Source organism: Mustelus asterias, chromosome 31, assembly GCF_964213995.1.
Source record: "Mustelus asterias chromosome 31, sMusAst1.hap1.1, whole genome shotgun sequence".
NCBI lineage: Eukaryota > Metazoa > Chordata > Chondrichthyes > Carcharhiniformes > Triakidae > Mustelus > Mustelus asterias.
In genome coordinates this window covers 7,913,977-7,985,453 of record NC_135831.1, presented here as the reverse complement: position 1 = coordinate 7,985,453, position 71,477 = coordinate 7,913,977, and the positions used below count along the sequence as shown (strand labels likewise).

Here is a 71,477-nt window from a genome sequence, read left to right as displayed (position 1 = left end):
TACAGAGATAGGGCGGGGGTGTGGGGGCTGGAGGAGGTTACAGAGATAGGGAGGGGTGTAGGGGTTGGAGGAGGATACAGAGATAGGGAGGGGTGTAGGGGCTGAAGGAGGTTACAGAGATAGGGAGGGGTGTGGGGGCTGGAGGAGGTTACAGAGATAGGGCGGGGGTGTGGGGGCTGGAGGAGGTTACAGAGATAGGGAGGGTTGTAGGGATTGGCCATGCTGAATTGCCCCTGAGTGTCCAAAGATGTACAGGTTAGGTGGATTGGCCATGCTAAATTGCCATTATTGCCTTAGTATCAGGGGGCCTAAGTAGAGTAAATACACGTGGTTATGGGGATAGAGCCTGGCCGGATTGTGGTCGGTGCAGACCTGGTGGACCGAATGGCTTCTTCCTGCACTGTAGGATTCTATGAGAATCATATCAGCCATGATTGAATGGCAGAGCAGACTCGATGGGCCGAGTGGCCTCATTCTGCTCCTATGTCTTATGGTCTTATGGCAGGCTGATACAGAAGGGGGTTTTCACAGTAACTTCATTGCCGTGTCAATGTTAGCCTATTTGTGACACTAATAAGTAAACTTTAAAACTTTCATCCATTCCCATTTTCCAGCACTTTTCCCATCGCCATTAATCTTTGGAATTCTCCCCCTCGCGAGCGGTGAATTCTGGGTCATCGTATATATTCAAGGCGGAGCTGGACAGATTTGTGGGCGACGGGGAAGGGGTGAAAGGTTATCGGCGGGGGGGCGGCGGTGGAGGTCAGGGGGGTGGGGTTGCGGGGGGGGTGGGGGGGTTGGGGGGTATGGTCAGCAACGTGCTCCCGAATTCTCCCGTCCCGCCCGCCACGGGATCGGAATGGACGAGTGTGGTCAATGGAAAGGTCCGCTGTCCTTGGGCAGGATTTTCCAGTCCCGCTCGAGCAAGGCCGTAAAATCCCACCCATGGTGTTCAGGCCACAATGAGAGCATCCAATGGGGGAGCAGAGCCGAGGGACTGAATGGCCTCCGCCTGTTTACTTTTCAAAGTTTTAAAAAAGTTTTTATTTATTAGTGTCACAAGTAAGGCTTACATTAACACTGCAGTGAAGTTACTGTGAAAATCCCCCTAGTCGCCCACACTCCGGCTCCTGTTCGGGTAACACTGAGGGAGAATTTAGCACGGCCGATGCACCCCTAACCAGCACGTCTTTCCTGTGGGAGGAAACCGGAGCACCCGGAGGAAACCCACGCAGACACGGGGAGAATGTGCAAACTCCACACAGACAGTGACCCCGAGCCGGGAATCGAACCCGGGTCCCTGGCACCGTGAGGCAGCAGCACTAACCCGCTGTGCCACCGTGCCACACATTCTTGTCCAGGTAGCATCATCGAGGACGGTGATGGGCGGCACGGTGGCACAGTGGGTTAGCGCTGCTGCCTCACAGCTCCAGGGACCCGGGTTCGATTCCCGGCCTCGGGTCACTGTCTGTGTGGAGTCAGCACGTTCTCCCCCCCGTGTCTGCGTGGGTTTCCTCCGGGTGCTCCGGTTTCCTCCCACAGTCCGAAAGACGTGCGGGTTAGGTTGATTGGACATGCTAAATTAATTATCCCGGGGTGTGATAGGTTAGAGGGATTAGCAGGGTAACTAAGCGGGGATCGGGCCTGGGTGGGATTGTGGTCGGTGCAGGTTCGAAGGGCGGAATGGCCTCCTTCTGCACTGTAGGGATTCTATGATTTCTAAGATTTCTTTGACCCTAAGCCCCTTCCCACACGCATCCCTCACCCACAGAATCGGCCCAGTGAACTTTCTCTGAAGTGCCGCTCACTCCAGTGCGTACCTTCTCAATTTAGGAGGTTAGGCCCCTAGAACAAAGCCTGCCTTAACTTTAGCCCGGCCGGGGATTGGCACGTTGCAAAGACCAATAAATAGTTTCCCGCTCGCATCGGAACAAGTGGCCACATGTTCCCCAGTGCTTACCTTCCGCAGCTGGGAGCAGGGCGAGGGTTTTGGGAGTGCCGGGACAAGCGTAACCCGCTGACGGAACGGTTGGGGCCCTCGTTCAGTGACCGGGCCCCCCAAGGCTGGGTGGCGAGGGGCTGAATGTCCGAGCCCGTCTCTCAGAGTCGACCGTTGGCAATCTGGATCGCAGCAGAGACTGCTGAGTCCTTGTGTCTCTGACGATGATGCCAGTTGTCACCCGAGGGACCTGCCCAGTAGAAGCCTGTGATTTTCCACATCTCTTAATCCCCGGGGCCCCCTTGTTTTACACATCAGCAGAAACAGGGCAAACAGGTCCTGTTTGCAGCTCCCAGTCTTCTTGAGCTCCTCTGCAATATTAACTGGAGTGTTACCAAAGGTAGAAGCATGGAAACTAGAAGCAGAAGTAGGGCCATTCTCCCCGTGTCTGCGTGGGTTTCCTCCGGGTGCTCCGGTTTCCTCCCGAAACCAAGGACAGCTCCGCCATTCATCTTGATCATGGTTGATAATCGAATTCAATATCCTGATCCCCCCCCCCCTTCCCCCCCTTTCCCCCATATCCTTTGATCCCTTTACTAATTATTGCTCTTTGCAAAGTGCCAATCCCCAGCCGGGCTAAAGTTAAGGCAGTCTTTGTTCGTAGAAATCATCATAGATCATCAAGGGGCAATTTTTTTAACCTGGCCAATCAACCTAACCCGCACATCTTTGGACTGTGGGAGGAAACCGGAGCACCCGGAGGAAACCCACGCAGACACGGGGAGAGTGTGCAAACTCCACACAGACAGTGACCCGAGCCGGGAATCGAACCCGGGACCCTGGAGCTGTGGAGCAGCAGTGCTAACCCACTGTGCCACCGTGCCGCCCCACTTTGTTCTAGGGGCCTAACCTCCTAAATTGAGAAGGTACACACTGGAGTGAGCAGCAGTTCAGAGAAAGTTCACTGGGCCGATTCTGTGGACGAGGGATGCGGGGGAAGGGGCTTAGGGTCAAAGAAATCTTAGAAATCATAGAATCCCGACAGTGCAGAGGGAGGTCATTCCACCCTTCGAGTCTGCACCGACCACAATCCCACCCAGGCCCGATCCCCGCTTAGTTACCCTGCTAATCCCTCTAACCTATCACACCTCAGGACACGAAGGGGCAATTTAGCATGCCCCAAGAGCGATATCTAATTTCTTCTTGAAATCACACAACGTTTTGGCCTCAACTACTTTCTGTGGAAGTGAATTCCACACATTCACCACCCTCTGGGTGAAGAAATTTCTCCTCACCTCAGTTCTAAAAGGTTTACCCCCTTATCCTCAAACTATGACCCCCCCAGTTCTGGACTCCCCCCACCATCAGGAACATTCTTTCTGAATCTACCCTGTCTAACGCCGTTAGAATTTTATAAGTTTCTATGGGATTCCCCCTCTCACTCTTCCAAACTCCAAACTCCAGTGAATATAATCCTAACCGATTTATCATAGAATCCCTACAGCGCAGAAGGAGGCCATTCAGCCCATCGAGCCTGCAGCATCAACAATCCCACCCTATCCCCGTAACCCCACATATCCACCCTGCTAATCTCCCCGAAACCAAGGCCAGTTGAGGAAAATCCCACTCCTGGTCTCCGTTTGTGGAGAGCAGGAATGGTCTGCGCCGGATTCCCGCTGTGCCCGAGGGTTAGGGAATCCCGGGAGCAGGGAGAATCCGGTTTGAAATTGACATTGCATATTTAAATGAATATGTCAGTCAGGTAACCTTATTCCTGCCCTAGCTGGGCATGGAATTTAACGCAGACAAGTGTGAGATAATGCACTTTGGAAGGACAAACCAAAGAAGAACGTACAGAGTAAATGGTAGGACTCTGAAGAGTGCAGTTGAACAGAGGGATCTGGGAATACAGGTACAGAATTCCCTAAAAGTGACGTCACAGGTGGATAGGGTCGTAAAGAGTGCCTTTGGTACATTGGCCTTTATAAATCGGAGTATCGAGTATAAAAGTTGGAGTGTTATGGTAAGGTTATATAAGGCATTGGTGAGGCCGAATTTAGAGTATTGTGTACAGTTTTGGTCACCTAGTTACAGGAAGGATGTAAATAAGGTTGAAAGAGTGCAGAGAAGGTTCACAAGGATGTTGCCGGGACTTGAGAAGCTGAGTTACAGAGAGAGATTGAATAGGTTGGGACTTTATTCCCTGGAGCGTAGAAGATTGAGGGGAGATTTGACAGAGGTGTATAAGATTTTGATGGGTATAGATAGAGTGAATGCAAGCAGGCTTTTTCCACTGAGGCTAAGGGAGAAAAAACCCAGAGGGCATGGGTTAAGGGTGAAAGGAGAAAAGTTTAAAGGGAATATTAGGGGGGGGGGCTTCTTCACGCAGAGAGTGGTGGGAGTGTGGAATGAGCTGCCGGATAAAGTGGTAAATGCACTTTTGACATTTAAGAAAAACTTGGACGGGTTCATGGATGAGAGGGGTGTGGAGGGATATGGTCCAAGTGCAGGTCATTGGGACTAGGCATAAAATGGTTCGGCCGCAGACAAGAAGGGCCAAAAGGCCTGTTTCTGAGCTGTAATTTTCTATGGTTCTATGGGTCGTGGTGTGGGGGTGCTGTACCCCAAAGGGGGTTCTAGCTGGCGCTAAACACGCTAGGCCCCTTCCTCTACAATTCTCCAGCTACCCCCCCCCAACCCCACTCCCCCCGCTCTGCATTTGAGTGTGCGGGACTGGAAAATCACCCCCTAGTCTTTCACATTACGAATAGTTTGTTTCTGAGTTCGGTTGGGAATTCCCTCGGGTCAGTCAGGAACTGAAAGACCTCAATTAAAATCCACACCAATTTTTCCAATTCTTTCGTGGGACATGCTAGACCCCGCGCATCCCTAATTGCCCCTTGAGAAGGTGGCGGGTGAGCCGCCATCTTGAACCCGCCGCAGTCCCCGTGAGGTGTAGGTACACCCACAGTGCTGTTAGGGAGGGAGTTCCGGGATTTTGACCTCAGCCACAGTGAAGGACGACCGATATCTTTCCAAGTCGGGATGGCGAGTGACTCGGAGGGGAACCTATCAGGGTGGTGGCGTTCCCAGGTATCTGCTGCCCTCGTCCTCCTAGAGGGTAGAGGTTGCGGGTTTGGAAGGTGCTGTCAAAGGATATGGGTGGCAGGGGTGGCGCAGCGGGTTGGCACTGCTGCCCCACAGCGCCGGGGACCAGGGTTCGATTCCCGGCCTTGGGTCACTGTCTGTGTGGAGTCTGCACGTTCTCCCCGTGTCTGAGTGGGTTTCCTCCGGGTGCTCCGGTTTCCTCCCACAGTCCGAAAGATGTGCGGGTTAGGGTGCATTGGCCGTGCTAAATTCTCCCTCAGTGTTACCCCAACAGGCGCCGGAGTGTGGCGACTGGGGGATTTTCACAGTAACTTCACTGCAGTGTTCCAAACCATAGAACCCTACAGTGCAGAAGGAGGCCATTCGGCCCATCAAGTCTGCACCGACCACAATCCCACCCAGGCCCTACCCCCACATATTTACCCGCTAATCCCTCTAACCTATGCCTCTCAGGGGCAATTTTAGCATGGCCAATCAACCTAACCCGCACATCTTTGGACTGTGGGAGGAAACCGGAGCACCCGGAGGAAACCCACGCAAACACGAGGAGAATGTGCAAACTCCACACAGACAGTGACCCAAGCCGGGAATCGAACTCGGGACCCTGGAGCTGTGAAGGAGCAGTGCTAACCACTGTGCTACCGCGCCCCCCTTCGTGTTAATGTAAGCCTACTTGTGACACTAATAAATAAACTTAAAACTCAAACTTAATACATATTGAAAGATTAGGAGCTTGTTTGAAAGTCATGCAACAGTGATTGATATAGACCACCTGAAGAAGGGGCTCAGAGCCTCGAAAGCTTGTGTGGCTTTTGCTACCAAATAAACCTGTTGGACTTTAACCTGGTGTTGTTAAACTTCTTACTATAGAATGCTAAACAGTGATCAAAGGGAAATTGTAGAAAATGAGAGATGGAGCAGGAATTTGAGCCTGAGTAGACAGCACTTAGTGAGAACTAGCATAGGGGCAATGGGCTCCTTCTATATGATCAAACTTTATACATTGTCTGACATTTTTATACATCCATGGGACACGGGCGTCGCTGGCTGGGCCAGCATTTATTGCCCATCCCTAGTTGCCCTTGGGAGGGCAGTTGAGAGTCAACCACATTGGCTGTGGCTCTGGAGTCACATGTAGGCCAGACCGGGTAAGGACGGCAGATTTCCTTCCCTAAAGGGAACCAGATGGGTTTTTCCGACAATGGGTCATCAGCAGGTTCTCAATTCCAGATTTTTTAAAATTGAATTCAAATTCCACCATCTGCCGTGGTGGGGATTCGAACCCCGGGTCCCCCAGAACATGAGCTGGGTTCCTGGGTTAATAGTCGGGCGATAATACCACTAGGCCATCACCTCTCCTGCCTCCTTCCTTGGCCCAAAGACTGTCAACGCTCGACTTGACATTCTTATCAATCCCCTTCAAACTATGGGCGGCGCAGTGGGTTAGCACTGCTGCCTCACAGTGGCCGGGGACCTGGGTTCGATTCCCGGCCTTGGGTCACTGTCTGTGCGGAGTCTGCACATTCTCCCCATGTCTGCGTGGGTTTCCTCCCACAGTCCGAAAGACTGGGAGGTTAGGGTGGATTGGGCCGTGCTAAATTCTCCCTCGGTGTTACCCGAACAGGCGCCAGAGTGTGGCAACCGGGGGATTTTCACAGTAACTTCATTGCGGTGTTAATGTAAGCCGACTTGTGACACCAATAAATAAACTTTCAAAAAAAACCTTTGCCTTGAACCGAGAGACTCAACAGTTAATCATCAACTTGAAACTTGCTTTCCTGTTAAGCCGTTGCTATGGATACGAGGCCTTTTCTGAATGCCTGCCTGGAAGTAGTCTTGAACCTTTGCGAAATGCCACACTCAGCACTCACTCTCAGGGTGAGTCACACTGCCAGCCCCGAGTGGGCAGATACGTGTCTATAAGCAACATTTCTCTGTGTGAGAAAGCGTGTGCTGGCTGTCTAACTGTCTACATAGGCCCCAGAACCTGTGCCAAGTGGGTGATTTTGTTTCTTGTGCAATAGGTTCACGAACCCGAGACTCTGCATGTAGCCATTCTGAGTCAGTAGGCTTTACAATCTGGTGGAGTTATCTTCCTTCATGGGATCACAGAATCGTTACGGGGCAGGAGGAGGCCATTCGGCCCATCGGTGTCTGTACCAGCTCTCCAAAGGGGCATCCCCTGCCTTTTCCCCCGTCACCCCTGCTCGCTGTTTCTATTCAAACAATCGTAAGAACATAAGAACTAGGAGCGGGAGTAGGCCATCTGGCCCCTCGAGCCTGCCCCGCCATTCAATAAGATCATGGCTGATCTTTTCGTGGACTCAGCTCCACTTACCCACCCGCTCACCATAACCCTTAATTCCTTTACTGTTCAAAAATCTATCTATCCTTGCCTTAAAAACATTCAACGAGGTAGCCTCACTGGGCAGGGAATTCCACAGATTCACAACCCTTTGGGTGAAGAAGTTCCTTCTCAACTCAGTCCTAAATCTGCTCACCCTTATTTTGAGGCCATGCCCCCTAGTTCTAGTTTCACCCGCCAGTGGGAACAACTTCCCTGCTTCTATCTTGTCTATTCCCTTCATAATCTTATATGTTTCGATCAGATCTCCCCTCATTCTTCTGAATTCCAATGAGTATAGCCCCAGTCTACTCAGTCTCTCCTCATAAGCCAACCCTCTCAACTCCGGAATCAACCGAGTGAATCTCCTCTGCACCCCCTCCAGTGCTAGTATATCCTTTCTCAAGTAAGGAGACCAAAACTGTACACAGTACTCCAGGTGTGGCCTCACCCAGCACCTTATACAGCTGCAACATAACCTCGCTGTTTTTAAACTCCATCCCTCTAGCAATGAAGGGCAAAATTGCATTTGCCTTCTTAATTACCTGCTGCACCTGCAAACCAACTCCTTGAGATTCCTGCACAAGGACACCCAGGTCCCTCTGCACAGCAGCATGCTGCAATTTTTTACCATTTAAGTAATAGTCCATTTTGCTGTTATTCCGACCAAAATGGATGACCTCACATTTACCAACATTGTACTCCATCTGCCAGACCCTCGCCCACTCACTTAGACTATCGATATCCCTTTGCAGCGTCCTCTGCACACTTTGCTCTGCCACTCATCTTAGTGTCATCTGTGAATTTTGACACACTGCACTTGGTCCCCAACTCCAAATCATCGAAGTAAATCGTAAACAGCTAACACCCTCTCGAACGCCTCGATTGAACCTACCTCCACCGCACTTCCAGGCAGTGGGTTCCAGACCCCCAACTCACTCGCTGGGCGCAAAACTTTTATCTCGCAAAGCATTCGCTTCTTTTGCAAATCGCTTTAAATCCCTGCCCGCCTGTTCTCGGTCCTTTTACGAGCGGGAACAGTTTCTACTCTGTCCAGCCCCCCCGCGCGACTTTGAACATCTCCATCAAATCTCCTCTTAGCCTTCTCTTCTCCCAGGAGAACAGTCCCAACCTCTCCAGTCTCCCACTGAGCCCCACCCACAGTTCTGTCCCCCGCCATGCCACGTCTCAAATGGCGATTCTCCCTGAGCTACTTACATAGGATCCCTACAGTGCAGGAGGAGGCCATTCAGCCCATCGAGATTGAACCAACCCACCTTTTTATTTTACCCAAGCCGTATCCCCATAACACCACGTATTTACCCCAGTAATCCCCCTAACCTACACCTCTTTGGACACTAAGGGACAATTTAGCATGGCCAATCCACCTAACCTACACCCCTTTGGACACTAAGGGGCAATTTAGCATGGCCAATCCCCCTAACCTACACATCTTTGGACATTAAGGGGCAATTTAGCATGGCCAATCCACCTAACCTACACCCCTTTGGACACTAAGGGGCAATTTAGCATAGCCAATCCCCCTAATCTACACCCCTTTGGACACTAAGGGGCAATTTAGCATGGCAAATCCCCCTAACCTACACCTCTTTGGACACTAAGGGGCAATTTAGCATGGCCAATCCACCTAACCTGCATATCTTTGGACACTAAGGGACAATTTAGCATGGCCAATCCCCCTAACCTGCACATCCTTGGACACTAAGGGGCAATTTAGCATGGCCAATCCACCTAACCTGCACATCTTTGGACACTAAGGGGCAATTTAGCATGGCCAATCCACCTAACCCGCACATCTTTGGACACGAAAGGGCAATTTAGCATAGCCAATCCACCTAACCTACACATCTTTGAACACTAAGGGGCAATTTAGCATGACCAATCCACCTGACCTGCACATCTTTGGACACAAGGGGCAATTTAGCATGGCCAATCCACCTGACCTGCACATCTTTGGACTGTGGGAGGAAACAGGAGCACCCAGAGGAAACCCACGCAGACACGGGGAGAATGTGCAGACGATGGTCCCCGGAAGGGTAGGGGTTTTAGTTAAGTCAGGCAGCATGGTCGGTGCGGGCTTGGAGGGCCGAAAGGCCTGTTCCTGTGCTGTAATTTTCTTTGTTCCTTGTTCTTTGTCCACAGAGAGAGTCACCCAAGGCCAGAATTGAACCCATGTCCCTGGCACTGTGAGGCAGCAGGGCTAACCACTGTGCCACCGTGCCCGCCCCAAGGTTCTTAATTCCAGATATTTTTTATTGAATTCAAATTCCACCATCTGCCGTGGCGGGATTCGAACCCGGGTTCCCCGGAACATTAGCTGAGTTTTTGGATTAATAGTCTAGCGATAATACCACCAGGCCACCGCCTCCTCTGCCTCCTTCCTCGGGCCAAAGACCGTTTGGAACAACCCTAGGCTTGACATTCTTATCAGTCCCCTTCAAACTATGGGCGGCACAGTGGTTAGCACTGCTGCCTCACAGCGCCCGGGTTCGATTCCCGGCTCAGGTCACTGTCTGTGTGGAGTCTGCACGTCCTCCCCGTGTCTGCGTGGGTTTTCTCCGGGTGCTCCGGTTTCCTCCCACAGTCTGAAAGACGTGCTGGTTAGGGTGCGTTGGCCGTGCTAAATTCTCCCTCAGTGTTCCCCGAACCGGCGCCGGAGTGTGGCGACTACGGGGATTCTCACAGTAACTTCATTGCAGTGTTAATGTAAGCTGACTTGTGACACTAATAAATAAATAAAAATAAGGGGAAAGAGGGCAAGGTTACCTTTGTCACAGTCACTGGGAATGTCCTTGGTGGATTCAGATGAGGGATTGTGGCAGCTCGGTACGAAGGTGGGTAGATGGAGTTAAGATAGATATCAACCATGATCTAATTGAGGTAGGCCAGAGGGGCTGAATGGTCTCCCCAACATTCCAATGCGCCCTTTGACCCCATGAACTTTGACTGGTTCAGTGTCAAATTCGGGCCTCAGAAGGTGATGGCAGAGGACAGGGTCATTTGAATATTTTTGAGTTGGAGGTGGATAGATTCTTGCTAGGTCAGAGAATCAAAGGTTATTGGGGCTCGGTGGGAATGTGGAACTTACTGAGTGATTCTTTTGAATGGCAGAGCACGCTTGAGGGGCCGAATGGCCTCCTATTCCTGTTCCTGTTTTGTATGTTTGTATCTCCTCCCCCAGAGGAGGCGATGGCCTGGTGGTATTATCGCTAAACTATTAATCCAGAAACTCAGCTCATGTTCTGGGGACCCGGGTTCGATTCCCGCCACGGCAGATGGTGGAATTTGAATTCAATAAAAAATATCTGGAGTTAAGAATCTACTGATGACCATGAAACCGTTGTCGAATGTCTGAAAAACCCATCTGGTTCACTAATGTCCTTTAGGGAAGGAAATCTGTGTCTTTACCCGGTCTGGTCTACATGTGATGAGACAGAGTACAGGAATGAGATAGAGAATCTGGTGAACTGGTGCGGTGACAATAATCTCTCCCTCACTGTCAACAAAACGAAGGAGATTGTCATCGACTTCAGGAAGCATAGCGGAGGGTATGTCCCAATCTACATCAATGGGGACGAACTGGAAATGGTCGAGAGCTTCAAGTTTTTAGGCGTCCAGATCACCAACAACCTGTCCTGTTCCCCCCATGCCAACACTATAGTTAAGAAAGCCCCACCAACGCCCCAACTTTCTCAGAAGACTAAGGAAATTTGGCATGTCAGCTACGGCTCTCACCAACTTTTACAGATGCACCATAGAAAGCATTCTTTCTGGTTGTATCACAGCTTGGTATGGCTCCTGCTCTGCCCAAGACCGCAAGGAACTACAAAAGGTCGTGAATGTAGCCCAATCCATCACGCAAACCAGCCTCCCATCCATTGACTCTGTCTACACTTCCCGCTGCCTCGGGAAAAGCAGCCAGCATAATCAAGGACCCTGCGCACCCCGGACATTCTCTCTTCCACCTTCGGGAAAAAGATACAAAAGTCTGAGGTCACGTACCAACCGACTCAAGAACAGCTTCTTCCCTGCTGCCGTCAGACTTTTGAATGAACCTGTTAAGTTGATCTTTCTCTACACCCTAGCTATGAGTGTAACACTACATTCTGCACTCTCTCGTTTCCTTCTCTATGAACGGTATGCTTTGTCTATATAGCGCGCAAGAAACAATACTTTTCACTGTATCCCAATACATGTGACAATAATAAATCAAATCCTTCTCCCCTATGTACTCTATGAACGGTATGCTTTGTCTGTATAGCGCGCAAGAAACAATACTTTTCACTGTATCCCAATACATGTGACAATAATAAATCAAATCAAACCAAATCAAAAAAAACCCACGGCAATGTGGTTGACTCTCGACTGACCTCTGAAATGGCCGGGTGAGACACTCAGTTCAGGGGCAACTAGGGATGGGCAATAAAGACTGGCCAAGCCAACGATGCCCATGAACCACGAATTAATAGTTAAAAAGTCACAGATATCTCAGGCCTCCCAAACCGAGAGCATCGCCAGAGGTGAACGAATGTAAATAAAAAACTGGTTTCATTTTGTTTTAAGTGGGTCTGGGAGGGTAGATTTCCCGACCCTCAGAATAGGCAGCATTGCGGTTCATCGGGCCAGGAGTAGGCCATTCTGCCCATCAAGCCTGCTCTGTCATATAATTGCAACATTTTAAAAGATATTTTTGGGGTGGCACGGTGGTTAGCACTGCTGCCCCAGGGACCCGGGTTCGATTCCCGGCTCGGGTCACTGTCTGCGTGGAGTCTGTAAGAAAACAGAGGGTGGTGGTTGATGGGAAATGTTCATCCTGGAGTTCAGTTACTAGTGGTGTACCGCAAGGATCTGTTTTGGGCCCACTGCCGTTTGCCATTTTTATAAATGACCTGGATGAGGGCGTGGAAGGATGGGTTAGTAAATTTGCGGATGACACTAAAGTCGGTGGAGTTGTAGACAGTGCGGAGGGAAGTGGCAGGTTACAGAGGGACACAGATAAGCTGCAGAGCTGGGCTGAGAGGTGGCAAATGGAGTTTAATGCGGAAAAGTGTGAGGTGATCCACTTTGGAAGGAGTAACAGGATTACAGAGTACTGGGCTAATGGTAAGATACTTGGTAGTGTGGATGAACAGAGGGATCTTGGTGTCCATGTGCAGAGATCCCTGAAAGTTGGCACCCAGGTTGATAGGGTTGTTAAGAAGGCGTACGGAGTGTTAGCTTTTATTGGTAGAGGGATTGAGTTTCGGAGCCAGGAGGTCATGCTGCAACTGTACAAAACTCTGGTGCGGCCGCATTTGGAGTATTGCGTACAGTTCTGGTCGCCGTATTATAGGAAAGATGTGGAAGCATTGGAAAGGGTGCAGAGGAGATTTACCAGGATGGTGGGAAGGTCTTATGAGGAAAGGCTGAGTGACTTGAGGCTGTTTTCGTTAGAAGAAGGTTAAGAGGTGACTTAATAGAGGCACACAAGATGATCAGAGGATTAGATAGGGTGGATAGTGAGAGCCTTTTTCCTCGGATGGTGATGGCTAGCACGAGGGGACATAGCTTTAAATTGAGGGGTGATAGATATAGGACAGATGTCAGAGGTAGGTTCTTTACTCAGAGAGTAGTAAGGGCGTGGAATGCCCTGCCTGCAGCAGTAGTGGACTCGCCAACATTAAGGGCTTTTAAATGGTTATTGGATAAACATATGGATGATATTGGAATCGTGTAGGTTAGAGGGGCTTTAGATTGGTTTCACTGGTCGGCGCAACATCGAGGGCCGAAGGGCCTGTACTGCGCTGTAATGTTCTATGTTCTGTGTTCTATGCAGGTTCTCCCCGTGTCTGCGTGGGTTTCCTCCGGGTGCTCTGGTTTCCACCCACACTCCAAAGATGTACAGGTTAGGTGGATTGGCCATGCTAAATTGCCCCTTACTGTCCAAAGATGTGCAGGTTAGGTGGATTGGCCATGCTAAATTGCCCCTTAGTGTCCAAAGATGTACAGGTTAGGTGGATTGGCCATGCTAAATTGCCCCTTAGTGTCCAAAGATGTGCAGGTTAGGTGGATTGGCCATGCTAAATTGTCCCCTTACTGTCCAAAGATGTGCAGGTTAGGTGGATTGGCCATGCTAAATTGCCCCTTAGTGTCCAAAGATGTGCAGGTTAGGTGGATTGGCCATGCTAAATTGCCCCTTAGTGTCCAAAGATGTACAGGTTAGGTGGATTGGCCATGCTAAATTGCCCCTTAATGTCCAAAGATGTGCTGGTTAGGTGGATTGGCCGTGCTAAATTGCCCCTTAATGTCCAAAGACGTGCAGGTTAGGTGGATTGGCCATGCTAAATTGCCTCTTAATGTCCAAAGACGTGCAGGTTAGGTGGATTGGCCATGCTAAATTGCCTCTTAATGTCCAAAGACGTGCAGGTTAGGTGGATTGGCCATGCCAAATTGTGCCTTCGTGTCCAAAGACGTGCAAGCTCGGGGAAATTAGCAGGGTAAATAATGGGGTTACGGGGATAGGGCCTGAGTGGGATGCTCTGTCAGAGAGCCGGTGCAGACTTGATGGGTTGAATGGCCTCCTTCTGTACTGTAAGGATTCTATGATTCTCGGGACATGGATGGGAAAGGTTTAGAGGGATATGGGCCAAACACGGACAAATGGAACTAGTTCAGTTTCGGAAACCTGGTCGCCATGGTGGGCCAAAGAGCCTGTTTCCGTGCTGTGTACCTCTAATACTATCACGGCTGATTGGACAGTTCAATTCCTTTTAGCCCCATCATCCCCATAACCCTTTACCTTCTAAAAGCAACGAAAGAACTGCAAAGATGCTTCACAATTTTCTTTTCTATATATTTTTTTAAATAACAATTAAATACACAATAATTAGCTCTTCCAGTTTCATACAGATTGGACACATTTACAGTAAAATTGCATTCACAGTGCTGGCTAATTCCACAAAAGCAATTTATTACCAAACGTAAGATAATACTGAAGAGGCTGTAAAACTGCTGCTGTATTTTCCCTCTTCACTTTGCTCAGCAGAAGCTGAGGGGAGACACAATCGGGCAGGTAGGGGTTGCGTGAGGGTGGAGGGGTGGGGAGGGTGATGGTGGTGCGGGGGGGGGGGAGGGGGGTTGGTGGAGGGTGGGGGGGGTGGTGACCCAGGTAGCAGCACATATCAAATCGCTCAATTTGACCATTCTTTTAACCAGTGGACTCTGCAATAGTACCACATTCAATTCTGGTCTCCACCTAACAGGAAGGATGTGGAGGCTTTGGAGAGGGTGTGGAAGAGGTTTACCAGGATGCTGCCTGGATTAGAGGGGGATGAGCTACAAGGAGAGGCTGGACAAACTAGGGTTGTTTTCTCTGGAGCGGCGGAGGCTGAGGGGAGACCCGATAGAAGTCTATAAAATGATGAGAGGCACAGATAGGGTTGACAGTCAGAATCTTTCTTCCCCCGGAGTTGAAATGTCTAATACTAGGGGGACACGGACTGAAGGTGAGGGGGGGGAAAGTTCAAAGGAGATGTGAGGGGCAAGTTTTTTGACACAGAGAGTGGTTGGTGTCTGGAACGCACTGCCGGGGTTGGTGGTGGAGGGGGATACGATAGGGGCGTTTAAGGGTCTTTTAGATAAGCACAGGAATATGCGAGGAATAGAGGGATACGGACCAAGGGCAGGCAGAAGGGGCTAGTTTAATTTGGCGTCATGTTGGGCACAACATGGTGGGCCGAAGGGCCTGTTCCTGTGCTGCACTGATCTATGTTCTAGGTATTTAATGGCTGGTGGTGGGAAAAGGGGCTATTTAGCGTTTATTAACAGGGGGTTTGAGTTTAAGAGCCGTGGGATTATGCTGCAACTGTACAGGACCTTGGTGAGACCACATTTGGAATATTGTGTGCAGTTCTGGTCACCTCACTATAAGAAGGATGTGGAAGCATTGGAGAGAGCGCAGAGGAGATTTACCGGGATGCTGCCTGGTTTGGAGGGTAGGTCTTATGAGGAAAGGTTGAGGGAGCTGGGGCTGTTCTCTCTGGAGTGGAGGAGGCTGAGGGGAGACTTAATAGAGGTTTATAAAATGATGAGGGGGATAGATAGAGTGGACGTTCAGAGACTATTTCCTCGGGTGGATGTAGCTGTTACTGGGGGGCATAACTATAAGGTTCGTGGTGGGAGATATAGGAGGGATGTCCGAGGTAGGTTCTTTACCCAGAGAGTGGTTGGGGTGTGGAATGGAGTCAGACACTTTAGGAACTTTCAAGCGGTTATTGGATAGGCACATGGAGCACACCAGGATGATAGGGAGTGGGATAGCTTGATCTTGGTTTCGGACAAAGCTCAGCACAACATCAAGGGCCAAAGGGCCTGTTCTGTGCTGGACTGTTCTATGTTCCATGTTCTATTTGACTGGTTGAGGTGGTTGTTGGAGCCAAAAAAAAAGTCATGTGATAAAAATCTCCAGGTGCATGGACAATAAAATGTTGGCAACTACCCCAATTACATCATGAATCAATTTTAGATTGAGCTATTTTTATCCCTTGGCCCTGTCCGACAGGACGCTTCAGAATAGATCCCCGTGGGCCCAGTCTGTGGCTCAGGCCCCAGGTTGAGGCCTACTGCAGGGTCTTGAGGCCTGGAGAGAGACGGTGTCTGTGTTTTGGAGCATTTGGTAACCTGGTTGGCTAAACCGCTGACTAAACATTAACAGGATTTGTCCCGGGCGTGGGAAGTTCTTGAGTCACGTTGATGACTAACAGATTTTGGAAATGCTCCCACAGCTTGGGAAGCAAGCCGCTGCCATGGCAACGCGAAGGCACCACTCACATAAACAAGCCCGTCCACGTTGGCAGGGCCGTGCCGTCAGGTAATAGCCTGTTTTGGCTTGTGTTCCAATCACGGCAATGGTGGGTAGAGGGGGTGCGGCGTGCGATAGGGAGCAGAGGTGGCGTGCCAATGGGTGAGACTTGCTGCGAAATCCGGCACAAACATTGCACACCACACCCCCACCCCCGACCCCCATCCCTGACCCCTGACCCCGACCCCTGACCCCCGACCCCCGACCCCACTCCCCACTCCTCACTCCACCCACCTCCAACCTCAGAAAAACGAAAGCAACTTTTCAATGCCAACTACAAACACGCATAAAAGGTTAACACCAGTCTCCATTTAGTAGAAGTGAAGTGGGCCTTGGAGGGCAGTTGAGAGTCAACCACATTGGCTCTGGAGTCACATGTAGGCCAGACCCAGGTAAGGACGGCAGATTTCTTTCCCGAAAGGAACCAGATGGGTTTTTCCCGACAATCGATCATCAGTAGATTCTTAATTCCAGATATTTTTCCATTGAATTCAAATTCCACTGTCTGCCGTGGCGGGGATTCAAACCCAGGTCCCCCAGAACATGAGCTGAGTTGCTGAATTAATAGTCCAGCGATAAAACCACTAGGCCATTGCCTCCCCTAGGCCCGAAGACTCTTTGGAACAACCCTAGACTTGACATTCTTATCAGTTCCCTTCAAGCTATGGGTGACACAGTGGTTTGCACTGCTGCCTCACAGCGCCAAGGACCCAGGTTCGATTCCCGGCTTGGGTCACTGTCTGTGAGGGGTTTGACCATTCTCCCCGTGTCTGCATGGGTTTCCTCCGGGTGCTCCAGTTTCCTCCCACAGTCCGAAAGACATGCTGGTTAGGTGGATTGGCCGTGCTAAATTACTATTAAACTAGAAAGAGTGCAGAAACGATTTACTAGGATGCTACCGGGATTTGATGGATTGAGTTATAAGGAGAGGCTGGATAGACTGGGACTTTTTTCTCTGGAGCGTAGGAGGCTGAGGGGTGATCTTATAGAGGTCTATAAAATAATGAGGGGCACGGATCAGCTAGATAGTCAATATCTTTTCCCAAAGGTAGGGGAGTCTAAAACTAGAGGGCATAGGTTTAAGGTGAGAGGGGAAAGATACAAAAGGGTCCAGAGGGGCAAATTTTTCACACAGAGGGTGGTGGGTGCCTGGAACAAGGTAGTAGTAGAGGCGGGTACAATTTTGTCTTTTAAAAAGCGTTTAGACAGTTACATGGGTAAGATGGGTATAGAGGGATATGGGCCAAACGGGGCAATTGGGACTAGCTTAATGGGAAAAATTGGGCGGTATGGACAAGTTGGGCTGAAGGGCCTGTTTCCGTGCTGTAAATTGTCCCTTAGTGTCCCAAGATGTACAGGTTAGCGGGATTGGCCATGCTAAGTTGATCCTTAGTATCCAAAGATGTGTAGGTTAGGGGGATTGGCCATGCTAAATTGATCCTTAGTATCCAAAGATGTGCAGGTTAGGTGGATTGGCCATGCTAAATTGATCCTTAGTGTCCAAAAATGTGTAGGTTAGCGGGATTGGCCATGCTAAATTGCCTCTTAGTGTCAGGGGGACTAGCGAGGTAAATACATGGGATTACAGCGATAGGGCCTGGGTGGAATTATTGTTGGTGCAGGCTCGATGGGCTGAATGGTCTCTCTCTGCACTGTAGGGATTCTATGATTCTGTTACGATGAGTTGACCAATACTCTTTACCGAGGCGGTGCTGTTGATAGGATGATGCCGTGGGTTTTGAGACACTTTCTTCGAGCCAGGCTTGTTGGCAGTCGATGATCTGGGGAGTGACCACGCGCAGTGTCCGACCTCCGAGTCCAGCCTCTTGGCTTCAGCTGGTTGGGTTCTGGCCGGCCTCGGCTTGTCGGCTGGGCCAGGGTGCGTCAAACGCGAGGCAGCTCCTCTTCCAGGAGGGTGTGGGCCACGGCCGGTGGAATGTAGCTCCTGTTTGGAAAGGGACGTCACTCGGCAGCCGAAGGGCGGGGATTCGCCGCCGCCGGTTTTGGCACGCTTTGGGTCGGATTAGTTAGCCAGCCGGCCAGTCGATCAGCAGAGAACCCGCTTCACATGATGTGAAAACTTGCCATGAGAGCCATATCATGCATGGTCACACGGATAGCTGGAAGAGGACAAAACTAAAATCAGATTGTGCCCTCACTCCCAAAAATTCACCAGAGCCAAATTCCCCATTGATATTGATGGTAAAATCAAACATTCGGCCCATCGTGTCTGTCCTAGCTCTTTGGACGTTCTACCCAATTAGTTCAAAAGACGTGCGGGTTAGGTTGATTGGCCGTGCTAAAATTGCCCCTTAGTGTCCTGGGATGTGTAGGTTAGAGGGATTAGTGGGTAAAATATGTAGGGATATGGGGGTCGGGCCTGGGTGGGATTGTGGTCGGTGCAGACTCGATGGGCCGAATGGCCTCTTTCTGTACTGTAGGGTTTCTGTGAGTTCCTCTCCTCCTCCCCACCTTTCCCCCCCCTCATATCCCTGCAAATTCTCCCCTTCAATTATTCCTCCAATTCCCCCCACTTTGAAAGCTCCTGTTGACTCTGCTTCCGCCGCCCTTTCAGGCAACGCCTTCCAGATCACAACAACTCGCTGCGTTTCTAATAAACTCTCTTCATCTCTTCGCCCCCCCTCCTCCCCCCTCTCCGATCTGTGGTTCTTTTCCCTTCTTTTTCCTGTGTCCCCTCTGGTTACCCACCCCCCTGCCCCAGGGAAACACGTTCTCCTCATTTACTACCCCCCGCCTCCCCTACCTCGGGATTTTGAATGCCTCGATTCAATCCCCCTCCCCCTGCCCCCTGAACCTGCTCTGCTCCGAGGGGAACGATCCCAGATTCTCCCAGTCTCTACCATGTGAACTGAAGTCCCCTCCAACCTTGGACCCGTTCTGGGGGGAAATCTCGCTCCTCCGAGACCTCAACCTGCCTCCACCACCCTCCCCGGGCAGCGCAGTCCAGACCCTCACCACCCTCTGGGTAATAAAGGTTTTCCTCACATCCCCCCCAAACCTCCCACCCCCCTCACCTTGAACCTATGTCCTCTCGTGACTGACCCTTCAACTAAGGGGGAACAGCTACTCTTTATCCTCTCTGTCCATGCCCCTCAGAATCTTGTACCCCTCGATCAGGTCGCCCTTCAGTCTTCTCTGCTCCAAGCCTATCCAACCTCTTCACATAGCTGAAATGTTCCATCCCAGGCAACATCCTGGTGAATCTCCTCTGCACCCTCTCCAGTGGGATCACGTCCTTCCTATAATGTGGTGACCAGAACTGCACACAGTGCTCCAGCTGTGGCCTCACCAAAGTTCTACACAACTCCATCATGACAAAGAACAAAGAACAAAGAACAATACAGCACAGGAACAGGCCCTTCGGCCCTCCAAGCCCGCGCCGCTCCCTGGTCCAAACTAGACCATTCTTTTGTATCCCTCCATTCCCACTCCGTTCATATGGCTGTCCAGATAAGTCTTAAACGTTCCCAGTGTGTCCGCCTCCACCACCTTGCCTGGCAGCGCATTCCAGGCCCCCACCACCCTCTGTGTAAAATACGTCCTTCTGATATCTGTGTTAAACCTCCCCCCCTTCACCTTGAACCTATGACCCCTCGTGAACGTCACCACCGACCTGGGGAAAAGCTTCCCACCGTTCACCCTATCTATGCCTTTCATAATTTTATACACCTCTATTAAGTCTCCCCTCATCCTCCGTCTTTCCAGGGAGAACAACCCCAGTTTACCCCAATCTCTCCTCATAACTAAGCCCCTCCATACCAGGCAACATCCTGGTAAACCTCCTCTGCACTCTCTCCAAAGCCTCCACGTCCTTCTGGTAGTGCGGCGACCAGAACTGGATACAGTACTCCAAATGCGACCAAACCAACGTTCTATACATCTGCAACATCAGACCCCAACTTTTATACTCTATTCCCCATCCTATAAAGGCAAGCATGCCATGTGCCTTCTTCACCACCTTCTCCACCTGTGACGTCACCTTCTGTCTGTCCTCTGACCTCTCTGTCTTTGTAATCTATACCCCGATTGATAAAGGCGAGTGCGCCATATGCCTTTTTCACCACCCTATTAACCGGCCTTTCCGCCTTCAGAGATCCATGGACAAACACACCAAAAGGTCCCTTTGTTCTTTGGAACTTCTCAGTGTCAGATCTTTCATAGTCTACTTCCTTGTCAAATTATTCCTTCCAAAGTGCATCACCTCATACTTGTCAGGGTTAAGTTCCATCTGCCACTTATCCGCCCATTTTACCATAGAACATAGAACAGTACAGCACAGAACAGGCCCTTCGGCCCACGATGTTGTGCCATCTCGTCGATATCTTCCTGTAACCCAAGACACTCAACCTCATTGTTAGCCACCCGGCCGATCGTTGTGTCATTGGTGAGTTAACTGATCCTCGCCCCCCCAAATAGTCATCAATGTCATTTATATAAATAGCTAATACCCTCCAGACCATCCTGGCAAACCTCTTCTGTACCCTCTCCAAAGCATCCACATCCTCCTGGTAGTGTGGCAAAGTACTCAAACTTCCTGACATCTACCTCCCTACCCCCCGCAACCGCTAAATGGTTTTCACTTGATGAGCAGGAGAGGCTCTCCGAGCCTGCTCCCCCATTCAACCCAATCCTGGCTGGCCTCCTACCTCCCCGCCTGCTCTCCGCCTCCCTCGGTTGACCCAGTGCCCAAAACCTTTGCTTGTTCTTCGCCGAGACGTGAGGCCCACGGAACCTCGGCTGGCGCTGATGCTTACCACCGGAGTGACCCAGCCTCGAAAGACCCAGCTTCCTCTTCAGGTTCTTCACCCAACCCTTGGCCCCTCGCTTGAGGTCTCGCGGCGTGCCCTCGACCGCCTCCTCCTCTTCCTGGGGTCCTTCCGCCAGCGGCGGCCCCCCGAGGGCGGGGTCCAGGGGGAAGGGGGGAGCTCCCCCCTCCCACCGGGCCTGGGCGGGCCGCCGGCAGAGGGGGCAGAGGAGCTGGCAGAGGCCTGAGCCCCCGGGCTCAGCCAGGGAGAGCAGGGCGCAGAGGCACTCGCTGCAGAAGGTGTGCCGGCACGGAAGGAGGCGGGGGCTCCGGGACCCTCGGGTGTAGGGGCAGTAGCAGACGGCGCAGTCTCTCTCCGCGGGCATCTTCAGCTGGAGGTGGCAGGAGGGTTTGTGAGGGATCCGTGGAGACAACTCCTACTTTTATAGCAAAATTCCAGAGGCTTCCCTCACCCAGTGATCTCATCTCTGGCCCGTCATCTCAGTTTCGAGGGGAATTCCTTTTTAGGTTTTGTCAACAGGAAGCCCAAGGTAAGCTGGCCAACTTTCACAAGGCAGGAGTTCTGGCTAATTACTTCCTCCTTTGCGATTGTGCTTCCAGAGTCAATGATTAAACAGAACAGATTCTGCAACCAGTTCCAGTTAAGAGATCGCCAGTCTCTACTAGAGCAGGGAAAATCCCCTCATTCCCCAAAACCGCCCCCTCCCCCCCTCACCTCCCCAACCCCCATGCAGTATTCATCCACCCCCCGGCCTCACTTCCCATCGCAACTACTGCCTCAGCCTAGATTGAAGAAAGATTTTGCATTTCTGTAGTGCCTTTCCCCACTCCTGTGTTCTCTCAAAGTGCCCCCCCACCCCCCAACTCCCTCCCCCCCCTTCCCACCCCCACCACCCCCCAACCCCCACTTCCTCCACCCCTCCCACCCCCACCACCCCACCCCCACCCACCCTCCCCACCACCACCCCCGCCCCCCCACTCCACGCCTCCCCCCACGCCCCCCGCCACCCTTGCTGTAATCACGGTGTTGGCACCACCAGAGAATCCCACGGTGCCAGAAGGAGGCCATTCAGCCCATCTGGTCCGTGCCGACTCTCCGACTGCTGTCTCACAGCGCCAGGGACCCGCGACCGATTCCCAGTTTGGGGCATCGTCTGCACGTTCTCCCCCCGTCGTGTCTGCGTGGGTTTCCTCCGGGTGCTCCGGTTTCCTCCCGCCGCACTCCAAAGATGTGTGGGTTAGGTGGATTGGCCATGCTAAATTGCCCCTTACTGTCCAAAGATGTGCAAGTTAGGTGGATTGGCCGTGCTAAATTGTTCCTTAGAGTCCAAAGATGTGCAGGTTAAGTGGATTGGCCATGCTAAATTGCCCCTTACTGTCCAAAGATGTGCAGGTTAGGTGGATTGGCCATGCTAACTTGCCCCTTAGAGTCCAAAGCTGTGCAGGTTAGGTGGATTGGCCAAGCTAAATTGCCCCTTAGTGTCCAAAGATGTGTAGGTTAGGGGGATTGGTCATGCTAAATTGCCCCTTAGTGTCCAAAGATGTGTAGGTTAGGTGGATTGGCCATGCTAAATTGCCCCTTAGTGTCCAAAGATGTGCAGGTTACGTGGATTGGCCATGCTAAATTGTCCCTTAGTGTCCAAAGATGTGAAGGTTAGGTGGATTGGCCATGCTAAATGGCACCAAAGTGTTAGGGGGACTAGCTAGGGTAAATCCTGGGGTTATGACGATAGGGCCCAGGTGGGATTGTGGTCAGTGCAGACTCGATGGGTCGAATGGCCTCTCTCTGTAGGGATTCTATTCCATTCTGAGCTCCGTCCAAACCGAGTGAGACAAATGAGCAAATTTTCGTGAAGCAATGTTGGTCCCAGAAGGGAACTCTCTCACACAACGCCACCCTCCCCAGATCACAAATAAGGTCGTCAAAAATATTGTTTAAAGGAGGATCTTCATTATATAAATAAGTCCTGAAGTTTCCCAATAACAGTAACTCAGCAGAACAATAATAACAGTAATTACTATGAAAACAGGAGCACTAGTAAAACAGGTCTCGTTTACAGATCACCCTCTTGCAGACTGAAACCCCCCCAATAGTTCGCACACACTCAGACCCCTCAACAGACGCCAGTGACTCCGTACTCTACATGACGCCCTGTAACAGTTTGTGTCAGCTCCGCACTTTGGGCAGCACGATGGCTCAGTGGGTTAGCACTGCCCCTCACAGCGCCAGGGACCCGGGTTCGATTCCCGGCTTGGGTCACTGTCTGTGTGGAGTTTGCACGTTCTCCCCGTGTCTGCGTGGGTTTCCTCCGGGTGCTCCGGTTTCCTCCCACAGTCCAAAGATGTGCGGGTTAGGTGGATTGGCCAGGATAAATTGCCCCTTAGTGTCCAAAGATCTGCAAATTACGTGGATTGGCCATGCTAAATTGCCCCTTTGTGTCCAAAGATGTGTAGGTTAGGTGGATTGGCCATGCTAAATTGCTCCTTAGTGTCCAAAGTTGTGTAGGTTAGGTGGATTGGCCATGTTAAATTGCCCCATAGTGTCCAAAGTTGTGTAGGTTAGGTGGATTGGCCGTGCTAAATTGTCCCTTAGTGTCCAAAGTTGTGTAGGTTAGGGAGATTCGCCATGGTCAATGTACATTGTTACGAAGATAGGGCCTGGGTGGGATGCTCTGTCAGAGAGTTGGTGCAGATTTGATGGGCTGAATGGCCTCCTTCAGCACTGTAGGGATTTTACAATCCGACCCCCCCCTTAAACCTCTCCACCCCTCCCCTTCCTCCTGATGCTCCTTAACCAATAAATAAACATCAAAAATTTAAACAAAAGGGGCCCAACTATTACCGACAAACGAAATTGGGGGCAGAAGTTTAAAGTTTATTTATTGGTGTCACAAGTCGGCTTACATTAACGCTGCAATGAAGTTACTGTGAAAATCCCCCTAGTTGCCACACTCCGGCGCCTGTTCGGGTAACACTGAGGGAGAATTTAGCACGGCCAATGCACCCCTAACCAGCACGTCTTTCAGACTGTGGGAGGAAACCGGAGCACCCGGAGGAAACCCACGCAGACACGGGGAGAACGTGCAGACTCCGCACAGACAGTGACCCGAGCCGGGAATCGAACCCGGGTCCCTGGCGCTGTGAGGCAGCGGAGCTAACCCAGTGTGGCACCGTAACCGCCCTTAATTCAACGAAAAGTATTTGATGCAAAGTGGAGGTCGTCGATAAAGCGTGAGGATTGGGAGCAGTTTAGAATTCAGCAAAGGAGGGACAAGGGATTGATCAAGAGGGGGAGAGTAGCGAGTGAGGGTAAACTAACAAGTAATGTAAAAGCGGAGTGTAAAAGCTTCGATAAGTCTGTAAAAAGAAAAGGATTAGTGACGGCAGCTCACCCTTTCCCAGGGCCTGTTTACACTGGCCAACAGCACCCCCCTGTGGCCCAACACGCTCAGAACTCAAGCCTTCTGATTTGATTTGATTTATTATTGTCACATGTATTGGGATTCAGTGAAAAGTATTGTTTCTCGCGCTCTATACAGACAGAGCATACCGTTCATAGAGAAGGAAAGGAGAGAGTGCAGAATGTAGTGTTACAGTCCCAGCCGGCGACGCCCGTGTCCCACGAATGAATAACAAAACACATGGGGTGGAATTTTACCCCCCCCCCCACCCGCCACGGGAATCGGAGCGGGCGAGGGGTGGAGCGTGGGAAGGCCCGTTGACCCTCGGGTGGGATTTTACGGTTCCAGGACGAACGAAACCATAAAGTCCCACCTGTGGTCTATTTCCCGGGGCAGAGGGATTGAAAACTAGAGGGCATAGGTTAAAGGTGAGAGGGGAAAGATTCAAAAGGGACCTAAAGGTTGCGAGTTCTTCACACAGAGGGCGGTGCGTGGATGGAATGAGCTGCCAGAGACAATGGTTGAGGCGTGTTCAATAGTGACATTTAAAAAGCATTGGGATCAGTAGAGGGATGGGAAAAGATTAGAGGGGAATGGGCCAATCGCGGGGTCAGCGGGGACTCGCTGGGAGGGGCACCATGGTCGGCCTGGAGCGGTTGGGCTGAAGGGCCTGTTTCCGTGCTGTGTTGCTCTGACTCGATGGGGGCGATTTTACCATTGGGTTGGGGGTGGGGCCAGTGGGAGTGGGGGCAGTGGGGGTGGGGGCAGTGGGGGTGGGGCCACTGTGGGGTGGGGCGAATAGGGAGGGGTGAATGGGGGAGGAGCTAATGGGGAGGGGCTAATGGGGAGGGGCTAATGGGGGTAGGGCCAGTGGGGGCAGGGTCAGTGGGGCAGGGCGAGTGTGGGGGCGGTGCCAGTAAAGAGTGGAGCTAATGGGGAGGGGCTAATGGGGGTAGGGCCAGTGGGGGCAGGGTCAGTGGGGGGCAGGGCTTGTGGGGCAGGGCCATTGTGGGGCGGGGCAGGTAAGGGGTGGAGCTAATTGGGAGGAACTAATGGGGGTGGGGCCAGTCAGTGTGGGTGGGGCCAGTGGTGCAGAGCCAATGTGGGGGCTGGGCCAGTGCGAGATGGAGCTAATGGGGAGGGGCTACTGTGGGGGCACGGTCAGTGGGACGGGGCCAGTGTGAGGCGGGGCCAGTAGGGGGTGGAACTAATGGGGAGGGGTTAATAGGGGCAGGGCCTGTGGGAGCAGGGCCAGTGGGGGTGGGGCCAGTGGGGGTGGAGCCAGTGGGGCAGGGCCTGTGGGAGCAGGGCCAGTGGGGGCGGGGCCAGTGGGGGCGGAGCCAGTGGGGCAGGGCCTGTGGGAGCAGGGCCAGTGGGGGTGGGGCCAGTGGGGGCGGGGCCAGTGGGGGCGGAGCCAGTGGGGCAGGGCCTGTGGGAGCAGGGCCAGTGGGGGTGGGGCCAGTGGGGGTGGAGCCAGTGGGGCAGGGTTAGTGTGGGGCGGGGCCAGTAAGGGGTGGAGCTAATAGGGAAGGGGCTAATGGGGGAGGGGGCTCGCTGGTACTCTACAGCTATCAGTGGGGGGGAGGCAGGGGGATTGCGATCGGTGGGGGGGAGGGAGTGAATCCCACATGTTCACCACTCTCTGGGTGAAGAAACTTCTCCACACCTCAGTTCGAAAGGACTTTAAATTATATTTTTTAATTATTTAATAATTTTCTACCGGGATATTAGCTCTGAGGAGAGGTTGGAGAAACTGGGTTTGTTCTCACTGGAACGATGGGGGTTGAGGGGTGACCTGGTTTACAAGATTATGAGGGGCACGGACAGAGTGGACAGTCAGATGTTCTTTCCTAGGGTAGAAAAGTCAAGTACTCGGGGACACAGGGTTAAGGTGCGTGGGGGAAAGTTTAGAGGAGATGTGCGAGGTGAGTGTTTTACACAGAGGGGGGGTGAGTGTCTGGAACGCGCTGCCCGGGGAGGGGGTGGGAGAGGGTACGATAGCGGCATTTAAGGGGCATCTGGACGGATACATGAATAGGATGGGAATGGAGGGACACGGACTCTGTAAGTGCAGACGGTTTTAGTCCAGTTAGGGCATCATGATCGGCGCAGGCTTGGAGGGCCGAAGGGCCTGTCCCTGTGCTGTACTGTTCTTTGTTTTTCTTTGTTCTTTGTTTCCCCCTTATCCTCAAACTATGACCCCTAGTTCTGGACTCCCCCACCATCGGGAACATTCTTTCTGAATCTACCCTGTCTAACCCTGTTAGAATTTTATAAGTTTCTATGAGATCCCCTCTCACTCTTCTAAACTCCAGTGAATATAATCCTAACCCACTCAGTCTCTCCTCATATGACAGAGCTGCCATTCCAGGAATCAGCCTGGTAAACCTTCGCTGTGCTCCCTCTATGGCAAGGTCATCCTTCCTCAGATAAGGACACCAGAATTGTACACAATACTCCAGGTGTGGCCTCACCAACGCCCTGTACAATTGCAGCAAAACATCCCTATCCCAATCCTCAAATCTTAACCAGAAGGACACAGATTAAATGCGATGGATAGAATCCCAGGATCGTAACAGTGCAGAAGGAAGTTATTTGGCCCAGTGTGTCTGTTGATGATGTTGGTAGTGGAAATATATTGGAGAACTACTTCTTAAAAGGCAAGAGTTTGTCTGCATGTACAGTATATTGGTGATCCCACGCTAAGCGAGGACGATAGTGAGGGCAAGGGTGGCAAAATGGTTAGCACTCAGAGCGCCAGGGACCCGGATTCAATTCCCGGCTCAGGTCACTGTCTGTGTGGAGTCTGCACGTTCTCCCCGTGTCCACGTGGGTTCCCTCCGGGTGATCCGGTTTCCTCCCACAGTCCAAAGATGTGTAGGTTAGGTGGATTGGCCATGCTAAATTGCCCATTAGTGTCCAAAGATGTGTAGGTTAGGTGGATTGGCCATGCTAAATTGCCCATTAGTGTCCAAAGATGTGCAGGTTAGGTGGATTGGCCATGCTAAATTGCCCATTAGTGTCCAAAGATGTGCAGGTTAGGTGGATTGGCCATGCTAAATTGCCCATTAGTGTCCAAAGATGTGCAGGTTAGGGGGATTGGCCATGCTAAATTCCCACTTAGTGTCCAAAGATGTGTAGGTTAGGTGGATTGGCCATGCTAAATTGTCCCTTAGTGTCCAAAGATGTGTAGGTTAGGTGGATTGGCCATGCTAAATTGTCCCTTAGTGTCCAAAGATGTGTAGGTTAGGTGGATTGGCCATGCTAAATTGTCCCTTAGTGTCCAAAGATGTGTAGGTTAGGGAGATTTGCCATGGTCAATGTACATTGTTACGAAGATAGGGCCTGGGTGGGATGCTCTGTCAGAGAGTTGGTGCAGATTTGATGGGCTGAATGGCCTCCTTCAGCGCTGTAGGGATTTTACAATCCGACTCCCCCTTTAAACCTCTCCACCCCTCCCCTTTCTCCTGATGCTCCTTAACCAATAAATAAATTGGACGCAGGTGAGGTCCCAGAGGATTGGAGGATAGCTATTGTGGTCCCGTTATTTAAGAAGGGTAGGAAGGATAACCCGGGTAATTATAGTCCGGTGAGCTTGACGTCCGTGGTGGGGAAGTTGTTGGAGAAGATTTTTAGAGATAGGATGTATGCGCATTTAGAAAGGAATAAACTCATTAACGATAGTCAGCATGGTTTTGTGAGAGGGAGGTCATGCCTCACTCACCTGGTGGTGTTTTTTGAAGAAGTGACCAAAATGGTTGACGAAGGAAGGGCCGTGGATGTTGTCTATATGGACTTTAGTAAAGCGTTTGACAAAGTCCCTCATGGTAGGCTAGTGAAAAAGGTTGGATCTCATGGGATAAAGGGGGAGGTGGCTAGATGGGTGGAGAACTGGCTTGGTCACAGAAGACAGAGGGTGGTAGTGGAAGGGTCTTTTTCCGGCTGGAGGCCTGTGACTAGTGGTGTTCCGCAGGGCTCTGTATTGGGACCTCTGCTGTTTGTGATTTATATAAATGATCTGGAAGAAGGAGTAACTGGGGTGATCAGTAAGTTTGCGGACGACACAAAACTGGCAGGACTTGCAGATAGTGAGGAACATTGTCAGAGGCTACAGAAGGATATAGATAGGCTGGAAATTTGGGCAAGGAAATGGCAGATGGAGTTCAATCCTGATAAATGCGAAGTGATGCATTTTGGTGGGAATAATGTAGGGAGGAGCTACACGATAAATGGAAGAACCATAAAGGGTGTAGAGACGCAGAGGGACCTGGGTGTGCAAGTCCACAGATCTTTGAAGGTGACGTCACAGGTGGAGAAGGTGGTGAAGAAGGCATATGGCATGCTTGCCTTTATAGGACGGGGCATAGAGTATAAAAGTTGGGGTCTGATGTTGCAGATGTATAGAACGTTGGTTCGGCCGCATTTGGAATACTGCGTCCAGTTCTGGTCGCCACACTACCAGAAGGACGTGGAGGCTTTGGAGAGAGTACAGAGGAGGTTTACCAGGATGTTGCCTGGTATGGAGGGGCTTGGTTATGAGGAGAGATTGGGGAAACTGGGGTTGTTCTCCTTGGAAAGACGGAGGATGAGGGGAGACTTAATAGAGGTGTATAAAATTATGAAAGGCATAGATAGGGTGAACAGTGGGAAGCTTTTCCCCGGGTCGGTGGTGACGTTCACGAGGGGTCATAGGTTCAAGGTGAAGGGGGGGAGGTTTAACACAGATATCAGAAGGACATATTTTACACAGAGGGTCGTGGGGGCCTGGAATGTGTTGCCGGGCAAGGTGGTGGAGGCGGACACACTGGGAACATTTAAGACTTATCTAGACAGCTATATGAACAGAGTGGGAATGGAGGATTACAAAAGAGTGGTCTAGTTTGGACCAGGGAGCGGCGCGGGCTAATTGTTCTTTGTTTCTCGTTTCAAGGCTTCATTCTATGATCTGCCAGTACAGAGCGAGACTGTGGATAGTTGGGAACCTGTCTCGGGGGCAAGGAATTCATATGGTGTTCGTGGAAGTGGAAATAAATAGGGTTGGGAAGCATTTTCCGATCAGGGCCAGTGTGATCTCCTGGACTCGTTTCGATCGCCTCAGGGGGTCGGAGAGGAATTTCCCAGATTTCTTTTCCCCATATTGGCCCTGGGGTTTTCACTCTGGGTTTTCGCCTCTCCCTGGAGATCACATGGTCTGGAATGGGGGGGTGGGGGTGAGTTAATAGGTTGTGATGAACAAAGCATCGTAGCTGTGAGGGACAGCTCGGTGGATAGGATATTGGTATGTAGATAGGCTGGAAAATTGGGCGGGGATCCTGGATTCAGGATTCAATCCTGGACCGGGGAGCGGCGCGGGCTTGGAGGGCCGAGGGGCCTGTTCCTGTGCTGTATTGTTCTTTGTTCTTTGTTCTTAAACATCAAAAATTTAAACAAAAGGGGCCCAGCTATTACCCACAAACGAAATTGGGGGCCGAAGTTTAAAGTTTATTTATAAGTGTCACAAGTCGGCTTACATTAACACTGCAATGAAGTTACTGTGGAAATCCCCCAGTCACCACACTCCGGCCCCTGTTTGGGTAACACTGAGGGAGAATTTAGCACGGCCAATGCACCCTAACCAGCACGTCTTTCAGACTGTGGGAGGAAACCGGAGCACCCGGAGGAAACCCACGCAGACACGGGGAGAACGTGCAGACTCCACACAGACAGTGACCCGAGCCAGGAATCGAACCCGGGTCCCTGGCGCTGAGAGGCAGCGGCGCTAACCCAGTGTGGCACCGGAACCGCCCTTAATTCAACGAAAAGTATTTGATGCAAAGTGGAGGTTGTCGATAAAGCCTGAGGATTGGGAGCAGTTTAGAATTCAGCAAAGGAGGGACAAGGGATTGATCAAGAGGGGGAGAGTAGCGAGTGAGGGTAAACTAACAAGTAATGTAAAAGCGGAGTGTAAAAGCTTCGATAAGTCTGTAAAAAGAAAAGGATTAGTGACGGCAGCTCACCCTTTCCCAGGGCCTGTTTACACTGGCCAACAGCACCCCCCTGTGGCCCAACACGCTCAGAACTCAAGCCTTCTGATTCGATTGGAGTTATTATTGTCACATGTACTGGGATTCAGTGAAAAGTATTGTTTCTTGCGCACTATACAGACAAAGCATACCATTCATAGAGAAGGAAAGGAGAGAGTGCAGAATGTAGTGTTACAGTCATAGCTAGGGTGTAGAGAAAGATCAACTGAAGACAAGATCTGATTCAAAAGTCTGACGGCAGCAGGGAAGAAGCTGTTCTTAAATCGGTTGGTCCGTGATCGCAGACTTAGAATCGTAGAATTCCTACAGTGCAGAAGGAGGCCATTCAGCCCACCAAGTCTTCACCGACTCTCCGACTGAGCATCTTACCCCTGCCCTATCCCCGTAACCCCACACATTAATCCTGCAAATCCACTTAATCTGCACACCGTTGGACACTAAGGGGCAATTTAGCATGGCCAATCCCCCTAACCCGCCCATCTTTGGACACTAAGGGGCAATTTAACATGGCCAATCCCCCTAACCCGCCCATCTTTGGACACTAAGGGGGCAATTTAGCATGGCCAATCCACCTAACCCGCACATCTTTGGACACTAAGGGGCAATTTAGCATGGCCAATCCCCCTAACCTGCACATCTTTGGACACTAAGGGGCAATTTAGCATGGACAATCCAACTAACCTGCACATCTTTGGACACTAAGGGACAATTTAGCATGGCCAATCCACCTAACCTGCACATCTTTGGACACTAAGGGGCAATTTAGCATGGCCAATCCACCTAACCTGCACATCTTTGGACACTAACGGGCAATTTAGCATGGCCAATCCACCTAACCTACACATCTTTGGACACTAAGGGGCAATTTAGCATGGCCAATCCCCCTAACCTGCACATCTTTGGACACTAAGGGGCAATTTAGCATGGACAATCCAACTAACCTGCACATCTTTGGACACTAAGGGACAATTTAGCATGGCCAATCCACCTAACCTGCACATCTTTGGACACTAAGGGGCAATTTAGCATGGCCAATCCACCTAACCTGCACATCTTTGGACACTAAGGGGCAATTTAGCATGGCCAATCCACCTAACCTGCACATCTTTGGACACTAAGGGGCAATTTAGCATGGCCAATCCACCTAACCTGCACATCTTTGGACACTAAGGGGCAATTTAGCATGGCCAATCCACCTAACCTGCACATCTTTGGACACTAAGGGGCAATTTAGCATGGCCAATCCACCTAACCTGCACATCTTTGGACACTAAGGGGCAATTTAGCACGGCCAATCCACCTAACCTGCACATCTTTGGACTGTGGGAGGAAACCGGAGCACCCGGAGGAAAGCCACGTGGACACGGGGAGAACGTGCAGACTCCACACAGAAAGCGACCCGTGCCGGGAATCGAACCCGGGTCCCTGGCGCTGTGAGGCAGCAGTGCCAACCATTTTGCCACCCTTGCCCTCACTATCGTCCTCGCTTAGCGTGGGATCACCAATATACTGTACATGCAGACAAACTCTTGCCTTTTAAGAGGGAGTTCCCCAATATATTTCCACTACCAACATCATCAACAGACACACTGGGCCAAATAACTTCCTTCTGCACTGTTACGATCCTGGGATTCTATCCATCGCATTTAATCTGTGTCCTTCTGGTTAAGATTTGAGGATTGGGATAGGGATGTTTTGCTGCAATTGTACAGGGCGTTGGTGAGGCCACACCTGGAGTATTGTGTACAGTTTTGGTGTCCTTATCTGAGGAAAGATGCCCTTGCTATAGAGGGAGTGCAGCGAAGGTTTACCAGGCTGATTCCTGGGATGGCAGCTCTGTCATATGAGGAGAGACTAAGTGGGTTAGGATTATATTCACTGGAGTTTAGAAGAGTGAGAGGGGATCTCATAGAAACTTATAAAATTCTAACAGGGTTAGACAGGGTAGATTCAGAAAGAATGTTCCCGATGGTGGGGGAATCCAGAACTGGGGGTCATAGTTTGAGGATAAGGGGGAAACAAAGAACAAAGAAAAACAAAGAACAGTACAGCCCTCCAAGCCTGCGTTGATCATGCTGCCCTAACTGGACTAAAACCGTCTGCACTTACGGAGTCCGTATCCTTCCATTCCCATCCTGTTCATGTATTCATCTCGATGCCCCTTAAATGCCGCTATCGTACCCGCTCCCACCCCCTCCCCGGGCAGTGCGTTCCAGACACTCACCCCCCCTCTGTGTAAAACACTTACCTCGCACATCTCCTCTAAACTTTCCCCCACGCACCTTAACCCTGTGTCCCCGAGTACTTGACTTTTCTACCCTAGGAAAGAACATCTGACTGTCCACTCTGTCCGTGCCCCTCATAATCTTGTAAACCAGGTCACCCCTCAACCCCCATCGTTCCAGTGAGAACAAACCAAGTTTCTCCAACCTCTTCTCAGAGCTAATATCCCGGTAGAAAATTATTAAATAATTTAAAAATATATTTTAAAGTCCTTTCGAACTGAGGTGTGGAGAAATGTCTTCACCCAGAGAGTGGTGAACATGTAGGATTCACTCCCTCCCCCCCACCGATCGCAATCCCCCTGCCTTCCCCCCACTGATAGCTGTAGAGTACCAGCGAGCCCCCTCCCCATTAGCCCCTCCCCTGTTAGCTCCACCCCTTACTGGCCCCGCACCCACACTAGCCCTGCCCCACTGGCTCCACCCCCACTGGCCCCGCCCCCACTGGCCCCGCTCCCACAGGCCCTGCCCCACTAGCTCCACCCCCACTGGCCCCGCCCCCACTGGCCCCACCCCCACTGGCCCTGCTCCCACAGGCCCTGCCCTATTAACCCCTCCCCATTAGCTCCACCCCCTACTGGCCCCGCCTCACACTAGCCCTGCCCCACTGGCTCCACCCCCACTGGCCCTGCCCCCACTGGCCCTGCCCCCACTGGCCCTGCACCCCAATGGCCCTGCCCCGACTGGCCCTGCCCCGACTGGCCCTGCCCCACTGGCCCTGCCCCACTGGCCCTGCCCCCACTGGTCCCCTTCCCCATTAGCCCCTCCCCTATTAGCTCCACCCCTTACTGGCCGTGCCCCACACTAGCCCTGCCCCACTGGCTCCATCCCCACTGGCCCTGCCCCCACTGGCACTGCCCCCACTGGCACTATCCCCATTAGCCCCTCCCCTATTAGATCCACCCTTACTGGCCGTGCCCCACACTAGCTCTGCCCCACTGGCTCCATCCCCACTGGACCTGCCCTCGCTGTGCCCACCCTCATTAGCCCCTCCCCATTAACTCCACCCACTACTGGCCCCACCCCACACTGGCCCTGCCCCACAGGCCCCACTCCCATTGGCCCCTCTCCCATTAGGCCCTCCCCATTAGCCCCTCCCTATTAGCCCCACCCCACAGTGGCCCCACCCCCACTGCCCCCACTCGCACTGGCCCCACCCCCAACACAATGGTAAATTCGCCCCCATCGAGTCAGAGCAACACAGCACGGAAACAGGCCCTTCAGCCCAACCGCTCCAGGCCGACCATGGTGCCCCTCCCAGCGAGTCCCCGCTGACCCCGCGATTGGCCCATTCCCCTCTAATCTTTTCCCATCCCTCTACTGATCCCAATGCTTTTTAAATGTCACTATTGAACCCGCCTCAACCATTTTCTCTGGCAGCTCATTCCATCCACGCACCGCCCTCTGTGTGAAGAACTCGCAACCTTTAGGTCCCTTTTGAATCTTTCCCCTCTCACCTTTAACCTATGCCCTCTAGTTTTCAATCCCTCTGCCCCGGGAAATAGACCACAGGTGGGACTTTATGGTTTCGTTCGTCCTGAAACCGTAAAATCCCACCCGAGGGTCAACGGACCTTCCCACGCTCCACCCCTCGCCCGCTCCGATTCCCGTGGCGGATGGGGGGGTAAAATTCCACCCTCTGTGTTTTGTTATTCATTCCTGGGACATGGGTGTCGCTGGCCGGGTCAGCATTTATTGCCCATCCCTAGTTGCCCCTTGGAGGGCAGTTGAGAGTCAACCACATTGCTGTGGCTCTGGAGTCACATGTCGGCCAGACCGGGTAAGGACGGCAGATTTCCTCCCCTAAAGGAACCAGATGGGTTTTTCCGACAATGGGTCATCAGTTGATTCTTAATCCCAGATATTTTTTTTTTCAATTCAAATTCCACCATCTGCCGTGGCGGGATTCGAACCCGGGTCCCCAGAACATTAGCTGAGCTTCTGGATGAATCGTCTAGCAATAATACCACTAGGCCTTTGTTCATCCTTGAAGTGAAGGGTAGGAAGGATAACCCGGGAAATTACAGGCCGGTGAGCTTGACGTCCGTGGTCGGGAAGTTGTTGGAGAGGATTCTTAGAGATAGGATGTATGCGCATTTAGAAAGGAATAAACTCATTAACGATAGTCAGCATGGTTTTGTGAGAGGGAGGTCATGCCTCACTAACCTGGTGGAGTTTTTTGAAGAAGTGACCAGAATGGTTGACGAGGGAAGGGCCGTGGATGTCGTCTATATGGACTTTAGTAAAGCATTTGACAAAGTCCCTCATGGTAGGATGGTGCAAAAGGTTGGATCTCATGGGATAAAGGGGGAGGTGGCTTGGTCACAGAAGACAGAGGGTGGTAGTGGAAGGGTCTTTTTCCGGCTGGAGGCCTGTGACTAGTGGTGTTCCGCAGGGCTCTGTATTGGGACCTCTGCTGTTTGTGATTTATATAAACGATCTGGAAGAAGGTGTAACTGGGGTGATCAGTAAGTTTGCGGACGACATGAAAATGGCTGGACTTGCAGATAGTGAGGAACATTGTCAGAGGCTACAGAAGGATATAGATAGGCTGGAAATTTGGGCAAAGAAATGGCAGATGGAGTTCAATCCTGATAAATGTGAAGTGATGCATTTTGGTAGAAATAACGTAGGGGGGAGCTATACGATAAATGGCAGAACCATAAAGAGTGTAGAGACGCAGAGGGATCTGGGTGTGCAAGTCCACAGATCCTTGAAGGTGATGTCACAGGTGGAGAAGGTAGTGAATAAGGCATATGGCATGCTTGCCTTTATAGGACGGGGCATAGAGTATAAAAGTTGGGGTCTGATGTTGCAGATGTATAGAACGTTCGTTCGGCCACATTTGGAATACTGCGTCCAGTTCTGGTCGCCACACTACCAGAAGGACGTGGAGGCTTTAGAGAGGGAGTGCAGAGGAGGTTTACCAGGATGTTGCCTGGTATGGAAGGGCTTAGTTATGAGGAGAGATTGGGTAAACTGAGGTTGTTCTCACTGGAAAGACGGAGGATGAGGGGTGACCTAATAGAGGTGTATAAAATTATGAAAGTCATAGATAGGGTGAACGGTGGGAAGCTTTTCCCCAGGTCGGTGGTGACGTTCACGAGGGGTCATAGGTTCAAGGTGAGGGGGGGGAGGTTTAACACGGATATCAGACGGACATATTTTACACAGAGGGTGGTGAGGGCCTGGAATGCGCTGCCAGGCAAGGTGGTGGAGGCGGACACACTGGGAACGTTTAAGACTTATCGAGATAGCCACATGAACGGAGTGGGAATGGAGGGATACAAAAGGATGGTCTAGTTTGGACCAGGGAGCGGCACGGGCTTGGAGGGCCGAAGGGCCTGTGCTGTATTGTTCTTTGTTCTTTTGTTCTTTGAATTGCCTCCTCTGCCTGGGTCTCTCCTCCACACACTCCTGCTCATGCTCTGTCTCCCCTTGGCCATGCACCCCCCCCTCCCCCCATCCCCCCCCCCATCCCCAACCAGGCACTGCCTCTCGCTAGAAACTCACACGCCTTCGCCTCTTCCATCGAATGAGGACTCTGAGGAGCGCAGCACTGAGCCCTGGATCCATTAGTTCTCCTGCCTTCTCTCCGCAACGACACATCGAAGACAACATTGATTAAAGGCCGCGGAGCGGGAACAAAGAACAAAGAAAATTACAGCACAGGAACAGGCCCTTTGGCCCTCCAAGCCTCCACCGACCATGCTGCCCCGATTGAACTAAAACCCCCTCCCCTTCCAGGACCATATCATGGATTGGCCATGCTAAATTGTCCTTTAGTGTCCAAAGATGTGCAGGTTAGGTGGATTGGCCATGCTAAATTGCCCCTTAGTGTCCAAAGATGTGCAGGTTAGGTGGATTGGCCATGCTAAATTGCCCCTTAGTGTCCAAAGATGTGCAGGTTAGGTGGATTGGCCATGCTAAATTGCCCCTTAGTGTCCAAAGATGTGCGGGTTAAGTGGATTGGCCATGCTAAATTGCCCCTTGGTGTACAAGGATGTGTAGGTTAGGTGGATTGGCCATGTTAAATTGCCCCTTAGTGTCCAAAGATGTGCAGGTTAGGTGGATTGGCCATGCTAACTTGCCCCTTCGTGCCCAAAGATATTCAAGTTAGATGGATTGGCCATGTTAAATTGTCCCTTAGTGTCCAAAGATGTGCAGGTTAGGTGGATTGGCCATGTTAAATTGTCCCTTAGTGTCCAAAGATGAGTAGGTTAGGTGGATTGGCCATGCTAAATTGCCCCTTGGTGTACAAGGATGTGTAGGTTAGGTGGATTGGCCATGCTAAATTGCCCCTTAGTGCCCAAAGATATTCAGGTTAGATGGATTGGCCATGCTAAATTGCCCCTTAGTGTCCAAAGATGTGTAGGTTAGGTGGATTGGCCATGCTAAATTGCCCCTTAGTGTCCAAAGATGTGCAGGTTAGGTGGATTGGCCATGCTAAATTGCCCCTTAGTGTCCAAAGATGTGCAGGTTAGGTGGATTGGCCATGCTAAATTGCCCCTTAGTGTCCAAAGATGTGCAGGTTAGGTGGATTGGCCATGCTAAATTGCCCCTTAGTGTCCAAAGATGTGCAGGTTAGGTGGATTGGCCATGCTAAATTGCCCCTTAGTGTCCAAAGATGTGCAGGTTAGGTGGATTGGCCATGCTAAACCGTGTTGAACTCCTGGCGGGGGTGGGGGGGTTGGGGGGAAGAGCTTGTCGTACGAGGAACAGTTGAGGACTCTGGGTCTGTAGTCGTAATTCTGTGCCCGTACCCCCATGGATCAAGGGGCTAATGGCTGAATTGGGGCGCTGCTTTGTCCGTGAGGCTGGTATCCTCCTGCTTCTGGCTGGATGCCACCTTCTGCCCTCCCCTGATGACTGGGCCGGAGAGGGCGAGATGGGTACATTGCACAGACATTTCAATATGGTGGCCAGACCTTTCAACCGCCAGTTGACCGCAGGTGGACACATCAACCCCCCTCTCCGCCCACCCAGAGAGATTATTAATGAGGTTCCGAGAATGGGGGGACCAGGACAGGTTGTTGGTGAGCTGGACACCCAAACACTTGAAGCTCTCGACCCTTTCTACTTCATCCCCGTTGATGTAGACAGGGGCATGTTCTCCTTTACGTTTCCTGAAGTCAATGACTATCTCCTTCGTTTTGTTGACATTGAGAAAGTGGAAGGTCTGTGACAAGCGGTGTTCCACAAGGATCAGTATTGGGGCCTCATAGATGAACAGGAATATCCACTGCTTGCTGAAGTCTAGGTCTGAGGCTTTAAAGTCAGGTGACCCTGACCTATACAAGAAAGAGTTTTAACAACACCAGGTTAAAGTCTTTAACCTGGACTTTAACCTGGACTTTAACCTGGTGTTGTTAAAACGCTTACTGTGTTCACCCCAGTCCAACGCCGGCATCTCCACATCATGACTATACAAGAAAGCCAGATCCGATCCAAGGAGATCCATCAAAGATGCCAAAAGACAGTACCAGAACAAGCTAGAGTCACACAGACCCCCGCCGACTATGGCAAGGTCTGCAAGACATAACAGTCTACAAGAGGAAGGCATGTAAAATCGCCGGCTCCAACGCACCCCTCCCTGAAGAGCTCAGTGCATTCTACACCCATTTTGAGCAAGAGGTCAGCGAGAACATGCCCTCCAGCCTGGAGTTCCTGGATGAACCTGTATCTGGGGGTCACCATTGCAGATGTCAGAGCAGCTTTCTCGAAGGTCAACCCACGGTAAGCGACTGGCCCGGATGGGATACCCGGATGAGCACTCAGATCCTGCGCGGATCAGCTGGCGGGGATTCACAGACATCTTCAACCTCTCTATCCAACAATCTGAGGTCCCGATCTGCTTCAAGAAGACGACCATCATCCTAGAATCCCTACAGTACAGAAAGAGGCCATTCGGCCCATCGAGTCTGCACCGACCACAATCCCACCCAGGCCCTACCCCCATATCCCTACATATTTTACCCACTAATCCCTCTAACCTACGCATCTCAGGACACTAAGGGGCAATTTTAGCATGGCCAATCAACCTAACCCGCACATCTTTGGACTGTGGGAGGAAACTGGAGCACCCGGAGGAAACCCACGCAGACACGAGGAGAATGTGCAAACTGCACACAGACAGTGACCCAAGCCGGGAATCGAACCCAGGTCCTTGGAGATGTGAAGCAGCAGTGCTAACCACTGTGCTACCATACCGTCCTGGTACCAAAGAAAAGCCAAGCATCGTGCCTTCATGACTATCGGCCGGTGGCTCTGACATCCATCATTATGAAGTGCTTTGAAAGGTTAGTCATGGCACGAATCAATTCCAGCCTCCCGATCCACTACAGTTTGCCGACCGCCGCAACAGGTCCACAGCAGATGCCATCTCCCTGGCCCTGCACTCAACCCTGGAACACCTAGATAACAAGGATACCTATGTCAGACTCCTATTTATTGACTACAGCTCAGCCTTCAACACTATTATTCCTACAAAAGTCATCTCCAAACTCCGTGGCCTGGACCTCGGCTCCTCCCTCTGCGACTGGATCCTGAACTTCCTAACCCACAGACCACAATCAGTAAGGATAGGCAACAACACCTCCTCCACGATCATCCTCAACACCAGTGCCCCACAAGGCTGTGTTCTCAGCCCCCTACTATACTCCTTATTCCCCTCTGACTGTGCGGCCAAATTCCCCTCCTAGTCGATTTTCAAGTTTGCTGACGACACCACTGTAGTGGGTCGGATCTCAAACAATGACGAGACAGAGTACAGGAACGAGATAGAGAATCTGGTGAACTGGTGCGGTGACAATAATCTCTCCCTCAATGTCAACAAAACGAAGGAGATTGTCATCGACTTCAGGAAGCGCAGTGTGGTCTTGGGCAGAGCAGGAGCCAGACCAAGCTGTGATACAACCAGAAAGAATGTCCAAAGATGTGGGGGTTAGGTTGATTGGCCAGGTTAAAAATTGCCCCTTAGAGTCCTGAGATGCGTAGGTTAGAGGGATTAGCGGGTAAATATGTGGGGGTAGGGCCTGGGTGGGATTGTGGTCGGTGCAGACTCGATGGGCCGAATGGCCTCCTTCTGCACTGTAGGGTTTCTATGATTCTATGAATGCTTCCTATGGTGCATCTATAAAAGATGGTGAGAGTCGTAGGGGACATGCCAAATTTCCTTAGCCTCCTGAGAAAGTAGAGGCGTTGGTGGGGCTTTCTTAACTATAGCGTCGGCGTGGGGGGGACCGGGACAGGTTGTTGGTGATCTGGACACCTAAAAACCTTGAAGCTCTCGACCCTTTCTACTTCGTCCCTGTTGATGTAGACAGCAATAGGCTTGATTTTGTGTCTCTGTGCCCTGTTTGAGAGCAGATTTCCACTCCATCCGACGAAGGAACAGCGCTCCGAAAGCTAATGGTATTTGCTACCAAATAAACCAGTTGGACTTTAACCTGGTGTTGTTAAAACTCTTACTGTGTTCATCCCAGTCCAACGCCGGCATCTCCACATCATGATGTAGACAGGGGCATGTTCTCCTTTACACTTCCTGAAGTCGATGACAATCTCCTTCTTTTTGTTGACATTGAGGGAGAGATTATTGTTGCCGCACCAGTTCACCAGATTCTCTATCTCATTCCTGTACTCTGTCTCGTCATTGTTTGAGATCCGACCCACTACAGTGGTGCAGATTGGCTTCTGTACCTCCCACTGCATTTCAAAAGCACCTGATGGTATTCTGTGGCCGAGAAAGGTGCTACATGTAGGCAAGAATAGAAGCAATATTACAATTTAACTTCTCTTGCTTTTGTTGCAGTTTATTTGACAGTTTGAGTCCCTTATCTTAGTCTGCAGTGCTGAAGTAAAAGTTGTGGGTGGACAATTGTGGTTTCTGTTTGAGAGTACTTGTATTGGGAAAAGTTAAAATGGGTTATTGTATCAATGGCACCGTCTTCTACCAGGTGACAATCTTGCAGAGTCATAGAATCATAGAATCATAGAAACCCTACAGTGCAGAAGGAGGCCATTCGGCCCATCGAGCCTGCACCGACCGCAATCCCACCCAGGCCCTATCCCCACATATTTACCCGCTAATCCCTCTAACCTATGCATCTCAGGACTCTAAGGGGCAATTTTTAAACCTGGCCAATCAACCTAACCCGCACATCTTTGGACTGTGGGAGGAAACCGGAGCACCCGGAGGAAACCCACGCAGACACGAGGAGAATGTGCAAACTCCACACAGACAGTCCATGGATTATATCTACATCAAGTGTCATAGACATGCAACCCCCTTTTCAGTTTTCTCAAAAACCTTTTATTGATGTTTTGTTTGCACTTCTGTCCCGCGCTCCTGGTCTTCGGACCAGTGCCCAGGCAGCGGACGACCAAAGGGGGTCATCCAACCCAACTATCTGCCCCTCTACCATGGCTAGATTCACGGTTGGGTGTCCCTGGAGAGGGAGCATGAGGCGCCCGAGGGCACTCTCTATGCCCTCCGTGCCTGAGTAGACTGGGGCTGTGCTCATTGGAATTCAGAAGAATGAGGAGAGATCTTATAGAGACATATAAGATTATGAAGGGAATAGATAAGATAGAAGCAGGGAAGTTGTTTCCACTGGCGGGTGAAACTAGAACTTGTGGCCTCAAAATAAGGGGAAGCAGATTTGGGACTGAGTTGAGGAGGAACTTCTTCACACAAAGGGTTGTGAATCTGTGGAATTCCCTGCCCAGTTGAGGCTACCTCGTTGAATATTTTTAAGGCAAGGATAGATAAATTTTCGAACAGTAAAGGGTTATGGTGAGCGGGCGGGTAAGTGGAGTTGAGTCCATGAAAAGATCAGCCATGATCTTATTGAATGGCGGGGCAGGCTCGAGGGTTCCAGATGGCCTACTCCTGCTCTGAGTTCTTGTGATCTAATGTGCCCGCTGGGCACCGCGGGGGCTGGGGTGCATTATCGAACCCTTTCATCACATGTTTTAAGTTTCCTTTCCACTTTGTCTTCTGTTTCAGGCGGTTTCCCCCTCCTTTTGGGGGGGATCTGCCCCTTTCGAGTTGTCCCTAAAGTTACTTTTGATTTTGTTTGTTTGGTTGGACAACGAAAAAATGTTCCCCTCCTTTTGGGAGGCTGCCCCTTTTAATTCGTCCCTCGGTTAATTTGATTTAGTTTAATTGATCAGTCAAAAAGCTTGACTTCTATCAGGTGACACGGGGGGGGGGGGGGGGTGGAAGACCTCAGAGCCACCCCTCCCCACTTATCGGTCCAATAGAAAGGGGGCCCGATAATGAGGCCTAAACTGAAGGCTTGGTTAAGGGCCTATTACCCAGCTAGCACAGGGAAATCTCATTACCGGTTAATTGGAGCCCAGTGGTTTAAATAGCAGTGCAACTTGTTGTTTGGTATTGTGTCTTCTCTCCCTTCTCCTGTGTTGTGGACAGCATTGCCTGGTGAGCTGCCTGCTTCACCTTGAGTCAAATTATGGACTTGCAACTTTTAGGGTGAGTGTGTTTTCCCCCCAGTTGTCCTCTTGCTTGAAGCTGTGTTACCAAATGAGTTAATTTTTTATTTTCCTTGTTTAAATATTAGAGTACTGTTGCTGCTGGCAACATTAAGCACAGAAGTGAAGACTGACCCACCCCCTGGTAAGTTGCCACCTTTTTTTTAGCTTGCCTTTTGGCTTGTCGCTTTGATATTTGGTTAAATTCCCAAGGAATGCCTTGAGTTTAAGACCGCTTTAGGGGTTTTCAATACTTTTCTCCTTTTCCTGTTGGATTCTACTCTGAGAGGAACATCCATTGTTCCTTTTCGTGTTGTAGAAATCTTGTGTCCTGTTTTGACTATGGATAAACTTTTTGTTATGGCTCAAGCAACGGCTACACTTATCAAATTCTAAACACTTGCCTCTAGAATGTTGGTTCTCAAGCTTTGTAATCATAGCAACATAGATTAGGAGCAGGCCCTTTGAGCCTGCCCTGCCATTCATCATCATGGCTGATCATCCAACTCAATAGCCTAATCCTGCTTTCCCCCCATAACCTTTGATCCCATTCGCCCCAAGTGCTATATCCAGCCGCCTCTTGAATCCATTCAATGTTTTGGCATCAACTACTTCCTGTGGGAATGAATTCCACAGGCTCACCGGGTGAAGAAATGTCTCCTCATCTCCGTCCTAAATGGTCTACCCCGAATCCTCAGACTGTGATCAGATATAATGGTACATCTAATGTTCATGTATTGGGGGTCAGTTCTACATGGTTTTTATCTATGGGAGGTGGGTATTACTGGTTAGGCCAGTGGATTAGCTTGGCTGTGCTCAACTGCCCTTTAGTATCAGGGAGTTGACAGGGTAAATATGGGGTTCAAGACCTGGATAGAATTGTTGGTGCAAACTTGATGGGCTGAATGGTCTTCAATGTAGGGGATTCTCTATTTAACTGCCCTCCCTTTCAGTGGGCAGTTAGGAGTTATCCACATTACTGTAGATCTGGAGTTACTTGTTGGCCCTACCAGGTAAGGAAAGCAGATATCCTTCCCTGAAGGGACATTTACTGTAGTTTAATCGGACACTTAATAAAATTTTACCATTTGTTGGGGAGACGATTAATAATCTAGTGATAATGCCATGACACCACCACCCTTCCAGAAGTGTTCCACTTCTACATATTATCTCCCTCAAATTGGTAACTACTGTCCTTCACAGAAGATGGGAGGAGGCCATTCGGCCCTTCGAGCCTGCTCTGCCATTCATCACCATCATGGCTGATCATCCAACTCAATAGCCTAATCCTGCTTTATTCCCCATAACCTTTGACCCCATTCGCCCCAAGTGCTATATCCAGCCGCCTCTTGAATACATTCAATGTTTTGGCATCAACTGCTTCCTGTGGGAATGAATTCCACAGGCTCACCGGGTGAAGAAATGTCTCCTCACCTCCGCCCTAAATGGTCTACCCCGAATCCTCAGACTGTGACCCCTGGTTCTGGACTCCCCCCACCATCGGGAACATCCTCCCTGCATCTACCCTGTCTTGTCCTGTTAGAATTTTATAAGCCTGAGATCCCTTGATTTGACTTGACTATATCTTTTCCTAAAGGAGCTATCCAAAGAGAATGCCGGGATCGATATTTCTACACTTGGATTGATAGGAACTTTCTCTCTACAAGAAAATGGAGCATTGATGCAAGCGGTGAGATTTTCCAGACACCATTTGGGCTATTAGTGAGGGTGAAATGGTCACCATTTATTGGAGGGGAGGTGAGAAAGGTCTAATACACATCACTTGGTGAGTGAATGGGTATCCAAGGACCACTGGGATGCTGGTCTCTCTCTTCTAGATGAAACTGGAATACAAGGCTAGAACAAAATTCTCTAAATTGCAGCAGGTCTGACAACATCTGCTGAAGAAGATTAGGGCACACGGAGTTGGGGGTAGTGTGTTAAAGTGGATTGGGGACTGGCTATCCGACAGGAAGCAAAGAGTCGGAATAAATGGGTGTTTTTCCGGTTGGAGGAAGGTAACTAGTGGCGTGCCGCAGGGATCGGTACTCGGGCCGCAACTATTTACCATTTATATAGATGATCTGGAGGAGGGGACAGAGTGTAGGGTAACGAAGTTTGCAGACGACACAAAGATAAGTGGAAAAGTGAATCGTGTGGAGGACGGAGAAGATCTGCAGAGAGATTTGGACAGGCTGAGTGAGTGGGCGAGGATATGGCAAATGGAGTATAACGTTGATAAATGCGAGGTTATGCACTTTGGAGGAAATAATAACAAATGGGATTACTATCTCAATGGAAACAAATTAAAACATGCTACCGTGCAAAGGGACCTGGGGGTCCTTGTGCATGAGACGCAAAAGCCCAGTCTGCAGGTACAACAGGTGATCAAGAAGGCAAATGGGATGTTGGCCTATATCGCGAGGGGGATAGAATATAAAAGCAGGGATGTCTTGATGCACCTGTACAGGGCATTGGTGAGGCCGCAGCTGGAATACTGTGTGCAGTATTGGTCCCCTTATATGAGGAAGGATATATTGGCATTGGAGGGAGTGCAGAGAAGGTCCACCAGGTTGATACCGGAGATGAGGGGTTTGGATTATGAGGAGAGGCTGAGGAGATTGGGTTTGTACTCGTTGGAGTTTAGAAGGATGAGGGGGGGGATCTTATGGAGACTTGTAAGATAATGCGGGGGCTGGATAGGGTGGAGGTGGAGAGATTCTTTCCACTTAGTAAGGAAGTTAAAACTAGAGGACACAGCCTCAAAATAAAGGGGGGTCGGTTTAAGACAGAGTTGAGGAGGAACTTCTTCTCCCAGAGGGTGGTGAATCTCTGGAATTCTCTGCCCACTGAGGTGGTGGAGGCTACCTCGCTGAATGTTTAAAGCACGGATGGATGGATTCCTGATCGGTAAGGGAATTAAGGGTTATGGGGATCAGGTGGGTAAGTGGAACTGATCCACGTCAGATCAGCCATGATCTTATTGAATGGCGGGGCAGGCTCGAGGGGCTAGATGGCCTACTCCTGCTCCTATTTCTTATGTTCTTAAATGGGGCTAATGTGTCAAGTCTTGCCTTCAGCTCTGAAGGGTCATCCAGACTTGTTTTGGGTCTAGATGACCCTTCATCAGAGTTGGTTGTAGTTTTGGTTTGGCCACCACTCCTTGGAAAGGACCCTCCTTGAGGGGATGCAGCATAGGTTCACAGTAGTACTAGGGTTAAATTACAAGGACTTTTGAAAGGTAAAGTTAGTGAGGGAAGGAGGGCACTTTGTGTACAAGCTCGGGTCTTTGAGGGTAATATAAGGAAGCACTTGCTTGACATGGTGGGCGAAATGACTGGCAAATGAACTACGAGGGGGTCGGCTGAATGTGTTCCTCACTCGTAATGGATATGACAAAGTCATAGCCATTGAACTTCTAACTCCTTGCTGCCTTCATCCTGATCACTATGCATTTTCCCCCACAGATGATTCTGGAAACAAGTTTCCACTGACCCCTCGGTTTGCGGCTATGTGTGGTTTCAATCTTGGCTCTGATAAATGGGGGAATCTGGAGATCAGGACTTCATTCCTGGGCTGTTTGGTTCAGAATGACGTGAGTAGTCTCCCTTCAGGAGAAGCCAACACTAACTTGATAGCGGGGTGATGAAACATGACTTTAGCAGCACTGAGTTGGGCGGGGGGGGGGGGGGGCCTCAAAAACAATTGGCAGGCCTCCATGTGAAAGAGGGTGGAAATTGGAATCCTTGCAGTGCAGAAGGAGGCCATTTGGCCCATTGTCTCTGCACTGACTTTCCCAAAGAGTATCTTGACCTATCTGCAACTACCATGATTTATCCACCTAACCTACACATCTTTGGACAGTGGGAGGAAACATGCAAATGCCAGGCCAGAATCTAACCCAGGTTCCTGGCACTGGAGCAGCAGTGCTACCCACTTCCATTTTTGGAGGGAAGAGCTATCCATGTGGTAGGATCAATCTTCAGAGGATTTTAACTGCCTGTTAAAATGTGTGGGGAGAAAAAGGTTCTCGAGCGTTTGTGGGAATTAACCCATTTTAAATATTTGTTAGAGGTTTTACAGCATGAGAACAGGCCCTTGTCACAACTTGTTCATGCCACCCTTTAACCACTAAGCTAGGTCCAATTGCCTAGGCCCATATCCACCCTGACCATGTAACTGTCTAAATACTTCAACAAAAATTGTACCTACCTCTAGCAATTAATTCCAGACACAACCTGTGGGGAGAAAATTGACCCTCTTGCATCTCTCCCCTCTCTCCTACCTATGCCCTCTAGTTTTAGACTCCCCTAACTTTGGGACAAGATGTCGACTATCTAGCTGATCGATGCTGGTCATTGTTTTATAGACCTCATAGAGATTTACAGCATGGAAACAGGCCCTTCGGTCCAACTTGTCCATGCTGCCCTTTTTGTTTTAAACCCCTAAGCTAATCCCAATTGGCCCATATCCCTCTATACCCATGTAACTATCTCAATGCTTTTTAAAAGACAAATGTGCCTACCTCGACTACTACCTCTGGCAGCTTGTTCCAGACACTCGCCACCCTGTGGGGGGGATGGAATTGCCCCCCTGGACACTTTTGTTTTGTATATCTCTCCTTAAACCTATTCCCTCTAGTTTTAGACTTCCCTACCTTTGGGAAAAGATGTTGACTATCTAGCTAATCTGTGCCCCTCGTTGTTTTATAGACCTCTATAAGATCAGCCTCCTATGCTCCAGTGGAGAAAAAGTTCCAGCCTCTCCTTGTAACTCAATCCATCAAGTCCTGGTAGCATCCTAGTAAATCTCTTGCACTTGTTTAATATCCTTTCTAGAATAGGGTTCCAACTATTCTTCCCCACCCCCACTTTCAATACACACTTGGAGATGTGTCCCAATGCAATCTACCACAAACAGAATAGTTTTGCCCCTGTGCTATCAAAATTTATTTTGAAGCTAGCTGGTAACTGTATGGGGAAAAACTCCACCCTGGATTAGCAATGCTACCATGTGGTTGACTATCTACAGTGGTAACTGGCTACTCTTACAATGTTGGGTCTTGTAATGGGCTGTGCCAAGTCGATCATGTTAAACTTGTCTTTTGGCTCATCCTTTCAGAATGACGACACCTTCTCCCTCAACATCCATTTAAACATCGAGCACAAGTCCATCCCTGGTTTCTTCACCACTCACTCTTTCTCCATGACTTGTGGACTTGGATACCAATGGAGTTCCAGAGAAATAGTTTGTGAAGAGAACTACATGGAGGTAAGATTATCATGTCACGCCTTGAGCATGTCCTCTTCAATTACATTGGCTTGACCCAAATCACCATTTAGCCTTGGCTAGGTGACGATAGACCACTTTGTACCAATTGATTCATAACAGCATATTGTACACTCACTTCTCCATAAGCACCCCAACTTGTGCCAGTGAGTTGCACACCCTGGATAATTTTCCTGTGTGCAAATGCTGTAGTTTGACCTTGGTCAAGTCTTCCATTGGCCCAGCTATTAACTCACTCCCAGTAATGGATACAACTTGGTCTTTGTGTAGACTTGCAAATTTCTTACACCCCTGCTGTCAATGGAAAGATGGGTTAAGAATTGACGAGATATTTTTTTGATTTGGGACTTCTTTCCCATAGGTTTCTGTTAGAAGATTATTCCCTGGAATTGCCGAAGAACAAATGGAAATTGAGGACTGGGAAGCAGTTATACCAGCAGTAAGCGACTCCAGTATGAGGTGTATGTATATAGCACACCAATGAATGGAACAGCCTTGCTGTGTGCCCTCACTCCTATTTCAATATTGACTCTCATAGTCCAGTCAAATTGAGGAGCTTAATGAAGAACTAAGGACAAGTATTGAAAAGCCAGAATGAACTCGCTGCCAGGGGAGGTAGTGGAAGCAGATATGATGATGACTTAAGGGGCTTCTTGACAAATACATGCATGGGATGGGAATGAAAGGATATGGTCCCTGGAAGGGTACAAGGCTTTAGTTCAGTCGAGCAGCATGGTCAGTGCAGGCTTGGAGGGCCAAAGGTCCTGTTCCTGTGCTGTAATGTTCTTTTAGGGGTTGAGAATTATGCCTTGCATGGGGGCAATGGCTGAGTGATATTATTGCTAGACTCTTAATCCAAAAACTCAGCTAATGCTCTGGGGACCCAGGTTCAAATCCCACCATGGCAGGTGGTGGAATCTGAATTCACAAAAGAATATCTAGAATTCAGAATCTAATGAACCATGGAACAATTGTCAGGGAAAACCCATCTGGTTCACTAATGTTCCTTTAGGGAAGGAAATCTGCCATCCTTGGCCAGTCTGGCCTACATGTGATCCAGAGCCGCCACAATGTAGTTGACTCAACTGCCCACTCGGGATGGGCAATAAATGTTGGCCAGCCAATGCTCATCACTCACGAATGGGAGTGGCACAGTGGTTAGTACTACTGCCTCAGTGCCAGGGAGCCAAGTTTGATTCCTGGCTTGGGTCATTGTGCAAGCTTCAGACATTCTCCATGTCTGTATGCATTTCCTTCAACCATCCCAAAATGTGTAGGTTAGATGGATTGGCCGTGCTAAATTGCCCCTTGGTGGCAGGGGGGACTAGGTAGGGTAGGAATTATGGGGTAAGGCCAGGTGGGATTGTGCTCAGTGCAGACTCAATGGGCCAAATGGCCTCCTTCTGCACGTTAGGATTCTACAAATTAAAGTCATGGCAGCCATTTTGCATGCATCCTAAGGATTCCTGTTAATTCACCTGAGCAGACAGAACAGGCTATTTGATCCCTCCAAGCCTGCATCAATTGTGATGCCTGGCTAAACTAAAACCATACACACTTGGTCTATATCCTTCCATTCCCATTCTATTCATCCATTTGCCCTTGGGTGCTGCAATCACCTGCTCCCACCACCTATGCCCCCTAGAACTTTACTTTTCTACTATAGGAAAGAGCATCCGACTATCCACTCTGTCTGTGCCACTCAATCTTGTAAACCTCTATCGGGTCACCCCTCAACATCTCTTCCAGTGAGAAGCCAAGTTTATTGATCCTCTGCTCATAGCAAATACCCTTCAGACTAGGCAACATCTAGTCTATTTCTATATAGACAGTATCTAATGCCTTGAATGACAGCACTAACGGGGGTTCTTGAGCTCTCGAGTGGGACTCGCGCCAACAACCACCATTAGTTGAGTTTTTAAACCATGGGAATGTTGCTGTCACTCTTGGTGTGAGTTGCTTTGGAGGATGGTACTATGATATTGGATAATTGTCTAAATGTAGAACAGTTTGTGCTCGACTCGTTGTCTTTTCCAGGCTCAAGAGGCCATTACTTCAGTCTGGCAGATTGTATTCCAAGTGACTGACGGGGAGGTGACCCAGCTGAAGACGATGACCACCACACAAGCGCACTCTTTTGGATATGGCGTCAACACTACTGCTTCCCGGGTTGTGTTCAGAGCTCCATACAATTCCAATGAATCGAGCATTATAATGGTTAGTCAACATCCAGTCCAATTCGTAGAGTATATCAATGATTTTGAGCCAGGATTGTATCACTACAGTGAACAGATGGGGGTAGCAGTGGTTAGCATTGCTGCCTCACAGCACCAGGGACCCAGGTTCAATTCCAGTCACTGCAGAGTCTGCGCACATTCTCCCCATATCTGCATGGGTTTTCTCCCACACTCCAAAGATGTGGATTGGCCATGCTAGATTTCCCCCTAGTGTCAGGGGGATTAGCAGGGTAAATGTGCAGGGGTTACGGGAATAGGACTGATGGGATTGTGGTCAGTACACTATGGGCTAAATGGCCTCCTTCTATACTGTAGGGGTTCTGAGATCTTGGTGTAAACTCTCATCCATTTCTAAAATACAATGAATTGCATGTTGGTTTTTGCATCCCCTTCTGGGACACAATGGCATGCATGTGGTTGTACACCACCAACTCTAATGGCTTAATCTCCATATCCCATAAGTGCTATCACAAGATGCAGGTATCACTAACTGGCCCAGCAGTTGTCCTTGAGCCAACTAGCTTGCCACTCTGTTTGAGTAGAGCAGACCATTAACAACAATTTGAGACTTTAATTGCCTATTTTATTGGATGGGGTTTGAACTTTGGATTGCTAGTCCACTGACAATACATTACTCCACCCCTTTCCCCCATTGTGAGCAAAAGTATAGCTCTTCCTCCCCCTGTCAGGGTCAGCACGGCTGACCTCAATGATGGTGCTGGATATAATGAGGAGTGAAGTCAATTAACTAACTGTAGTGCCTGAACTCTCCCATGCATTGTTCACTAAGTCTAATTGGTCCACTATCCTTTTTTCCTAAGATTGACAACATGCCAGTTGAAAGCATCAAGGCAACAGTATTCTACAAACAAAGATGGCTGATCCTGTTGGTTGACAGCTCAACTGCCTGTCCAATTGGTAAGTTCAAGAGAACGCTACATCCTCATCACCTGATTTTTGAACTAGTTGGTTCCTGTGAATATTTGAGGCTTAGTGACCATCCTTTAGTTGTTGCAATAGCCCCCACTTTGGAGTGGGCCATTCAGTCCTTTGTGCCTGATGTCAGTCATTATGATCATCCAACTTGGTTTGTTCCTTTTTTCCTCAAATTCCCTTCATCCCAAGAGCTATATCTAGTTTAACTTCTTTGTGGCAGAATTCCACAAGCTCACCACTCTTAATGCCTTCTATGACACCACCATTAGGAACATCCTATTGCAATTTTATTGGTTCCTGAGATTTCCCCCTCCCCAACACACACACCTTGTACATTTTGCCATCAGCAGGTATAAAACATAGAAAAACTACAGCACAAAACAGGCCCTTCGGCCCCACAAGTTGTGCCGAACATATCCCTACCTTTCAGGCCTACCTATAACCCTCCATCCTATTAAGTCCCATGTACTCATCCAGGAGTCTCTTAAAAGACCCTATTGAGTTTGCCTCCACCACCACTGATGGCAGCTGATTCCCACAACCCTCTGTGAAAAATCCCTCCCCCCCCCCCCCCCCCCCCCCCCCCCCTTTCCCCACACATCTTAAACCTGTGTCCTCTCGTAGCAGCCATTTCCACCCTAGGAAAAAGCCTCAGAGTCCACCCGATCTATGCCTCAACATCTTAAATACCTCTATTAGGTCTCCTCTCATCCTTTGTCTCTCCAAGGAGAAAAGACTGAGCTCCCTCAGCCTATCCTCATAAGGCATGCCACTCAATCCAGGCAACATCCTTGTAAATCTCCTCTGCACCCTTTCAATCATTTCCACATCCTTCCAGTAATGAGGCGACCAGAACTGAGCACAGTACTCCAAGTGGGGTCTGACAAGGGTCGTGTATAGCTGCATCATTATCCCTGGACTCCTAAACTCAATCCCTCGATTGATAAAGGCCAGCACACCATACGCCTTCTTAACCACCTCCTCCACCTGCAGGGCCGATTTTAGAGTCCCATGGACCCGGACCCCAAGGTCCTTCTGATCCTCTACAGTACTAAGAGTCTTTCCCTTTATATTGTACTCCTTCATCCCATTTGACCTGCAAAAATGGACCACTACGCATTTATCTGGGTTGAAGTCCATCTGTCACTTGTCCACCCAGTCTTGCATCCTATCCATGTCCCTCTGTAACTGCTGACATCCCTCCAGACTATCCACAACCCCACCAACCTTCGTGTCGTCGGCAAACTTACCAACCCATCCCTCCGCTTCCTCATCCAGGTCATTTATGAAAATGACAAACAGCAAGGGTCCCGGAACAGATCCCTGGGGCACACCACTGGTGACCGACCTCCATTTAGAAAAAGACCCATCTATACCCACTCTCTGCCTCCTTTGGGCAAGCCAGTTCTGGATCCACAGGGCAGCAGCCCCTTGGATCCCATGCCCTCTCTCTTTCTAGAAGCCTTGCATGGGGGACCTTATCCAATGCCTTGCTAAAATCCATATAAACAACATCTACCGCTTTCCCTTCGTCAATGTGTTTTGTCATATTTTCGAAGAACTCCACCAGGCTCGTAAGGCACGATCTGCCCTTGACAAAGCCATGCTGAGTATTCTTGAGCATACTAAACCCCTCCCAATGCTCATAAATCCTGTCCCTCAGGATCTTCATCAGCTTACCAACCAGAGGTTAGACTCACCGGTCAGTGATTTCCCACGCTATCCCTATTCCCCTTGAAAATAGGAACCACATCTGTAATCCTCCAGCACCTCTCCGCCTCCATCGATGACACACAGATCATCGCCAGAGGCTCTGCAATCTCCTCCCTAGCCAATTTGAATTCTCTCTTCAGTCCTAACATGCCGGTAAACCTTTGCACTCCGAGAAACCAAAACTGCACACTGCCAGGTGCGGCCTCACCAAAACCCTATAACTGCAGCAAGACATTCCATTTACCAAAACCACTTCCAATTCTTTCTTTCAGGTCCTGCCATCTTGCAAGACAACAAGCTCATTTGGCCCACGCCAAGGGTTTTGGATCCTTTGGTATTTCCAGCCAACATGACAGCAGATATGGTGGTCATGGGCATCGATGGCAAGTTTCTGGATGACAATACTCTGGAGCAGAGGGGCTATGACCTGTACATCAATATTTCTGTAATAGCCATCGTCATCCCAGTTGGGGCAGAAGGGGGCGTGAGTAAGGTCAGTTCGTCACTATTCTCACTCTATGGGGAGCTTATTCTTTCCTGTATCATCTTGGCACAAACCTCTTTGCTATAAACTGAGAATCCAGGAACATGCAATGCTGAAGGAGGCCACTTGGCCAATCCAGTCTGCAAGTTCTTGCCCATTCCTGGACGAATCCCCCCCCGCCCCCAATTTCCACATAGCCTGGGTGGGACAACTTGGCATGGCCAATCCACCTCCCAGCACACTTCAGACTGGGAGGAAAATACAGGAATGTACAAACTCCACTGCGGAGGACAGTGGTTAGTACTGTTGCCTCACAGCGTCGGGGACCCAGGTTCAATTCGTCTTCAGTGACTGCCAGTGTGGAGTTTGCATGTTCTCCTGCATCAGTTTCCTCCCACAATGTGCAAGTTCAATGGATAGGGTCAGTTTAGCATGGCCTAATGTCAGGGATATGGGAATAGGGTCTGGGTGGGATTGTTCAGTGCAGACTCAATGGGCCAAATGGCCTCAGCTGCACTGCAGGGGATTGTATGATAGTAACCCAAGGCTGGAATTGAGCCCTGCCATGCTGCCCCTTCCACTGCATCTTCAATTCAGATGCAATAGAGTTTGGTCCATATTTCAGTTGTCTAGACCTGTTACTTGATGCCCTTGAGCAAGCCTTCAATAGCACCTGTTCTCAATTCAAGGATTGTAATCCTTAGGCTAAAATTGTCAATTACCCCTTGGATGTTACTAGGCTTAAATATAAAACTCCCATCACTATCCTGTGAAGAGATATGGGAGTCTGTGCTGACTTTGTTAGTCCCAAGGCTAACATTCATGTCACTAAATTCTCTCTAGTGCCTTTGAGTTGTTGTCATATGGGAATACAGAGTATTCCATTCCAAAAGTGCTTCAAACTTCAGCAGTGGTTAGCACTGCTGTCTCTCAGCACCAGGGATTGGGTTCAATCTGGCCTTGGGTCACTGGAGTTTGCACATTTCCCCCCTGTCTGTGGGTTTCCACCCACAAGATGTGTAGGTTGGGAGGGGGTTGGCCATGCTAAATTGCCCCTTGGTGTCAGGGGATTAGCTAGGGTAAATGGCTGGGATTGTGCTCAGTGCCAACTCAATGGGCCAAATCACTAATTCTATTCAGCACTGTATAGACAAGTGCATGTTGGGTGAAGAGTTCAAGCCTTGTTCTTTAGTTAAAACTGTACAAACATCTCAAATAGCACATTAGTTCATGAACAAGCCCTTTCATGGAATAGAAGTAAGCATAACTTAGCAGTAACAATGTCATCCCCTCTTTCAGAGTCATGTACTCAACAACACCTACGGAATAGTCTACAGCATCCACTTGCTTCTGGAACACCAGTGGTTAGACCAACTGCAGGAACTGACTCAACATAGAGTGTATCACCTGGCATCCACACCCTTCATCCCAGAAGTTCCCAGTGTTATTGGTGAGTCCTACTGTAAGGATATTCTTTCCCTCGCTCATTGGCTGCCAAAGTACTCTGCAATCTTTTCTCTAACTCCATTTTTTTTGTTTTCCCCCCCCCCCCATGCAATCTCTTAAGATTGTTGTTGAACCAGAGCCTTCAAGATCATGCAGTCTTGAGTTTCCCATCCTACCTGGGGTGGGTGGGAGAGGTTTGAAGGCAGGGGAGGATGGAACAAACAAAGCTTTGGCCTTTTTAGTAAAGATGCACTCATTGCCAAGAAGACTGGATTGTACTCCAGTCTATAGAATGGGGTTTGGACCCACAGTTACAATCCATTGGGGGGGACCCTTGAGCACTGTCATGCCCATGGCATGATTTTTTTAATGCCCAGATCTGCTTCAAGGTGAGTGCTTGACTATTCTGGGGGAGAAATTTTTAATGGGATATTGCATGACGACTAAACTGTTTATTACCCCCCCTTAGATGCTGATACCACTCGCCCCAAGAAACACTTTAATGTCACAGTGGGCCCCTTCCTCCCTGATGTGGAGATCCTGTCCATTGGTGTGGCAAACAGAAATCTCTCTGTAGATGACCTGAAGAAACATGGATACAATATCTACCCTGTCGCCAATCCTAATGGTACTATTGGCTTTACCGTGGTGGTAGATGTTGGAGCACCATTCATCAAACAGCAGGTACCTTTCAAGAACCAACTCTTGTTTTGCCTTTTTAAGAATACTTGTAGTTCTAAATCCACTTGTGGTCCAGGTTGTCGGGACCCAGGAACACCCATTACCATAGGGTGTACAGGTAGTCAAGAAGACATGCTTGCCTTCATCAGCCAAGGTATTGGGTTTAAAAATTGGCAAGTCATGTTGCAGCTTTATAGAACCTTAGGCCACACTTGGAATATAGTGTTCAATTTTGGTCGCCACACTAGCAGAAGGATGTGGAGGCTTTGGAGAGGGTACAGAAGATTTGCCAGGATGTTGCTTGATATGAATGGCATTAACTATGAGGAGAGGTTGGATAAACTGGGTTTGTTATCACTGGAATGATAGAGGTTGCGACTTATCATAGAAACCCTACCATGCAGAAGGAGGCCATTCAGCCCATCTAGTCTGCACCGACCACAATCTCACCCAGGCCCTACCCCCATATCCCTACATATTTACCCACTAATCCCTCTAACCTACACCTCTCCAGACACTAAGGGGCAATTTTAGCATAGCCAATCCACCTAACCCACACATCTTTGGACTGTGGGAGGAAACCAGAGCACCTGGAGGAAACCCAGACACAAGGAGGATGTGCAAACTCCATACAGTGACCCAAGCCAGGAATCAAACCCAGGTCCCTGGAGCTGTGAAGCAGCAGTGCTAACCACTATGCCGCCCATCAGTTGAGGGGCAACTTTAAGTCTACAAGACTAGGGGTAAGGACAGTGGATAGTCAGCTATTTTCCTGGGTGGGGAATCAAATTTGGGGCAAAGTTTAAAGATGTACAAGTTGTTTTGGAGGGTGGTGGGTGCCTGGAACTTGCTGCTAGGGGAGGTAGTGGTAGCAGATACAATCTTTTATGGGAATGTCTTGACAAAGCCATAGGCTGGGAATAGAGGGATATGGTCCCTGGAGGAGTAGGGGAATTTAGTTCACTCAGAGGCTTGGAGGGCCAAAGGGCCTGTTTCTCAGCTGTGACTTTGCCAAAACCCAGTGTTTATAAATTGCCAGTGTAATGTCAAGTCACCCACTTGGCAATATCTTCATTGCAAACCTAGCCATGGCTTTCTCCAACTAAAATGTTTAATTTCTAGTATCTCCATGATGACATCAGGAGGTATACAATGAACCTGACTCTAATCTTCAACATCCTTCCAGATGATGAGGTCTTCACTATCCCTGTGATTATCATTACTGATGTGCATGATGTTGGTGAGTACACCATGGCTTGTCCATGAATACCAAGTTTGCATAACCCTACATAGCATTTAAATGCAACAGTTAGACCTCCAGACTAAAAAAATAGTAGAGGGTGATTTTTCCACTTGTGGAATAAGACCATTCGGCCCATCAAGCATCCTATGCCATTCAGTAGGATCATGGATCTGATATTCCATATACCCATTCCCCTACTTGTCTACCTTGGCCTTAATATGCACAAGGACTCCTGTAGCATGGTTCCAAAGGCTTGCCCTCTTGAGTGAAGGAATTTCTCCTTGTGACAATCTTAAATTAGTACCCCTAGACTATCTTCCCCACTCTGTTTCAATGATATCACCTCTCAATTCCAATGAGTTTCAATCTTTTGCTCAAGACCAACCCTTCACTGGGAATCATCCTTGTGAACTTCCTGCATGTGGGACTTCTCCCATTACCTATAGTCAGATGTACAACATGGTTAGCACTGCTGCCTCTCAGCACCAGGGACCCAAGTTTGTCTTTTTTTCCCACCTTGGGTCACTTTGTGAACTTCATACATTCTCCCCATGTCTGCATGGGTTTCCTCCAGGTGCTCAAGTTTCCTCCCACACTCCAAAGAATGTGCCGCTAAGGTTGATTGGCCATGCCAAATTAACCCTAGTTTCAGGGGATTAGCAGGGTAAATGTGGGGATAAGGTGGGATTCAGTGCAGGCTGAATGGCCTCCTGTACTATAGGATTCTACACTAAACGGGCCCTTTGGCCCAACTTGTCCATGCCAACCAAGTTTCCTACACTGAAGTAGTCCTATTTGGCCCATATAAACTTTTCCCATCCATGTACCTGTCCAAATATTATCATTGTAGCCACCTCTGGCAGCTCATCCCATACACCCCCACCCTCTGGGGGGAGAAGTTGCCCCTTGGGTACCTTTTTTAAATCTTCCCTTTGCCTTAACCCTACACTTTTAGACTGCCCCCTAGTCTAGGAAAAGACCTTGGCTATTTATCACCTTTGTACCTGTACAAGGTGGTTTGAGATCCATTTTTAAATTTGAGCTTGTATACCAAGGTTTTGGCTTCCAATGCACCAGGCCACTTCTGACTTTCTCAATACAACTGGGTCCATTTCAATGGAGGCTGATACTGAATGACCTTCCTTTTAAGCAGCACTGGATAAACATGGGGATGGCAATAGCAGTTATGCTGTTAATCTTTCTCTTCCTCCAGTGCTTCCAGTTCTGACTGGTTACTGTGGAGATACAGCCCTCTACCTGATGATGAAACATGGCAATCTGGATCACTACTGGCTCCCCTACGTTGCTGACGAGTTACTCAGCTTTGAGCTAGCCCAGACGTATGGCTACATGACCATGGAGAACGGCACACACTTTTACTTGGCGGTCCCCTCCTCTGCTCCTGGAGTTGTTCACGAGGTACCCATTACATCACCAGTCTTGCCTACCTTGCATCTGGCTATGTAACTGTACTTAACCATGCCCTCTAACTTTCTTCAGGAAATATCTCTCCATGATTTGCAAGTTAAGATTGACTTCAGTCTGAAGGACAACCAGACGTTGGAGGTGTACAGTAACTTCACAGTAAGATGTACCTTCTCAATCCCTCAGGAGGAAGTGTTGGGTAAGTAAGCAATTCCACTGTGCTCCTCAACATGCCGATGGTTTGATTTCTAAAGATCCTCATGTGGAACAAATACCTAATGCACAAAATTTAATGACACCTTTCCTCCCCTAGTGTGTTTCCAAAATGGTACTGTTGCTGTCACTATCAAGTCAACAGTAACCCTCCCAGACATTGATGTTCGTAGACTGGTGTTGAGGGATCCAACCTGTGGGCCCAAAGAACAAGATGGGACAAAGGCACTGTTTGTGTTTGACATCAACTCATGTGGAACCATTGGAAGGGTAAACAGACTTCTATATGGCAAATTGCTACTTTGAGGATCTCCAACATGGCTAAAACCACAAGGTGTACTTCACTTCTTTCCTTGAAGGGTAACAAAACCAATTTCTATCTTCCCCACCCCCCCCCCCCCCTCCATCCTTGGGGGAATGGTAATTGCTGGGCCAACAAGCAGACATCAATAGAATTAAAATCACAAGACATTGGATTTGTCAATTAGCTTGGTCCCCAGACCAGTTTCTGTTCCAGTGAGTTAAACCCATGTCACTTGTGGGACATGGGCATCACCGACTGGCCAGCATTTGTTGAAGGCAGTTGAGTCAACCACATGGCTGTGGCTCTGGAGTCACATAAGCCAGACCAGGTAAAGACAGCAGATTTCCTTGAAGGACACTAGTGAATCCAGGGTTTTCCAACAATGGTTTCATAATCATACTCTTCATTCCAGATTTTTTAGTGAATTCAAATTCCACCATTAGCCATGGTGGGATTAGAACAGCAGATTAATAGTCTACCAATAATACCACTAGGCCATCACCACCTCATGAATAGTTCCTGACCAGATGTAAATTATAATTGACAGGCCATCCAGTCCAGCCTGCATCTGTTCACCACCAGTAGCATCTGCCCTGCTTCATAGCCTTCTCCTCCATGGGAGGTAGTCACAAGTATTTGCCTCCACTCCCTTGTGGTAAATTCCATATTTGGTTATGAATCTTTAATTCACATTATGACAATCTTCTCTTGATCATCCCTTGGCCTCATGTTTTCCTACCAACTCTCTTTCAGTTCATGAAGGACTACATCATTTATGAAAATGAAATCTCTTACCAAAAAGAGAGAATACCACTTGATCACCCTGTAATAACCAGAGATCCTGACTACAGGTAGGTGTGAGTAAGACTTGAAGTGGGATGTCTTGAGACAGCAACATTAATTTGTGGCAGTGAGCCACTCAACCATTGCAGCCCCATCTGGTATTGGTATCTCAACCATCCTGTTTAAGGAAGCAAATACCAGGAATTTGACCCGGTGAAGGTCAAGAGGGGACACTTGCAGGTCATGGCATTTCTCATGGTGCGGTCTAAGGAACCTTGTAGAGCTGCCACTTTGATGGATATTTGGATGGGGTGCCATTTTTAAGTAGGCTTTGTCCTGGATGGTATTGGAACTCTACCTGGGCAATAACCTGATGGTGGGAGTGACTCTCAGCAGGATTCTCTACCTCTTGACTGCAGTATTTATGGCTGGGTCCAATGAACCCATATGGTTATACAGAGGCTAGGTGCTTCAAATGTTCAAGGCTTACTAAGAAACCTCGCACTAACTTACTCTGACTCACACTGAATTTGTCTGGTTAGATTAACCATCCTATGTCGTTACCCAATCAACGATACTCGCAGCATCCAAGCCCGTTTTGGCTTCCTCCCTGCTGGGTTCCAAATTGCTGAAGGCTTCTCGCTGGTCAGGCAAAGTAAGTCAAAATTCAAGGCTTGGGGAGAAAAAAGGTGCTGCTTGCAACCTACCATTTGGATCCTGCTAAATAACATCCATTTCTTTCTCCAGGTAAAGAGGTAGAAGTTCTGACTCTGCATGCAAGGCTGGCCCGAGGTATTGACATGACTTAGACTTGTATAAGTTGTTTTGCCCCCAGAGCAACATGTCTTACACCAGGGTGCTAGGGCTGGTACGCTACTGAAGTAATCTTTCAACATGGCCATCAGGTTAACTAATCAATAACATTCACTTTTGCATGAGTCAGGTGTATATAGACTCCTACACATGACTCAGGCTAGTGTACATTGCAATTTGATACCAATTGGGAAGTTGTCTCAAGATCTGGTGGCACAGTAGTTAGCACTGCTACCTCACAGGACCAGAGACCTGGATTCAAGTCCAGCCTTGGACAACATTCTCCCTGTGGGTTTCCAGGTGCTCTAGTTTCCTCCCGCAATCCAAAAAAATGTGCAGGTTGGGTGGGTTAGCTATGCTAAGTTGTCCCTTAGTGCCCAAAGATGTCAGTGAAGGGGATTTCTAGTCTAAATACAACTAGAAGTGGGAGTAGGCCAGTCAGCCTTTCAAGCCTGATCTGCCATTCTTCCCTCCATATCCCTTTAGCCCAAGATCTATAATTTCTTGGACAACATTTTAGCCTCAACTACTTTCTGTGGGAGTGAATTCCCCACACCACCATCTGGGTAAAGAAATTTCTCCTCGCCTCAATCCTAAAAGGTTTACCCCCTTATCCTCAAACTGACCCCCTACTTCTAGATTCCCCCACCATAGGGTAGATTCAAAATGGTCCCAGTTAGAATTTTGTCCACTTCTGAGATCCCTCTTGCTCCGAGCAAGTCGATCCATGGTTATGGAAGGTGAACTGCATAAGATGGCCTGTAGGGGGAGTCGGTGCAGACCACAATGGCCTTTCTGTACTGCAGGGATTCTATGATTCTTCCATCTTTGTCTTGCTAGATCTATCCTACACTAGTTACTACCAAGATGAAGAGTACCCAGTGCCTGTCCACCTGACGCAGCCACTCTACTTTGAGATTGAGCTCTGCTATAATGACTCCAATGCGGAGTTGTTCTTGGAAAACTGTTGGGCAACTCCATCAGAGGAGATGGCTGGCCAGCCTCAGTGGGACATTATTGTGGATGGGTAAGTGACAGTCATGTAGTAGGATTGTGTTAACCCAACTACTCAACAGCTGGTGGTTGGCCACCTTATTTGGGGAATTAAAATGGGGTCTTTCTCACCATGGAACACTTGTGTCATTCCATCAATCCCAAACACAATGGGAGCAAGCCTGCTCTACCATCCAATATCCTCTTTCCTCCTCCTCCCCCCCCCCCCCCCCCCCCCCAACCCTTTCTGTCCATTGCCCTCCTCTGAATTCTAAAGACTCATGCAAGTCTTAAAATAAGATCTGAGGAAGCTCTTGGTTTCCCCATCAGATCACAGCATGGGCAAAACTTCATCCAACTCCATTTGGGAATAGGTGGCATAATTAGCACTACTGCCTCACAGCACCAGAGGCTTGGGTCACTTCTTCTGCATTGGCCATGCTGAATTCTCCCTGTGTACCCAAACAGGCCAGAGTGTGGCGACTCAGATTTTCACTAACTACATTGCAGTGTTAATGTAAGCTGGTCCCTCCATGCCAAAAACCCATCAACACCTGAACTTAGAACCATAGAAAATTACAGCGCAAACAGGCCTTTTGGCCCTTCTTGTCTGTGCCGAACCCTTTTATGCCTAGTCCCACTGACCTGCACTTGGACCATATCCCTCCACACCCCTCATCCATGAACCCATCCAAGTTTTTCTTAAATGTTAAAAGTGACCCCGCATTTACCACTTTATCCGGCAGCTCATTCCACACTCCCACCACTCTCTGCGTGAAGAAGCCCCCCCTAATATTCCCTTAACTTTTCTCCTTTCACCCTTAACCCATGCCCTCTGGTTTTTTTCTCCCCTAGCCTCAGCGGAAAAAGCCTGACTAAGGAAATTTTGGCATGTCTGCTATAACCAACTTGAAGTCTCACAACACCAGGTTAAAGTCCAACTGGTTTATTTGGTAGCAAATACCATAAGCTTTCAGAGCGCTGCTCCTTTGTCAGATGGAGTGGAAATCTCTAACCAACTTCTGCAGATACATCCAGAATGCTTTCTATGGTGCATGTCAGCTTGGTATGGCTCCTGCTCTGCCCAAAACTAAAGTTCATGAACGAAGCCCAGTCCATCTCTCAAACCAGCCTCCCATCCATTGACTGTCTACACTTCCCACTGCCTCAGCAAAGCAGCCAAGGACCCCAGACATTCTCTCCCACCTTTTTTCCATTGGTACATGACCTCACACTTTCCCCAATCAACTCAAGAACAGCTTCTTCCCAGCTGCCGTCAGACTTTTGAAATGGACGTACCTCTCATTAAGTTGATCTTTCTCTCCACCCTAGCTATGACTGTAATACAGCATTCTGCACAGTCCAGTACAGTGCACAAATACTTTTCACTGTACATTACATGTGGCATTAATTTTAAACGGTGACCCCACTGAGCAGTGTTTAGGTTGGGTGTCTAACCTCATAAACCATTCCCTTGTCTGATCTTTCAGATGTGAGAACAACATGGAAACTTACAAGACCATCTTCCACCCAGTGGCCACCAGGAATGTGAAGAACCCCTTTTCACTGAAGAGGTTTGAAGTAAAGACCTTTGCCTCAAATAATTCTGGTGGATTGCAGGGCCTGGTAAGCACTGAAGATCGGGCAGCGGGGAAATTAATTCATTGACTGGTGTTGGCCCTCTGACTATTGTGACTTCTCCTTTCTCTCTAAGGTTTATTTCCACTGTAATGTAGCAGTGTGTGACATGAACAACCCAGATATTCCTTGTGGAAGGAGATGTACCACTGGCAAGAGAGGAGGTAAGATAATGATCCGTGGTTAGTACCTTCCCCACTCTTCACTACATACTAAGCACCATCTAGCTGTATCCTAAAGTTGAACAAAAATAAGATTTATCAGTCACATGTAAGGCTTGCATTAACACTGCAATGAAGTTGCTGTGAAAGCCCCCTAGTTGCTACACCAGCACCTGTTCAGGTACATGAAGAATGCACCTAAACATTAATGCTGTTGTGCATGGAACTGGCTTCTAAGATGAAGCTTGAAGAGAAATGGCTCCTCTGCTTTCCTCCTGTCACAAGTCTTAGTTGAAAAGTCCCTACCGGGCAGGAGGCCATTCAGCCCATCAAGCCTGCACCAATAGCAATCCCACCCAAGTCTATCCCCCACAATCTCTCATTTATCCTGCTATTCCCCCTGACACTATGGTCATGCTCAATTGTCCCTATCAACTTAACCCATATCTTTTGACTGTGGGAGGACACCCATGTACACATAGTAGCCCAAAAATCAAACCCAGGTCCCTGGCACTGAGGCAGCAGTGCTAACCACTATATACCACCCAGTTTGCATGGCAACTTGATTCATTGTGTCTATGCTCTTCTCACCCAGGCCGCACCATTAACCATTCTGCCCAAGAGTTTCAGAGTGCTGTATCCTCAGGACCTATTCACATTTTGCCAGAAGTGAACCAGTCTCCAGATCACAAGACTAGTGAGGGTAAGTGACACCCCCCCCCCCCCCCCCCCCCAGCTTGCAAGATGGTGTGGTGTAATATCTAATCTTGTTATGGGAGAGTTGACTTGATGTGGGCAAAAGCTCCACTTGAGGGAAAGGGTGCGAGTTATTAGAACACAAGTGGATTGAAGTTTGATTCTGAACTATTGACTTGATCACTTCCCACTATCTTGGCTCTGAGTCCTCTCTATCTCGTTCCAGGAACGCCGTGGAAGCTGTCCTGGGTGGTGTTGCTAGCTGTTGGTGCAGCTGTACTGGGCAGTGTCCTACTCTTGGCTGTGGTATATGTTATTAAATCCAGACGCCACTACTGAAGTCTAACTACTGTGTGGAATAAAATTTAAATCTACAATCTTGGGCTGCTGTCTTTTGTCCTGACTGCTGTGTATGTTGTCCTGCAATGACCTCTCCTGATGTCCTGAAATATCTCCATGCAAGACTGCTCCCAGGCAGCAATTGTTAGAATTTTTCTTGAAGCTTCATCACTAAATAGGGAACTAATATTTGTGTAGGATTTCCTGAAGTTTTGGAATGGAAAAACTAAACTGCTCCATAGCATAGATTGCAAACACAATGTCATCTATGTCTGTGTACAAACCATTTCCTGTTCAAATCTATATTTAAACTAAACTGGGACCGATTGCCAAAATGGAAAACTTGTTACAATGCAGATGTTGTCCTTTGAGATCAAATTTTCCCCCTGATTGTGGTGAACCATTGTTGGTTCCCACCAGGAGTGCTGAGCCATGGTCTGGCCAGTACTGAGTCTGTAGATATGTTACTGTTGGGGTTAGGGTTGGGCTGTTCTACCTGTTAATATAGTCCTTATGGTACACTCCAGTTGGCTCCACCTCCTGGGAGAGGTATAAAGGTCACTGCTCTGCCTGGTGACCCTTTAGTCTGGGATTGTATATAGTAGCTCCGTTATTGTTGGCAATAAAAGCCCTTATTTCCTAGGTACATCCTGCCTCCCGTGTGATTTATCGCGCATCAATGTTGCTTCCCCCACTTTGAGGCATAGCATCAAATACCCCAAGAAGTATCTCCATCTCCAATGTGTGGGAAGGTGCAAACTGTCCTTTCAGTGACATGTTAGTGGTTAACTGACATAACTCTAAGATGAACACAAATGAATTGTTTTAACTAAGCCAGTAACATTGTACTTTAATGCTGTTCAAATAGAAACATAGAAAAACTACAGCACAAAACAGGCCCTTCAGCCCCACAAGTTGTGCCGAACATATCCCTACCTTTTAGACCTACCTATAACCCTCCATCCTATTAAGTCCCATGTACTCATCCAGGAGTCCCTTAAGACCCTATTGAGTTTGCCTCCACCACTGACGGCAGCCGATTCCACTCACCCACCACCCTCTGTGTGGAAAAACTTACCCCTAACATCTCCCCTGTACCTACCCCCCAGCACCTTAAACCTGTGTCCTCTCGTAGCAGCCATTTCCACCCTGGGAAAAAGCCTCAGTCCACCCGATCTATGCCTCTCAACATCTTGTACACCTCTCATCCTACGTCTCCAAGGAGAAAAGACCGAGCTCCCTCAGCCTATCCTCATAAGGCATGCCACTCAATCCAGGCAACATCCTTGTAAATCTCCTCTGCAATATCCACTCATTAACAAAAATAGAATTTAGTCACTTGAGATACAACCAGGTTTTGTCTTTCAGAACCTTCTAGTTTTCTTTTTGGATTCGGGATCTACCACTGGTCAGATGGTGCATTCTCGAGGAAAAGGTGGCAGTGTGGAGAGCTGGTCTCCCTCGAGACTTGAAGGTGGCAATTACTATTTCTTGTCTTTTCCCTTTCCCTCTTTAGTACTGTGGGTTCTTGGGATCTTGAGTGTCTGCTTTATATTGGGCTGAATTCCAATGCCTGTAACCTAGGCAAGGCTGTTGCCTGGCCTGGGATACAAAAGTTTGAGTCTAGGACTCCACATGCATCTACACTTTTTTTTATACTTTTCCAATTCAGTCTCAAGTTGAGACATTTCAGATCCAGGCTGACAAGACAGGACGGGAGACCAAAACCACCCTGTCCTGGGCCTGATCTACATGAGCCAAGCTGATTGGAGAAGGGGGAGGATCCTCCAAGACTTGAGCTCATTTGCGTCTTAGCCAAAAGGCCGAGATGCCGCTTTTAAAAATTGCTTCATAGTAAAAGGACCAGTGTTTTCCCTCTAGCATTTTTCTTTGCAACTCGACTTTACTCTTAAAACCAGCAGATTCTCTCCCTTCTTGGGTGTAGGCTATTGGGGGAAGGAACAGTTCTGTCTGTCATCTGAACTGTGTCTTGTACAATAGCAGCTGTGGATTGGGAAAGAGGAGGATTTACAATAACGTGGTTTGGAGTAATTTAACCTTGGGAGTTGCAAGATTGTAAATTCCTCTGTTCTAAGTGTTTGTGGGGGAGAGGTGTACGAGAAGCAGTCAGTGGAAGGGGGGTGGCAGGGTGTTTGTGACAGGAATAGTCATAGCTTTACTTTTGATCCAAAGCAAGACCAAGGAATATGCTTCCACAAGGTCTTTGGTACCATAATGTCCCAATGTATTGGGTTACAGAAAGCATTGTCCCATAGTAGGTGAGGGAGAGGGTGTTGCAATCATAGCTAGGATTGTAAAGAAAGATCACCTTGATATAAGGTCAGTCCCTTCAAGTCTGATGGCAGCAGGGATGTTCAGTGCTATTATTGGGGGGGCGGGGGGAGGAAAACAACTTCTGCTTTGTGGTGTGACCTACCCTTCAGCCACTTCTAGTGGTTAAACACAATAAATGCCTGGTGCTCACTCTAAAATCAAACTAACAATTCCTTGCTATTCCTGAAATGGTATGTTCAATTTTTCCCACTCGATACAACCAGGTTTTGTCTTCTGGGCCTTCTGATTCTTTGGAACTTCCTTCTTTGATGCCTTTTGCTTAGAAGCAACAAGCTGTTGGTTCTGGCAGGTGGCTATTCTACTGTTTGTCCCACCACCCCCTTGTATCTGTGGTAACATCAATATTCCCCACAATAGGTGATGTGCGTTATCACACATGAGGCTTGAGATGCTCAAGGAAATAAAGGCTTTTATTTACTGTTACAACGAAGCTACCATGTATAGTACACGATCCCAGACTGAGGGGTCCCAGACAGAGCAGTGACCTTTATACCTCTCCCAGGAGGCGGAGCCCGACTGGGATGTACCACAATAACTATAATGCAGGTGTAACAGCCCAACCCTAACCCCAACAGCAACAAGTAGAACAACCCATCCCTAACCCCAACAGCAACATATATACATACTCGTAGTACTGGCCAGACCCTGGCTCAGCACTAGCTAGTGGGAACCAACAATAGTTCACCACAATAGGATTGGTCCTAGGTTGTCAAAACCAGATTTAATAGGCTTTTGGTAATCCAAGTGCCTGATTCAAATTGGCTAAATCCAAACCTGTTGTCTTGGTTTTAACTGCTGCAGACTCCATGTACTTGCATTTTTAACCCTCGGGAGGGGCGAGAGAGCACCCTTTTTGTTTAAAAGGGATCATTGACAGTCTAGGTTTGTATCTGCAAGTTGAGGTCGGGTAAAAGTTACTGCAGATAGCGAATCTCTCACTCATGAAGGTGAGATCTTCTGGTTATCAATGGCCATGATCTTGCTGAATAACAGATGGGTCAAGAGGCTTATTCCACATTCTGTCTGGGGGGAGGAGTATCAAGCCTTTCCCACTAATGTTCTGCACTGGTGGTGGGGGTCTGGAATGCACTGCCAGGCAAGGTGGTGGAGGCGGACACACTGGGAACGTTTAAGACTTATCTAGACAGCCACATGAACGGAGTGGGAATGGAGGGATACAAAAGAATGGTCTAGTTTGGACCAGGGAGCGGTGCGGACTTGGAGGGCCGAAGGGCCTGTTCCTGTGCTGCTTTGTTCTTTGCACCAACAAGGCATTTGATCGAATCCATTGCTAGATGACCTTCTACCCCATGCCATACACCCTTTGGTCCTCAGCTTAATTTTTTTAATAGGTGGCTTGATTTAATTTACTGAATCTTTTCAGTAAACATTTCATTTCACGAAAGCAAACTTTATTCGGGTCAATGAAATTCTTCAATTTAAACTAATTGTAATGTTTTTGATTCTAATGTTTTATTAAGTTAACAATATTCAGACCAACATACTATTGGGACAAAACCAAATCTCTCTCTCCCAAAATGGGAGGTCATTGGTTCCACCTACACGGCTAATGAGCAGCACGCATCACAAGATCTCGGCTTTCATGCCAAGAGTAGAACTGGTTAGTTATCAGATTATACAGCCCAGCATTTAAACTAATTTCTTTCACTGTTCCGTCCATCTAAGAATGGCACATCCTTCAAACAATTAGATTTTGACACCTTCAGATATTCATCTGTCTGTTTTACAGCAGTTCTCTCTCTCAATGGCTCACAATTCGGCTCACAATGGTGGCACGGTAGCACAGTGGTTAGCACTGCTGCTTCACAGCTCCAGGGTCCCGGGTTCGATTCCCGGCTCGGGTCACTGTCTGTGTGGAGTTTGCACATTCTCCTCGTGTCTGCGTGGGTTTCCTCCGGGTGCTCCGGTTTCCTCCCACAGTCCAAAGATGTGCGGGTTAGGTTGATTGGCCAGGTTAAAAATTGCCTCTTAAAGTCCTGAGATGCGTAGGTTAGAGGGATTAGTGGGTAAATATGTGGGGGTAGGGCCTGGGTGGGATTGTGGTCGGTGCAGACTCGATGGGCCGAATGGCCTCCTTTTGCACTGTAGGGTTTCTATGATTTCTAATTCAGCATTTCCCTAACCAATTTAAACCAGTTCTTATTGAAGGCACCTTTTCATCTATTGGACTTATTTCCCAGCTTCAAGATGCATTGGTAATTTACTTTGCATTATATCTTGAATACATCTATTTTACTGGCCTGTTACCAATTCATCCAAGACATTAAGATTCTCAAACCAGAAACATTAGCTGCTAATAATCCTCCATTGGGTGTTTAGAATTAATCAATTCTCAACTACAACTGCTAACACTTGACACCAATCAATCCATCACTCAGTCCTCAATTTTCCTCAAGTTAATCTGCCTCCCTAATCAGTCGACTGAAGATTCTCCAGGAATGGGGGAAGGAGATATCCCATCTCTCTGAAGCCATGCGAAACTGAACCCCAGTCAGGCAAGTAGGAGCAGGGATGGTCTACAATTCCCTCTTACCCCAATGCAGTAGGGGCTGCAGAGAGTCATGGTTGCTGGATATTTTTCAGGCCGGAGGAAGGTTTGTAACAACTGTTTCCCCCAAGGGTGCAGTAACCGATTGTAGATTCAGAGAATGACTATCACCCAAGGCCAATATCAAATCCAGGTCCCTGGTGCTGGAGAGGCAGCAGTGCTAACCACTGCCATCCAAAATGGAAGCCATCACAGACATAATTGAGGGAAGGACAAGATTGGTAATGCAACATTCCAGACTAGAATCTTCAGGCAGGAGGAGATATTGCTTTATTAGTCAGGAGACAACATCAAATGGAGCTTAAGAATTGGGGGAGAAAAGGCAACCACGTTACTAGGTGTTTGTTCTGGACCCTCCAAGTGCACAAACAGTAATAGGTGATTTCAATGTTAATTGGGGTGACACAGTGGTTAGCGCTGCTGCCTCAGTGCCAGGGACCCAGGTTCAATTCCAGCCTCAGGTCACTGTGGGGTTTGCACATTCTCCCCATGTCTGCAAGGGTTTTCTCCCACAGTCTAAATATGCGTGGATTGGCCATGCTAAATTGCTCCTTGGTGCCAGGAGAGGCTAGCTAGGGTGAATGTGTGGTGAATAGGACCTGGATGGGATTGTCAGTGCAGACTTGATGGGCTGAATGGCCACCACTTGCCCTGTAGGGATTCGGATTCGGATTCTAATTGAGATATTGTTAAGGACTTGGGTGAACTACTTGGGTCAATTTGTAGAGGGTCCAACAAGGGACAGTGCAATGCTGGACCTAATTCTGGGAATAAAGCCAGACAAGGTGGTGGGGGAGCATTTTGGTGATAGCGATCACAACACGGGTGCTATTTTTAAAAATTTATATAGATATAAAAATTAAAAAAACCAGCTGCAAACATTTGGGATTGAGGGAGTGCAGAGCTGCGTTCAATGTAGTTTATGTCCATCTTCACCCAAGAGGATGAAGGGATGGAATTTGGAGAGACAGCAAGGTTGTTGAACAAATTGACATAGGGCAAGGCAAGTGGACAAACTTCCAGCTTGATGAATTGTGGAAGCAAAGGGAAAAGATTGCACAAGCTCTGACCCAAATGTGTAATTCCCCCTCTCTCTCCACAGGGGAGATGACTGGAGAATAGCTAATGTGGTTCCACTGAGTTAGGTAGAGATAAGCCAGGTATCTATAGACCAGGGAGTCTCCACATCAGTGATGGGGAAGCAAGTGGAGAAGGAAAGCATCTGTCTCCACTTGGAGAACTGAGGTTTGGGGATAGTCAGCAGAGCTTCAGAGAGGTCACAGTAACTATTCCACCAATTGCATCCTCAACTAAACATCACCACCCCCCCCTTTCCTGTCTGTCATCTTGATATCGAATACCCTTGGATATTCAGTTCCCAGCCTTGGTCACCCTGCAGCCAACCATGTCTCAGTAATCGCAATCATATCCAACCCACTTACTTCCATTGTGCTGTTTATTCATCTACCTTAATGTGACTGCTCTGTGCATTCTGATATTGTGGGAGCTATTCCCCCATCTCACTGCACTAATTTACACTACGACAACGGATGAATGAACACCGCTCAACAATCACCAGGCAAGACTGTTCTCTTCCTGTGGGGGAGCACTTCAGTGGTCACGGGCATTCAGCCTCTGATCTTCAGGTAAGCGTTCTCCAAGGCGGCCTTCGCGACACACGACAGCGCTGAGCAGAAACTGATAGCCAAGTTTCGCACACATGAGGACGGCCTAAACCGGGATGTTGGGTTCATGTCACACTATCATGTCATACTAGTTCTATGGGATATGGTCCAAGTGCAGGTCAGTGGGACTAGGCATAAAATGGTTCGGCACAGACAAGAAGGGCCAAAAGGCCTGTTTCTGAGCTGTAACTTTCTATGGTTCTATGGTTTCTATCTGTAACCCCCACAGCTTGCCTCCTGGACTTGCAGAATCTCACTGGCTGTCCTGTCTGGAGACAATACACATCTCTTTAACCTGTGCTTAATGCTTCCTCCACTCACATTGTAATTTTTCGTAGCTCGCTAAATTTTGGAAGGGTATTGAAGATTGGAAAACAGCCAATGTGACTCCCTTGTTCAAAAAGGGAGAAAAGCAGACCTCTTTTTAGGTCAAACCAAGTAAACAAACTCAAATTAAATCAGGACAAAGTAAAAGGGGCAGCTCCCCAAAAAGGAGGGGGAACAGCCCGAACAGAAATCAAAATGCAAAGGAAACTTAAAAAACATCAAATTAAAATGTGATTATCAGGGTCAATAATGCACCCCAACCCCTGCGGTGCCCAGCGGGCGCGGAAAGCGTCAACCTCGCCCTCCACTCACATTGTCTGTACCTTTAAGACCTGGCTGGCTGTAGAGATTCGCATTCTAATCAGTATTCTATAACTTGATTTTGTGTCTCTGTATGCCCTGTTTGAGAGCAGATATCCCCTCCATCTGACGAAGGAGCAGCGCTCCGAAAGCTAATGGCATTTGCTACCAAATAAACCTGTTGGACTTTAACCTGGTGTTGTTAAAACTCTTACTAATTTAGCTTGGCAGGGCCAGATTAGCACGAACCACACTGAACATCCAGCCCCGAGCACCTCTCCCCAACACCAGGTTTCTGGTGCAGTCAGATCTGTGCCAGAAATAAGTTCAGGGCTGCATTAAATATGCAAGGGGATTTAAACATTATTTAAATGTGATTAGCAAGTCCAGGACTGATGTCTCTAGGCCCACGGACATAAGAACCAGGAGCAGGAGTAGGCCATCTGGCCCCTCGTTGCCCCGCCATTCAATAAGATCATGGCTGATCTTCTCATGGACTCAGCTCCACTTACCCGCCCGCTCACCATAACCCTTAATTCCTTTACTGTTCAAAAATCTATCTATCCTTGCCTTAAAAACATTCAATGAGGTGGCCTCACTGGGCAGGGAATT

General features: G+C 49.0%; 2 protein-coding genes across 3 annotated transcripts in view; one reads left to right on the top strand and one right to left on the bottom strand.

The window, feature by feature from the left end:
• Positions 1-2,019, bottom strand: part of LOC144481688 (RING finger protein 224) — an 8,857-nt gene extending 6,838 nt beyond the window's left edge. Inside the window, exon 1 of the mRNA XM_078200823.1 lies at positions 1,961-2,019. The gene's annotated coding sequence lies outside the window, so the exon portion shown is untranslated. The remainder of the gene's footprint in view (positions 1-1,960) is intronic.
• Positions 2,020-15,944: 13,925 nt separating this feature from the next.
• Positions 15,945-63,667, top strand: LOC144481673 (uncharacterized). 2 transcript variants are annotated; one of them, XM_078200801.1, is made up of 23 exons: positions 15,955-16,260; positions 42,325-42,380; positions 43,833-43,925; positions 45,703-45,830; positions 47,357-47,506; positions 47,886-47,963; positions 49,562-49,741; positions 50,583-50,679; positions 52,683-52,903; positions 54,194-54,344; positions 54,810-55,024; positions 56,144-56,261; positions 57,478-57,683; positions 57,765-57,888; positions 58,003-58,172; positions 58,960-59,057; positions 59,532-59,644; positions 59,737-59,781; positions 60,643-60,829; positions 62,286-62,421; positions 62,510-62,597; positions 63,190-63,297; positions 63,517-63,667. In XM_078200801.1, the coding sequence occupies exons 1-23, from the start codon at positions 16,163-16,165 to the stop codon at positions 63,627-63,629; spliced, it is 2,973 nt and encodes a 990-aa protein (XP_078056927.1). In that variant the 5' UTR covers positions 15,955-16,162; the 3' UTR covers positions 63,630-63,667. The 2 variants fall into 2 exon arrangements, with proteins under 2 accessions (XP_078056928.1, XP_078056927.1); XM_078200802.1 differs by lacking the exons at positions 59,532-59,644; positions 59,737-59,781; positions 60,643-60,829 and having other exon boundaries at positions 15,945-16,260.
• The last annotated feature ends 7,810 nt before the right edge of the window (positions 63,668-71,477 follow it).

Bases quoted from the DNA above. Each gene is read 5' to 3' on its own strand.
- LOC144481673 (XM_078200801.1), top strand. From the start codon at position 16,163: ATGCTCCCACAGCTTGGGAAGCAAGCCGCTGCCATGGCAACGCGAAGG. The intron at 59,058-59,531 runs GTAGGTGTGAGT...TTGTCTGGTTAG, and splicing joins ACCAGAGATCCTGACTACAG to ATTAACCATCCTATGTCGTT. The intron at 62,598-63,189 runs GTAAGATAATGA...CTTCTCACCCAG, and splicing joins TACCACTGGCAAGAGAGGAG to GCCGCACCATTAACCATTCT.